The 72089-nt window shown below is 37.8% G+C and overlaps 1 pseudogene; it reads right to left on the bottom strand.

The window, feature by feature from the left end:
- Positions 1-14075: 14075 nt before the first annotated feature.
- Positions 14076-65186, bottom strand: LOC120288380 (annotated as a pseudogene).
- Positions 65187-72089: the final 6903 nt, after the last annotated feature.

Raw genomic sequence — 72089 nt, 5'->3', positions numbered from 1 at the left:
TTTATTAAATAGATTTCTATTCCAGAAACAAGTCTAGAATAGAAAAATTGTTTTTAGAATAAAAACAGGTGGTTGTCGGCGCCCCCTTATTTGCCCAATCCATAATTCCGGTTTGGATATATACAATAAACTAGACTTTGTATAGGAAAAGAAATGGATTTCAAAAGTAAAGTTATGAAAATGAGTCGTCCCAAATGACATTTGGTAAAAAAGAAGAGTCGTTTTTGGCCCTTTTTTAATATAATTTACTCTCTTTTTTTTCTTTAAAATGTAAATACCTTGAAAAACTCTAAACTGATACATTTATGACAAATTTCCTCCAAACTAATTTTTTGACCACCAAAAACTCTAAAACTGATATAATTGTGACAAATTTACCCTATATTAGTTTTCCTTAAATTTTACTGTTAAATTACTACGTTGAATGACACGTAACAATTTATTGTTGTATCACTTTGGGATTTTTCTAACCATTTGTCACAGTTATACAATTTTTGTAGTTTCTTGTGATATTAATCCAATTTAACAAAATGTATATTTGGTACAAATGTACCAGTTTTGGGTTTTTTGCGGTTGAACAAATTAGTTTTGGATAAATTTGTCACAAGTGTGCTAGTTTGGAGTAAATTGATCACATATGTATTGATTTAGGTTTTTTTATGGTAAAAAAATTAGTTTTTGGTAAATTTGTCATATGTGTACTAGTTTGGAGTTTTCGAAATATTAACCCTTCTTTAAATGCAGAGTGCTTCTTTTTTAAAAGAGAATTTAAATACTATCTCGTATATATACACAATTATACATGTTTCCTGTTCATGAGCACCATCAATAATGGTGAAATTTTCCTATTTATGAAGTTATACCAGTGGAAACAAATATCCCTAAATAATAAAGTAAATTAAAAGTGCACGTAGAATTTTCTTCTTCTTAATTGGACGTAAAAGGAAGAGGTATGCTTTTTCTTCCTTGGAAAAATGGGGACAAAATGACGAAAATGAATCTTCCCAATCAAAGTCTATCGAGAAAATAATGGCGCGTTTGGCAAATTTTTGTTTTTGTTCCCCGAAACACGATTTTTGTTCTTTTGTTCCGGGGAATAAAAAAAGAACATGCGTTTGTTTACAATTTTGTTCTCCAGAACAAAAAAAATCTATTTTTTTTGTTCCCGAGAACAAATTTGGAACATAAACAAAAAGTAGAAAAACCTATTTCTTGTTTCCAGGAATACTTCCGAGAAACACTCTTTTTTTCTTCTTCTTTTTTCTCTTTCTTTTCTTCTTCTTCTACTTCCTTTGCTGGTCACCGGCCTTGGCCATGGCCGGTGTCGGCGACCGGCCAAACGAGGACCGGCAACCTCGCCGGCCCCCGGAGAGGCTAAGCCACAACAAGGCTCGTCGCTCGAGCCTCGCCATGGCCACGTGAGGCTCTCGCCCGCCCAGATTTGGCAAGGCCGAGCTCACCTAGCCACTGGCGAGGCTCGGCCTCACCGGGCCACCTCTAGAACGACGTCGCTTGGGATAGCCCAACGAGGTCGGCCTCGCCTAGCTCAGGCAAGGCTGAGCCTCATGTGGCCATGGCAAGGCTCGGCCTCCCCAACCGGCGCGAGGTCAGGCCTCATCGGTGGCTTGGCGAGGCTCACCTAGCCAGCAGCGATCTTGCCAGGCCTTCGACGAGGCTTGGCCTCGCTAGATCTGGGCGAGGTTGAGCCTTACCAGTGGCCTAGCAAGGCTTGCCGGGGCTAGGTTGGCCTCTGGCGAGCTCGTCGAGCCTTGCCCCGGCTTGGCAAGGCTTCAATGAGCTTGCCGAACATCACCCGGCCGGTCGCCGGCCACCACCGTGGCTAGCGACCGGCCAATGAGAAAAAGAAAAAGGAAAAAGAAAAAAAAGGAAAAATATAATAAAAAAAATTTAAAAAAAATTAAAAGAAACAAAAAAAAATTATACAAGTTTACCAAACGTGTTTTTATTCCTAGAATAGAAATTTTTTGCTGTTACCAAACGTGTTCTTATATTATGAAATTGTTCCCTGAAACAGAAATAAAAAAAAAAAAAAACTATTTCTATTCAAAAATTGTTCCTTGGAATAGAAACGTTACCAAATGCGCCCTAAGTCATTTTGACCATTTTATGATATTAAGAAGGGATTCAAGGCTCCATTTGTTACATGGAAAACATTTTCTAAGAATTTTCTTTTCTCATTTTCTGTCCTTTGGTTCGCTTAGGAAAATAAGTCGAAGGAAAATGTTTTCCTAGTCAACAGAAAATGATTTCCTTTTTGAAAAATCGAAAATCATTTTCTGAAATATAACTAGGTATTGGCACTTGGACTTGAAACTATATGCTTGGAGGGGAACACCGACACTAGTTTTCGAATCCCCAGCATTTAGGACCAGATATTGTTGGAAGTTTGTTTGTAAAACAAACTAAGTGTGATTTTACTTGTCCCACATCAGAAAGTTAGGAGGAGATAAGTCAGTTATCTAATGCGTTTAAAAAAAAAATGTTAAGTGTGGGCTAGACCCTACCATACCTACATGTGAGGGTGCGAATAATTGCATGATTTTGGTGTGATTATTAGACGCACATAGCACTTTGCACGCCTGCTGTTTAATTAGCACTAACCCATTTATTTTAATTTTATTTTGTATGGTTACTTTATTAATTTTTATTAGTTCAAAGGTTGTTTTTGTTCATTAAGTACTTTTGGAAATTATGAAAATTGAAATTTTATTTATTAAAAAAATTATTATTATTTTTATTATTCCGAATTTTTTTATATGTGTCTTTTTCAAGACAACTTTGGAAATTATACCCAGTTTGCAACTATTTTCAAAGGGTTGCATTTATTCACTTTGCAACTTCTTTCGAAGGGATGCATTTATTTACTTTGCAATCTTTCATGAAGAGTAGTCTATGTTTTTTTAGACCAATTTATATATATGTCAGTTTTTGGATGAACGAGTATGAGATCATTTTTCCAGTTTTCTTTCTAAAACTATAGCCATCTTTTTCAATTGTTTCCTAAAGAGGCCCAATAAATATATTAGAATTGTTATATAGTATTCTCATTTAAAACTTTGTTATATCCTGAAAGATATTTATCGGTGACCATTAGCAACATTGTGAGGCAAATAAATCCTTAATGAAAGTGATATCACGCCTTAAAGTCCAACATAATTGCTCTATTGATTTGAAGCCATATTTTTCAACAATTTTAATGGTTTATTTGGTTCAACAATGGAGCCGAAGACAATCAAAGTAATGAATCAAGACATGGTCAAACTGGACTGGTTTGATAGGAGCAACTTTGCTGGTTGGAGGGACACGATGATGTTCCTACTCACTCCCCCGAAGATATCCTACATGCTAGATCCCAACATGGTGCCTGTAGCAAATCCGAAACCTATTATTGAGGGAGGACAGCCAAGTGCGTAAGCTATTGAAAGGGTTAACAAGGAAAAGAAGAAATGTGCTAAGGACGAATTGCTTTGTCGTGGGTATATTCTGAATACACTATCCGATCAATTGTATGACTTATTCATTGAAATGAAGTCGGCTAGAGAAGTTTGAAATGCACTGAAATTTAAGTACAAAGTGGAGGAGCAAGAGACCAACAAATATCTAATCGTGAAGTATTTTGATTTCAAGTTTATTGATACCAAACCCTTATTGGAACAAGTCCATGAGTTGCAAGTGCTAGTGAATAAAATTTGTGCCCTCAAAATTGATATTCCAAAAGCTTTTCAAGTTGGAGCAATTATTGCAAAATTGCCTCCAAGTTGAAAAGACTATGGAAAATGGCTGATGCATAAGTTAGAGGACATTACCTTGGAGCAAATACGGAAACATCTTCACATTGAGGAAGAGTCACGTTTACAATAATTCTATTTTGTACGATTCCAAGGTGAATGCTATGAGAAAAAAAAACGGCCAGAACTTCAAAATAAAGAATATGCATAAATTTAAGAGAACACAAAAGAAGAAAAAGAGTTGCCGTTTTGTTTGTGGCAAACATGGACATTATGCCAGGGGTTACATTCACCGCAAGAGCATATAAAAGAACGAGAACATTCCAATGATGAAGGCCGATGCAAATTTAGTTGAAGAAAATTATGTGGTCATGATTTCAACAATGTTTTTGAACATGAAAATTTTTAAAATTAATGATGCGAGGCTATGGTTTCTAAAATCAACTTTGCTATTGTTAAATCCGGTTGGTGGTTAGACTCTAGAGCAATAGTTCATGTGTGCAAGGACAAATACATGTTCAAGCAATTTGAAGAGATTGTCGACTCAAATGTTCAAGAGATCCTAATGGCGAATAATGTTCTTGCAAAGGTTGCAGGCAAAGATACAGTGGAGGTAGACTTCACTTTTGGAAAGAAGATTACTCTTTTTAATGTGCTATTTATACCCAAAATTAGGAAGAACCTAGTTTCTATTGATTTACTTTGTAGGAGGGGGGTTGGGCTTTTGTTTGAATTCGACAAGGTTATCCTATCGAAGAATGGCCCATTTATAGGAAAGGGTTATGCCAATGATGGCATGTATTAACTGAGTATTAATAATAATATTGCTAGTTTTGCTTAAATTGCCGGGTCTTCATTTTCATGGCATAGTATGTTGGCACATATAAATATTTGTTATATAAAAAATATGAAGAAGTTACACTTGATAAATTTCAATAGCAAATTTGATAAGTGTGAAATATGTGTTAAATCTAAATTTATTAAGAAACCATTTCCTAGTGTTAAAAGAAATTCGAATTTATTGGATTTGATTCATAGTGATATATGTGAATTCAATGCCATGCTAACATGTGGCGGTAAAAGGTATTTTATTACCTTTGTGGATGATCACACTAGGTTTTTGTATGTTTATCTCATGAGGTTGAAGGATAAAGCATTTACCATATTTAAGAAATATAAGGGTAAAGTAGAAAATCATTTAGAAAGGAAAATCAAAGGTCTACGTTCAGATAGAGGTGGAGAATATTTCTTAGAAGAATTCTCATCATTTTTCAAAGAACATGGTATTATTTATCAAATTTCGGCATCATATACTCCACAACAAAATGGCTTTGCTAAAAGGAAAAATCGATCTCTTAGAAAAATGGTTAATTGTATACTTTTAAATTCAAAATTATCAATTAATCTTTGAGTAGAAGCATTGCTTACTACATGTTATATTCATAATAGAATACCTTCCAAGAAAAATCACATAACCCCTTATGAAGTATGGAAAGGTAAAAAACCAAATTTGTCATATCTTAAAATGTAAGGATGCTTGGCATACTAACAATTACCAAACCTGAGAACAAAACTTGGACATAAAGCTATCAAAAGTATTTACGTTGGATATGCCAAAAATAGTAAAACTCATAGGCTTCTTGACTTAGAGTGTAATGTCATTACAGAATCGAGAGACATTGAATTCTTTGATAATAAATATTTTATGGGATCTGAAATTATTGAAAATAATTCAAAACTTATGGAAACTCAAGTAGATTCTTAAGAGAAAGAAAAGAACGATTCTAAAGATATGATTGAATCAAGGAGAAGCAATTAGAGTTAGGAACCTAAAAGACTTAGGTCCTAATTTTCTTACTCATGCTTTTCTTATTGAACGAGACAAATATAATAACGTGGTAAATAAATACCCTTTATTATTAAATTTAGAAGATGCCCTAAAAGCTTTGATGATGCTATGTCTTTTAGAGATACTTCTTTTTGGAAAGAAGCTGTAAATGATGAAATAGACTTAATTATGTCCAATAATACTTGGGTATTAGTAGATTTACCAATAGAATCCAAGTTTATTGGGTGCAAATGGGTTTTTAGACTAAAATATAATTCGGATGGTTCTATCCAAGCTTTTAAGGTTAGACTTGTAGCCAAAAGGTATAAACAAAAGGAATGAATAGATTATTTTAAAATGTATGCTCCCGTTGCACGTATAACTTCTATTCGAATTCTTTTTGCTCTAGCTTCCATTTATGATATTTGTGTTCATCAAATGGATGTCAAGACTGCTTTCTTGAATGAAGACTTAAATGAGAAAATGTACATGGAACAACCGGAGAGTTTCATTCGTCCTAGAAATGAAAAGAAAGTATGTAAATTGATTAAGTCTTTTTATGAGCTTAAGCAAACTCCTAAGCAATGGCATGAAAAATTTGATATGGTCATATTGTCCAATGGTTTCATCCACAATATTGCTGATAAGTGTATATACTCTAAATTCACTAAAGGCTATGGCGTCTTAGTGTGCTTGTATGTTGATGATATGTTTACTTTTAGAACGAACATGACTGGAATTACTAAGACTAAAAAGTATTTAATTTCCATGTTTAAAATAAAGGACTTGGTTGAAGTAGATACTATTTTAGGTATTAAAGTTAAGAAACATAGCAGGGGTTATTCTTTAAGCCAATGTAATTATGTTGAAAAATTGCTAAATAAATTTCAATATCCTAGTTGTAAATAAATAAGTACTCCATTTGATTCCAGTATTAAATTAAATTATAATCTTGATAAAGTGGTAGCACAATTTAAATATGTGAGTGTTATAGGGCCTTTAATGCATGCAATGCATTATACTAGACCTGATATTACTTATTCAGTTATGCAAGTTGAGTGGGTATACTAGTAACCCAAGTATAGAACATTAGAAGGCCATTACCAAATTTTTTTGTTATCTTAAGAGAATTAAAAATTTAAGATTGTTCTATAATAATTATCTAGCTATATTAGAAAGATACATCAATGATAGTTGGATTATAAGTATGGAAGATGAACATTCCAATCTGAATAGATTTTCACACTAGATGGAAGTGTTGTATCTTGGGCGAGCAAGGAACAAATATGTATAATTCACTTAACAATGGAATCGGAATTTGTTGCTTTAACAGCAACTGAGTAATAGGCTGAATGAATTAGGAATTTGTTGTTGGATATCAAAATATGGCCTAGTCTTATGCCTCCTATTTTTATCCATTGTAATAGTCAGGCCACTTTGGCAAGAGCTTAAAATAACATCTATGATAGTAAGTCTAGACATATTAGTCTAAGACATGAATATTTGAGACAAGTGATTAAATATGGTACCATAACAATTGTCTACGTGAGGTTAAGTAATAATTTAGCCAATCCCTTGACAAAGGCTTTATCAAGAGATATAGTAATAATAACCTCACAAGAAATGGGGCTGAAACCCTTTAGTTGAAATCACTAGTAATGGTAGCCCGATCTTTTTTTGGATCACTAGTTACAAGGTTTAATAGGTGAGGACAAATTACTGAATGCAATTGCTTGAGACTAACATAGTCCGATATGAGAAGTCAGTATCATCTATTACTTTTTGTAGGCTGAATTGAATTCTTAATGAAATAAAGTACAAATTTGTAGTTGAAACACATGGTAGATAGTTACTTCACATATGTGAGCTTAGAAGTGGTGCCGCTTCTTGAGAAAGGTAATGTTGTTTTCTAGAGAGCTCATGAAATAAGATCAAGTAAAAGGCGATAATAATACGAAGTAATATAGAATTTCTCACTAAAACAAGAGGTTAATATATGTGCAATATGTTCAATTCTATTATTTAAAAGTACAAATTTAAAGCCGAACTACTTGTCACTTTGACAAAATTTTGAGATACTTGCACTAAGTAAAGTTTTGACTCGAAAGAGACCTTTATGTCTGTATATTAATCTCACTAAAATTTTGGCTGTATGGTTTTAATTTTTCTTCTTTTTATTTTTTTTAAATCTTTGTTTTACAAACAAAGTGGGCAATTGTTGGAAGTTTATTTGTAAAACAAACTAAGTTGCTTTTACTTGTCCCACATTAGAAAGTTGGGAGCAGAGGCAGTTAACAAGTATAAGCATTCTCTAATGTGTTTAAAGAAAAAGGTTAAGTGTGGGCTCAACCCCACCATATCCATGTGCGGGTACACGAATAATTACTCGATTATTAGGCGTACTTAGCACTTTGCATGCTTAGGTGCCCTCGATTTGATTAGCACTAACTTCTTTATTTTTATTTTATTTTGTACGGTTACTTTATTAATCTTTATTAGTTCAAAGGTTTTTTTTTGGTTTATTAAGTAATTTTGAAAATTATAAAAATTGAAATTTTATTTATTAAAAAGAAATTATTTTTATTTTTATTATTTCGAATTTTTATATATGTGTTTTTCTAGACAACCTTTGGAAATTATACACGTTCAGTTTGCAACCATTCCCAAAGGATTGCATTTGTTCACTTTGCAACTTCTCTCGAAGTGATGCATTTGTTTACTTTGCAATCTTTCATGAAGAGTTGCCTATGTTCTTTGAGACCAAGTATTCTCATTTAAGACTTTGTTATATCCTGAAGGATATTCGTTGATGACCATTAGCAACATTGTGGAGCAAATAAATTCTTAAAGAAATTGATATCGCACCTCAAAGTCCGACTTGATTACTTTATTTATTCGAAGCCATATTTTTCGATAGATATCTAATGATTGGGCCCAAGTCTATTGAGGCCTAGCTTGAGCCCTCGATGCCCATGCTTGGATCCATTGAGGCCTGGCCCAAAGCCTTGGTCCTCGCACCCAGTGTGACAACACCCAAGCCCAGGTCCATAAAAGTAGTTCTCGAGTCCCCATCGTTGGGGCTATGGTCCCCAACACTTAAGCCCAAATGCACAGAGGTCATGCGCGGGTCCCTAATGCTTAGGCTCGAGTCCTTAGTTGTTGAAACATTCGGTCTTATAATAATGTTTTTTCAAATTGAATTTTAATTAATTTAATTAATTAATTTATTTATTTATTTATTATTATTATTATTATTATTATTATTATTATTATTATTATTATTATTATTATTATTATTATTATTATTAATTCTTCAGCTAGTCTCTAGCCACAGTTGGTGACCCATCAACGTGGCTGCCACCAACCGAGGAAGAAGGAAAAAAAAAAAAAGAGAATAAAATATTCTGTTATTTTGATAATTTTTCCTAGAAAAATCAAATTAGATTTTGCATACCTTATAGCGGAAAATATTTTTAAGTTCATTTTCAAGTTTTAGCCAAATACAGAAAAATATTTTTATTTTCCTGAAAAATGACTTCTTGAAAAATAATTTCGAGAAAATTTCACATATTTAGTGAAATAAACGGAGCCTAAATCTTCCCCCTTTTTTATTCCTTTAGATGCAAAACGATTCTTTCCATTTGAAGATGGGATAATTATGATAGGAAAATGTTAAGTAGGTAAAAAAATTCTGAAGGTATTATCGTACAATATTTTTTTTAATGTTATTTTTGCACTTCTTAGGGACGAAATGTGTGTGTGTGTGTTTGTCACACATACATACGTATACGTACGTACATATATGACATGATAAACCAATTTTACAAGAGTTACGATATTTTTTTATACATTACGATGAATGCCGTAATATTGTTTAGTTTGGAAAATGTAACATAGAAAATATCATTCATGATTATCAATTACTGCACTGGAAGGTAAAATACACATAATTTGTCGACAAATATAACCACATCAATTCAGTTGGGTAAATATGATGAGCATACTAGTCTATGTAAACTAATTTTTATTATTTGGTGCATAGAGAAGTATCCCACTAGGATAAGAGGAATATCGTGATTCATGTGAATTACGATTACTTGAGTGCTCAATGAATTCCATAGGTCTGATTCTCATGGGAAGAAAAAAACATAAACATAAATAAAGGGCGATACTATTTCCACTTCTTGTATGATTAAATCCACCCAATTTCTACCAAAAAGACAAAATTACCCTACATTATTCAATTGCAATTTAAATTGGGGGTCCCAGATGTATTTACTTTCTTTTTATTTAAAAGTTTTTCTATCTTCATGCAGGGTCTACTTACCATCATTAAGAATTTAATATGTTTAGTTTTTGTTTGTTGTAGATTTTCCAATATCGTTAGATATTACTTCCATAAAATTTGTTTTGTCAAAAAGAGAAATTTCCCATAAATCTAGTTCGTTTTCATGTTGTTGATTGTATTTTTAGATAAATTGCTAAGTAGATGAAATTTAATTAAATAAAAACATTGCATGAAGCAAGAACTTTTTTTTTGAAAATTCTGATGAAATATCATTATTCTATATTGACAAAAATTAATATTATTTATGAATTATTCACTAAGTATATCTAGATACCTTATTGAGCATAATATTTTTAGTGTATTTCTTTATATTCCTCTAACCTCTTACATGCTCTGTATAAAAGTATTTTGCCAGTATAATGAGGAAAAAAGATAAATTCATTGATATTATAAATTAGGAGATTTGATCTATATTGTAGACTAATGAAATTAATAAAAAGCTCAACAAGATAGTGAGCTTTCGAGATAAGAAGGACAAAAAATAGGTAAGTTGTTATAAAATCAATAATGAAGAAGAGACTTTTCAGTTTTATACTATATCAAATAATGTCTTTTTTCCTTAATATTAGCGAAATGATTTTACATGGAGTATGTAAAACGTTATAAGAATATTTGAGAATGCACTTTTCTTTAATATGCTAAAAAAACAAAATATGTGAAATGCTTTGTTATGAATAGAAAAAGGAAAAAATAGAAAAAACAAAGAGTGAGGCCATCACTTTAAACTGCAATTGAAAATTTAAGGACAGTTTTGTCTTTTTAGTGTAGATAGGGATGGATGTAATCATTTAGGACGTGGAAATAACATTGTCCTAAATAAATATGCTTTTTTGCAGGAAAATTGTCCAATCAGTTCAAAATTTATATACAAATGCCAATTCAATGCTAAAATTTTCGATTTTGTCAATTTAATTCTGAAGAATCTTATCGAAATTCCAATATATAGTCAAATTTCCACAAAAAATCACTTAGTTGTGTGCCACATAAGATGACTCCATTAGAATTTCGCACAAAGTTTTATCACTCATTTGGCAAAGTTGGAAAATTTATAACTAAATTAGCATATGTACAATAAATTTAGTAATGATTGATTAAAATTTTCCCTTCTACCAGTGGCAATGGGACTTACACAATGCACAACGTATGAAAACCAAAAAGAATAATGTAGCATGGAGATTTGCCATGATGTCTCATTGATAAACAATGGAGGGTACTTGACTTGCGCTTGGATGGATGAATAAAAGGCATATGCCCGCACCTTTTCTTATGAAGTTGCCGTATGAGAAAATGAAGTGTGTTGGGTCATATTTGATGTGGAATACAAGAGGGAGGGTGATCAATAATTGGTTCATGAGAGAAAAGTACCAAAAAAACCTTAAACCTATTGTGTTGATTCTGATTCAATCATAAACATTTTACATTTGTACCAATTGAGTCATTTTAGCCGATTTTAATTGGAAATTGCTATTATGGCACAACTAGCTTTGATATAACATGGGTGGTGCCAACATGAATATTTGTTAATAATATTTTGATTTTTTAAAATAATTTTTATGGCTTTTTCTTCTTTGTTTTTCCTAGGAAGCCTAAGGGCTAGCAAGGGTCCAACCCTCATTGGCACTACGCTAGGGGGTTGTGGCCCTTGCTGGCTCTAGCTTCAGCTCAGATTTGGAGAGGGCATCGCAATCTAGGAAACACCAATACTCTTCAAGAGCCTTTATATCGTGTCGGATACTCGGACACATGTTCAGCACTCTCGGACACTCTCTGACAATCAGTCAACATGTGTCGGAAAATCCAACACTTAATTAACTTTCTCAATACTCTCTGATACTTTAGTCGCATTCCGACACGCAAGTTTCCCACATGTGATTTTGACACACAAGGTCAATTTTAAAAATTTTCAATCAATAAGGGGTCATAATGTATATATGTAAAAAAAAAAATAACAATAAAAATAATAAATGGGGAAAGAAGAAAAATCTAGTATTCTTTTCTTTTCTCTTCTGACTCTCACTTCCTATGATATATAATTCACCCCCAAGTTTTCCTTTTCTTTTCTCTTCCGGTACATTTGACACGCAAGTCCAGAATTTGAATTGCTTGTTTTTCTCTCTCTCTCTAAGTTTTATGATTTATTGGAACGTAGTTGAATTTGTCAAATTTGAAATAATAAATGATATTAATAAATGATGGATTGATATTTTTAGTATAGATTCATTCTAGATTTTTTTTTTTTTTTGAATTTGAATCAAATTAATTTGATTGAAATAATCATAAAAATGATATTATAAAAATATATATTTAATATACAACATGTTTCAATGTGTCGGAATTCTTTATTTTTTGAGAAATAACTTGTCGATATATTGTGTTTTGTCGTGTCATGTTGTGGCAGTGCTATTTAGGTCGCAGTCCTTGCCAGATCTAGGTGAGGGCTCATGAGCCCTCGCTTTGGCTGGTGAGGATGCAGTGGCTTTTGCCTTTGCCCTCACTAACCACAGTGAGGGCAACGACACCCATTGGCAAGGGCAAGAACCTCAACGCCTTCACGCAGTGCCGACAAGGGTTAACTAGCAACCCTCGTCGGCCCTCAAGCTTCCAGAAAAAAAAAGTAAAGAAAGGGGAAAAAAGAGAGAGAAAATATTAAAAATTCTTTAAAAAATCATAATATTATTAAAAATGCCAATGTCAGCATAAGAGTTGATAAATTTAAGACAATTAGGAGAAAGACAAATAAAATTCCATAAAAGATAAGAAAAGATGGTAGTTGCATAAAAGTGTTGTTGAGTTATAACAAGTTATCAAGAATTCAATAGATTAATAATTATTTTTATCTATCGGTTTGTTTATGTTTACTAACTTTTTCATAAAATTACCAACTGCGGGATCACACATCACATTTATATGCCTAGAATAGTAGAATCATCCAGATTGTGCCAATAGTCATTTTAGTACAATTGATAAGAGTATATGGCCTTTTTCATTTCATGATGGTATAATTTCTTCTTAGGTTTGCATTTATGTGATGTCCATTGTCACTAGAGATTTGATGATAAGAGATTCTGAGTTAAGGACACACTTTCTATGATACAAATGCTTTGACTTTGCGGTTCTGCTTGTGCATGTGGTGCTTGATCAAAGTCCCCTATACTCATAAGGGACATCACATACTTATGTTGCGATATGCTCAAATTCTTGTTTGTCTAAGATCATGAAGAGGTTCTCTTTTCGGGTGTGCCCGCTAGGATGAGCCTTCACTTTTATTGAATCCCGCCTTTGATTACCATAAAGGGGCTATTTCATGGCACATAAGTGGATCTTTTTTTGATGAATTAGGCAATGTTATACTGTGGAACGCATCTTCTTTGGCCACATAGCTCTCGTCTAGTCAATGGTATTAGTTGTTGCATCGGAATTCCTAGACAGCTGGCCTATCCCACATTCTAAGAATCAGATGAGATCAACATTGCCTTTAATCTGGACATAGACACATTACAAACACATTCATTATTATAAGTCAAGCTCAAGTCTAGTGTCCATAATTTGTTTGAAGATGTTGATTGCTTGCGAGAAGTACTACGTTAGGACCACCACTGATACATATATATTTTGAGCTTGCTTTGAAAGAAGGAAGATAATTAGTCCCTCATTATATATTTTCTCAATCACATTGATACATAATCGGCCTGCTAATGCCGATTTCCCCAACCCAACCCCTGAATCACCCTTGCCCCCCAAATGACATTAGTAAGCAAACTATCGTATGACAGTGGACGAGATAGTACCATCAAATCCTGGTACACGATGAATCAAAATCATCAGGAGCCACTCGCTTAATCCAATTACTCAAAAGTCTTTTTAGGGAGCGTTTGGCAACTTATCAAATAGCAAAAATTTTATTATTTTATTTTCGAGAATAGATTTGGAATCCGTTTAGTAAAATTTTTATTCCTGGAAATGGATTTGGAACAAAATCAATGAGTAAAAAAAAACTTACTTATTTGTTCCCGATAATAATTTCACAATCAAGCAAATCTAAATTTTGAACAATTATCAAATGCCTTCAAATGTTTGAAAATTATTCTTGAGAACAGAATATAAAAGAATCATTTTTTATCATAAATTATTCTCAGGAATAGAATAATTATCAAACGCGCTCCGAATGATTGACGTACGACAACTCGTACATACTACACAGATTCACCACAAGAGACTCATTCACAGCAATGGCAGGAACCCTTCCATGCGCGTTCTCCAACACCTTGATTGAATCCAACAAGTCCCTTAGATACATTAAACAAAGCGCCATATTGTTGATCGCCACCACATCTGAGTCATCTCTTTCAATACACTCCTCGTACTCCCTCACAGCCGACGCATGATCCTTCCCCACCAAATACAACAAGGCCCTATTTCTATTCACAAGATTGAACCACGACTCTTCCCTTGGCTCGCCATCCCCTCGATCTGCTTAAACGAGCTATTGGCGCCCTCCAGATCCCCGATCTGCATCTGAATATACCCCCAACCTCGAGACCAAAACCGGGTCCTCCGAATAACCCCTCCTGAACATATCCCTGATCAAATCCAAGTACGCACTGAACTCCTTATAACTCAAATGATTACCCACGATGCCATTCATCACCAGAACCTCCCTCCTCCTCCCAGCCCTCACCGACTCGTCCTCCTCGGACGAACCCTTGTTCCTTCTCTCCTCCAATTTCCCTCTGACGAAATCCAGAAGCGCGTAGAACCGATCCAACCCCTCCTGGCGGCTGCCCAGCTTGATCGGGATCACGCAGTTCAGCCACCGGAGGCAGAAGGGCACCATCGAGCCGGACCGGCCGGGGTAGACCTGGGGGCAGGACTCGTACCTGTACTCGGGGGACTCGAGATCCTGGAGGGAGTCGAGCTCGGCGGAGGCGTCGGCGAAGCGGCGTAGCTTGGCGAGGGCGAGGGCGTTGTAGGAGAGGTAGGCGAGGTGGTCGTGGGGGTGGCGGTGGAGGGAGAGGGACCGGGTGCAGGCGACCTTGTCAAGGACGGATCGCCATGAGCCGCGGCTGGCGAGGTCCTCGAGGGACGCGAGCTCGTGGGCGAGGTCGTCCAGGGACGAGAAGGAGGCGGATGGGTTGGTCAACGGGTCGCTGATCGGCGGCGGCGGCAACGGCGGCGGCGGCTAGCTCGGAGCTTCTTCCATGGCTTCCTTCTTCCCCGGGTAACTTTCTCGAGTCCTCTCTCCTCTACGCATGCAGGAGAGAAAAGAGGGTGGGGAGGGAAAACGGGTCGGGTCGGGTATCCGAGGGACCGGCTTTTCCAGATCCGGATCTTCTTAATTCGGGCGTTGGGTCAGGTCGGCTCAGGTTGGGTCAGGTCGGGTCTCTGAGGGACGGCCATTCTAGATCCAAATCTTCTGAATTCGGGTTGGGTCAGGTCGGTCGGACGGCCTTTCAGAAATATAAAAAATTAGGAGTGAGCGTGGTTCCCGGGTAGATCCAAGAACCAGAGGGTTCGATTCGGTTCTCGATTCTAAAGATATCTGTTTTGGTTCCCGTTTCCTTTTTTTTCTGGGAACCGGTAGCTCCTTGTTCCAAAAAAAAGGCCCCAAATCAATTTTAATGTTTACCCTCAGTTCAACTTCACAGTTTTCCTCTAAGTCTTCTCCTGTTCTCTGCCTCTGCCCCGTCGTCGACGCTGCTTGCCCTCGATGCCATTGCTGGATATTGCTCACCCTCGATGCTGCCACTAAAAGTCGCTGACCCTCGACACCACCGCTGAACGCTGCCCTTCCTGCTGCTGGATGCCAATCGGCCTGCGCTCGCTTTGCCCTTGTATAGATGATCCAACTTATAAGCGCAGTCTTTTTAGTATGAGAGAAAAATTCACTTGCTTACATTTCTTGTTGATTCTTGCATGTATAGATGATCTTGGGCTGCCCGCATTGCTCCCACCGTCTTAAAAGAAACCGATTGTTGCAGAAGAGAATGAAACAATAAACTCAACTCGCTCGCATTTGACAAAAATAGAGTTGTCATTTGGAAGCAATTATCCGCGAAGGAAATTCTTCACAGCCTACCTCTGCATCAGTTTCGCATATATCCCCATGGCAGCATCTACAAATTAGTCAGAGAAGCAAGAGAAACAACTGTATTAAAGTTTTAATAACATCATCTGAAGGAGCACAAGTCAATTTCCCAGCATTATGTGAAATTAAGGTTAACTCACAAGCACATTGAGATGTCATTTTTCCTGCTCCCATCATCAAATCTTGCATAACAACCATAACCTACCCCAAGCGTTTCATCCAAATTAGAACAGACTAGAGTCTACAGACCAATCTCTAAGGTAAAATAAGTTCTCATAGTATCTCCATTTTTCCTTTTCCTTCTTCAACAAACAAAACAGAAGTACCACCGCCTGCGGTGGTCTAGCTAGATAAGAGCCCCCATGAAGTCTACCCAGGACGGAGGGGTTCAAATCCTGCAGGACGCACGGGATTTTAAGTGCGACGTCGGGATGGTGGGTCCTCCGCTAGCATCGCCCTAGGGTTTGCCCGCTGGCTGCTGGCTATACGAGGTTCCCGGGTCATCAAAAAAAAAAAAAAAGTAATTCCCTCACCTCCCTCCTTAAAAATTAACTCACGAAATTTTTCTAGTAAAATAATATGTTAAGCAGCAATTCTGTATCTTTCAGCAATTTTATATTTTATATATCTGGTGTCACATTTAGAAATTCTTGGCCAATGGGTATTATTATATGAGTTGCATTGAAATAAATTGGTTCATTGTGGTGTTTCATTTCTAGTTTATCATTTATTTTGAAATTTCTAATTATATTATATTATTGGTGTGTAGTGCGAAATTAATATATCAAGAAAACTTGTCAATGGAGATAGAAGGATGTGAGGAAATAACTCCGATCATGGAATTGAAATTTTCTAGCAATGAAAATGAAGAAGAAACACCTCTTACCATGAGTGCCACAAATAAGGTACCTAGTTCTCATCTTTCTCATAATAAGAAATATACATCCGAATACTTGAATCATTATGTAAGAATCAATGGCAATGATGGAAAAATATATCAAGTAAAGTGCATTCATTGTGAGTCTGTGCTTAAGTACTGTGTTTGCTAATGGTACTTCTGTAATGAAGAAGCACTTGACCACATATAAGAGATTTCCTTGTAATGTAGATAAGAGATAAGGGCATAAATTCTTTGCACAACGTAATGTAGACATGACTAGCAAGGTAGGAGGAGATTTTAGTATTGGTAGCGTCTTATTGACATGGCCGTTTAATCAAGAACGTTGTAGGCGAATGCTTACTTGATTCATCATCCTTAATGAGTAACTTTTTTCTTTGGTTAAGTATGTTAGATTTCGTAAATTTGTTAGTGAGTTACAGCCTCTCTTCAAACATTTATCACGTTTCACAATGGCAAAAGATTGCATCAAATTGTATTTATATAAAAGAACTATGAAGAATTATTTTGGAAAAATTAATTCCGACTGATACATGGAGTTCCATTCAAAATTTGAATTATTTGGATCTCACTATACATTTTATTGATGAAAATTGAAAATTGCATAAAAGAATTATCAACTTTATGGTGATGCATAGTCATAAGGGTAAGGAGATTAGAAAAATGGTGGAGAAATGCATTCGGGAATGAGGAATAGAAAAAAAAAAAAAAAAAGGTGTCAACAATTACCGTGGATAATACTAGCTCGAATGATGTTGCAATTGGCTATTTGAGGGAAATTATTTTGAAATAAAGGTTGTTGATATTAGATAGGTGCACGGCTCATATATTAAATTTGATTGTGAGAGATGGCTTGACTACAGTACATGACTCTATTGCACGTATTCAAAATGTGATTAGGTATGTAAGGAGTTCTCCCATAAGAGCCAAAGCATTTCAATATTGTATTGAGGGTGAACGCATCACTTATAAGGGTTTGATAATTCTTGATGTTGCTACTAGATGAAACTTCACTTACCTTATGTTAGACACCGCCATAAAGTTTAGAAAAGCTTTTTATTATCGAGAACAAAAATTAGTTTTTCTGTTATTGGAAATTGATTTGAAACAAAATCAATAAGTAGAAAAAAGTTATTTTTAAGAACAATTGTAGAATCAAGCTTAATTTTTCTTCTTTTCTTTTCTCTTTTCTTCTCTTTCCTTTTCTTCTTTTTCTTCCTTTTAGTTGGTCACCAACCCCTAGTGATCGGCGACTGGCTAGACGAGAGTCAATGACCTCATTAGAGCATCGCTGGCCCCTAGTGACGTCAACCGACTAGGTGAGGTCAATCTTGTCCAAATCCGGTAGGGCCAAGCCTTATCAGGTCATTATCGGGTCAACATTTCCCAGCCAAGGTGAGGCTGACCTGGTGATGCTCAACCAGACTAAGCCTTGCCAGTGTTAGGGTGAGGCTTGGGCCGGTGACGTTCTAGTGAGGTTGTTGGCGACCGGAGGAAGAAGAAGATGAAAAGGGGAAAAAAAGAAAAATAAAAAAAGAGACGAATTTGATAAAATCATGAAAAAATTAAAAGAAAATGGTTTGGACTAAAAATTTTAAGAGTTTTACCAAATGTATTTTTATTTCGAAATAAAACTTTTAGGCGGTCACCAATCGCCTTCAAATGCTTAGAAATTATTCTTGAGGACAAAATAAAAAAGAATTATTTTTAAATAGAAATTATTTTTAGAAACATAATGGTTACCAAATACACAAAAGGTCGTGAGTCCATGAATGCAATTTAATGCTTAACACTATCGCTCCTTATAAATACTCATTGGCTTTAGCACAGAAATGCACATAATACCCACGAGTCAAAGCTAGCTTCTATCTATTCATGTAAGAGACATGGACAAAAGTGGACCTTGAACAAACGGGTCCATGACATCACATTATCACCTTTTTCTTTTTTAAGGAGGTTGCACAACTTCATAATTTATCATAAATAATTGTTTGTGTTGGAAAAATAATATGTATGAGTTGTTGAACTTTTTACCCTAAAAAAAAAAAAAAAAAAAATCTGTCTTTGTTTTTATTTTATTTTTCTCTAACCGACATGAAACAATTGTCAACAGACGTGTTTTATTGCACTTATCAGTCTCTTCTAATTTTGATTTTCATCCAAAATTTGAAAATTAAAACTTTATTTAAGCTCTAAGATTCTGAATATATATATATATATATATATATATATATATATATATATGATTCTACATATCAATATTTGGACATTATGAAAGATTTCAAGTAATTCAGATTAACTAAAAGTTGGAGCATGGGTTTGTTAGGATTATCCAACAATCAAACATTAAAAACCTAAATTACTCCAAGCAGTAGTTTGCTAATTTGACTTGACAAAAAATATTAATCAACCAAAAGAACAATTTGCGTGCTATGAATGGTAAATTTAACGAAAAAGTTGTCACTTTAAAAAAGTAATACTGCACATGTTTTGCATATATCTAAACTTATGTTTAATATTTTACTTCCTTTTTTTATCTGTTGCTTTTTTCTCTTCCCTCTTTCGTGAAAAGTACGAGAGTCGGCTGAATAAGAAAAGGCAAAGGAACTCAATTGAGGCCAATATAATAAGCACTCCTCCTTTTTAATAAAAACGATATTTGAAACAAGTCAGACCGCGACAAAGTCTTATAATATCAGCCCTATACTAGTACCCAGTGACATGGTGGGGAATAGGACAAGTGCACAGTGGCTATACATTATTCATTTAAGTTAACTATATAGTGAAATTTGGCCTGGTTAAGTATAAATGATAAATTTACACTTTAGGCTATCTCTTCCTATTACAATATTCAAAATATGAAGGCCGACACCAAGAAAACCTTAAACTAGTACATCTGTTCCACGTTTACTCCAAACAAATCTTTTTGTTATAAAAAATTTCAAACTGGTACATCCATGCCATATTTACCTCAAACTAATTTTTGCATCACATAGTGTTGTGATCTTACCCTTTGCAGTGTTAAGCCAATGGCTTACTGAGTTTAGGCTTAACCAATTCATCATCCCAAGCTCACCAATTTACAACTTATGATTCAAATCTTTAATCTATAAATCATTTTTATTTAGGAATCGCCATTAATTGATTTGTTGTAGGTCAATTAAAAACCCAAATAAGATATTGAGAGAATTACCTTACTCCTACGCAATAAGAGAAACTCAGATCCAAGACTTGATTGCACCAGTTAATCAACTAATACCATTTTGATAGATAATCTTGTTTAAACTTTAGGGTTTGACTTTTTTTCCTTTTTTAAAGGAATTTTTTTATGCATTTTTATAGGAAACTACTCACAAACTATTTTTAAAGCTTGTTTCCTGATTTTTAGGGAACAAATATTTCGATTTTTAAAATTTTTTGAAAAACATTTTTTAAATATTTATTGTAGAAATTAAATTTTAATCTGAAAGTAAGGTCTCGGGCCGGGCCCTAAGGCCAGGTCCGAATATGGGTTGTAGAAAATCTTCGGGTCTGGGTCACAAAAAGAGGAAAAGGCATGAAATGAAGCGGGCTCATTTACTTGGAGCCCAATCCGCTTCTAATCAGGGAAGCCCAACAATGAGCACTCCAATCAGGGTTAGAAACAAGCCCAGATCCATCAAACCAACTTGAATTTAAGAGGGCACCACCAACGCAAGTCTAAATTCACATTGGCTAGATTAAGGCCAAAATTACTAAAGGGTGCGTTTGTTTATGTTTTTGTTCAAAAAGTGTTCCAAGAACAGAATAGAAATATATTTGGTAAACTTGTTCCGGGAATAAAAAAAGAATAGAAATATGTTTGGTAAATTTGTATTTTTTTTTCTTTTTAATTTTTCAATATTTTTATTTTATTTTTCCTTTTTTTCTTCTTTTGGCCGGTTGCCGGCCTCGGCCATGGCCGGCTATCGGCCGACGAGGGCCGGTGACTGGCCGACGAGGGCCAGCGGCCTTGCCCAATCATAACGGGGCTCGCCGGCCCCGGCAAGGCTCGGCCTCACCTTGATTGGCCGAGCTCAAGCTTGCCAAAATCCGATGAGACCGAGCTTGCCCAAATCCGACGAGGCCGAGCTCACCCACCACCGGTCGCTTGGCGATGGTCCCAAGGCTCGGCCTCACCGGTGGTTGGGCGAGCTCGGCTCGTCGGATCTAGGCAAGCCCGAGCTAGCCTAGCCAAGGTGAGGCCGAGCGCCGCCGGCGTCGCCTTGGCCGGGCGAGCTCGACCTCGCCGGATTTGGGCGAGCTCCCTTGCCCAGCCAAGGCGAGGCCGAGCCTCGCCGGGGGCTAGCGACACTCCGGCTCGGTCGCTGGCCCTTGGTCGCCGACCTCGATGGTCGGTCGTTGACCATGGTCGAGGCTAGCAACCGACCAAAGAAAAAAGAACAAGGAAAAAAAGAGAAGAAAAGAAATGAAAGAGAAAATTTATTCTTAAAATTAAAAATAAGTTTTTTTTTTGTTTCTTATTTCAGTTTAAATTTTATTCCCGAAAACAAAAAAATAAAAAACAAAAAAATCTGTTCTTGAACGAAAAAAAAGAACAACCATGCAGCCCTAAACTTTTCTCTTTTTCCCCTTCGGTCCTCGAGTCAATTTTCCAGCTTTCTTTTATTTTCTCTTGTTTTCTTTTACTTTTTTTAATTTTTTTTTATAAAATTTCTTTCATCCCCTTCCTCTTCCCGCCCCGTCTTCTTCCTCGGACTTCATCGAAACCACGCCGAGAACTCCCTTCTCGGTGTTTCGCCGTAACCCTACCATCATCTGCAGCTTGGTAAGTAGTAAACCAGTTCTTATGAGGCGTCATGTGATAGGAACACCTCGAATCTAGCACCCATTCGTCTCCTGACGAAGTAGCTGTCACACATAAAATAGTTTTTGCATTCCTATTGCTCCCCTCAGCAACATTTGTCACATTCTGCTTATCAACTTTATTTCTCTGCTTTGGACAATCTCTCTTGATGTGCCCCTCCTCGTGACACTCAAAGCACTTCACGAGTCCCTTAGACTTTCTATGGCATGATTTTGATCTACTTTTACCTCTGCTACTACTAGGCTCTCTATGTTGTTCTCTACCTGAATCGTCAATGCTTGCACTGCTCCTTTCGCCAGACCGTTGTCTCGCAACTTTCTCTGCCACTCCTTAGAAAATAAGACGGACTTTACCTCTTTTGAGGTAATAGTAGTACGCCCCTACAACAGTGAATCGGTAAAGTTCTCCCATGACTCTGGTAAAAATGCTAACAACATCATGCCCTGCTCTTCATCATCAAGTATCTTATCGACGTTCTTCAGATCCAACATAAGTTTATTAAATTCATCTAGGTGGGTTTTGATAGACATACCTTAAGTATATCTAAACTGAAACATCTTCTTCAACATATACAAGTGATTGTTCAAACCTTTCTTCACATAGAGTGCTTGAAGTTTTGCCAATAATGCTGCGGAATCCTTCTCCTCAATAACCTCTAGTAAGACCTCATCCGACAAATTTAACAGGATTATACTCTTTGCTTTTTGCATAAGCTCTACCCTCTCCGAGGCTTTCATTATAATTGGCAACTCATCTTTGCCATCTAGTAGTGCCTTGGCCAAACCTTGTGTTGTCAATAAAGCTCGCATCTTGATGCTCCATAACACAAAGTTATTTCTCCCATCAAACTACTCAATTTTAGATTTCCTCTCAGACATAATTGCAATGACAAAATTTTCAGATAATAATCAGACAAGCCAAAGCCCCAAATCACAATCAAGAAATCCAACCCCACGCTCTGATACCAATTGTTCGGATATAATACGCGGAAACGACAGGATCTTGCAATTTACGTCAACGCGAAAACGCCAGAGAAATAAACGAGAAAATTAGGACACTAGAAATTTACGTGATTTGGTCCGAGTATCGGTACCTACATCCATGGGGAGAGCCAGCAGCAAATAATCCACTATAATCGGAGTAGTAGAGTTTACAATCGCTCAATCGCTTAAGTGTTTCTCGCACCTAAATTTAACCACAAACCCAAAGTATCTATAAATAAACAACTCACTTGGGAATAAACTCACGACATAAAATTACCGTGCAACAAAACACTCTACGTACGGCTTCGCGAGTCTCTTCAATGCTTCATGTGACTTGCGGCTTCAAAGGTCACAGACGCGCGGCTACGTAGGGTTTCTTTCGCAGAGGCTTCGACGGCTTCTTTTTCGGGCGGAAGAAAGACCTGCAACAATTATTTCTCCTTTTATACGTGTGTGCCTAGGTCAAACTTTGAGCTGGGCCCACCTACGTTTTGTAATTCACGTGCAGGGAACTCTTTCGCAGAGAAGACTTCATGAGCTAAAAGGAAATCGTGGAATATTATATGTTTGGGCCCCACCGTGGATAACAACTTCCAGCAAGAATTCCGAAGAAGCAATTCGTATCCCCTTTCACTGGGCCCCCACGATCAGCTTCCTTTTTTTTTTTCTTACGTGTGATTTATAATCCGTTTGGGAAAAACTTTATCGATAAAATGCAGTATTACATATGATGGCACATTAGTAAAGCACTTTCAATGCTGAAGATTTTTCCAAAGGGCGACTATTGAAATGTCGTCATTGAATTTTTCATGGAATATCTTGATCATTGGAAGAAAAGAAATGTCAAGATTAAATTTGGGGAACAAAAGTCACCATTTCGAAGAGCTCTATATACACGGTGCTCATAATTGATGGAAACATGACTACAGCACAAGAAAACCAAGACTTGCAGCTAGGTCTTCGTCTATAGAAGAAAAAGACCAAAACTTGCTTGTAATTCACGCCCCCACGCGGTGCTTGTTATTATAATAGACCAAGAAGACCAAGAATTGATTGAGACTTGCAGCTAGGTCTTCGTCTGCAAATGTATCGAAGTTCAAGTACCAAAATATATATATCAATAGACAGCTTTTCTTTCACGTATCGTTATTATAATATACCATGAAATTAAACTTCTTCTTTTTTTTCCACTAGAGGCATCTGCCATGAAAATTATACTGTAAATTATGAGATGAATTGCCTACTCATAATAAAATACTGGCTTTTTAATTTCTTGTCATGATTTTTTCACTTTTATATATTTTTACTTGTCGCCTGACCTGGAGTTCTATTTGGATATATACTAAACTGAATTTTATATAAAAACAAATTGGATTTGACCAGTATTTTTTTTGGGGGGGAGGTTGGGGTTAGGGGAATGGGGAAAAAGTGTCAGGAAAGATGTGGAATTCCCAACTTTGTTCAATTGGAAGTAAAAGGAAGCGGAATGTTATGTTTTTCCTTCATAGTGAAAATGAGGGAAAAATGTCGAACAAGAGTCGTCCCGATCCACGTTTGGCGAAAAAAGAATAATCATTTTGGCCTCTTTTTAAAGGGATTCAACTTTTTTTTTGTCATACACAGGACGTGTGGACATTTGCTAGTACTGATGAATACAACGTAAAAATTATTAAAAAAACCATCATTAACTGCCACTCCCACATCATTATTTCCTACCGACCAAACACATGAATCCTTATTCCATTTCCACATTTTACTAAACAAAAATACTAGAATTGTCATGCCATGCCATTCCTTGATTCCCTTCCACTCCACCATATCAAATGTAATATTACATATGATGGTACATTAGTAAAGCACTTTCAATGCCGATGATTTTTCCAAAGGGCGACTATTGAAATGTCGTCATTGAATTTTTCATGGAATATCTTGATCCTTGGAAGAAAAGAAATGTCAAGATTAAATTTGGGGAACAAAAGTCACCATTTCAAAGAGCTCTATATACACAGTGCTCATAATTGATGGAAACATGACTACAGCACAAGAAGACCAAGACTTGCAGCTAGGTCTTCGTCTATAGATGAAAAAGATCAAAACTTGCTTGTAAAACGCGGTGCTTGTTATTATAATAGACCAAGAAGACCGAGAGTTGATTGAGACTTGCAGCTAGGCCTTCGTCTGCAAATGTATCGAAGTTCTGTTGGAGAAAAGTTGACAAAACGTTTCCATCGGCCTAGTCCGAAGACTTGCAGACTCTTTCATCAAAATTTGAAGACCTCCAGACTGCTAGACTCAAGACTCAAAGTCTATCCTCATTGACCATTTCTAAATCGTCGAAGAAGACTTATCTAGAACTGGATGTTTCGTTAAGGATTTGACTTTATCGACTGGAGAAGATCTCTAAGATGGATATAGCATGTCAGAATCCATTATTCAAATCAAGATTTATTTAGGGATTGTGGATCCGTTGATTGGTGAAGTATACTTGGAAGGTTCTACTTATGGAAACCAAGATCTTGATTGTATAGGCGAGTATGATTGATGGGCTATTGTCATGTTCCTTAAATAGCTTGAAGATCTTCCTAATTGATTCTGTCCAACAGGTAGATTGGAAGAATTCCTTTGGTAAGTGCCAACGGGTATGATTGCATAAATGAGTATATAAGGAAAACATTCCAGTTGTTTGAGTGTGTGCGCGATAGAAGAATTCCAAAGTCTGAAGCTCCTTGTTCTTAGTCAATTCATTTGTTGAGCGAAATCTTGTACGCAAAAGAGAGTCTATATCTTTGAGAAACCTTGAGGAAGTGTAGTAGAGTCTCTGCACTGTGAAATCAAGGAAGAGTTTTACTGTAACAACTCTTTTGTTTATAGTGAAATCCAGCTGGTGGGCTGTCGGTGCGGAAGAGTGGACGTAGGCTTGGATTAAGCCGAACCACTATAAACTTTGTGTTCAATTTCTCTTCCCTACACTCTTTTACTTTGATCGTAACTTGTTTTTTGAAAAGAAATGAATTTTCTTTTCATAATCCATTGTTGATTTGTGCTGCACTTATCTCGCAAAATTGTTTCTGCATCTATTCACCCCATTCTAAGTGCTCATACTAGTTTTCACAATTGGTATCGGAGCTTATGTACTCACTTAATTTGAAGTGTTTTACTTCAGAGTTAAAGATCCATGGCTAGTATGTTGGCTCTAGGACTGGTTGAAGGGCAAAGCAATACCAGACCGCCTTATTTTGATGGAAAAGAATACAACATATGGAAAAACAAGATGAAGGCATTTCTAAGATCAAAGGATCCTCTGGAATGGGATGTGGTAGACAAAGGAATCATTCCTAAAGCTACACCTATCTCAGAAAGAGGAAAAGAAGCTATTGAGTCTAGCGAAATGACTCAAGAAGAGATAACCAAAAGACAAGCTCTTGATACAAAAGCAATTTATTCTTTATATTGTGCATAATCACCTACTGAATATAACAGAATATCTTCTTGTGCTACAGCTAAAGAAGTCTGGGATAGATTACACATCACCTATGAAGGAACTGATCGAGTGAAAGAAACCAGAATCAACATTCTGCTCGGTCAATATGAAGCATTCAAAATGAAATCTGGAGAATCTATCGCTGACATGTTTAGTCGTTTTACAGAGATCGTGAATGGCCTTGAAAATCAAGGGCAACCAATTTCTGATCCCATGAAAGTAAACAAGCTTCTGTGTGGACTCTCCAAGGACTGGAATCACATAAATACCTCAATAAGAGAGACACAAAGAATTATGCCACTTTTGGTTGATGAATTGGTTGTGACTCTTCAATCTTATGAAGTGGAGCGAATCAACGAAGATGAAGATCCTAAAGGTAAGAAATCTATTACATTAAAATCTAATGATGATTATGATGTCACAGATTCTGAAGACGATATGGATGACGAAGAGCTTGCTCTCATGATAAGAAGATTCAGAAAGCTGAACAGAAAAGGAAGAAGATTCAATCTAAAGAAACATAGTTTTCAAAAGCAATAGAGTGAGTTTGTTGAGGATGATGAATCCAATAGAGATGTAGTTTTCTTTGAATGTAAGAAAAATGGACACATCAGTCCCAATTGTCCCCTTCTGAAGAAAAAGAAAGGAAAAGCTGAGAAATATCGAAAGGCACTCAAAGCAGAAACTTGGAGTGATACAGAATGTGAAGAAAGTGATGATGATTATGCCAACATTTGTCTCATGGCACAATCAAACTCAGATTCAGACTTCGAGACAGACTCAGATTCAGACAGTGAAATCGAGGTAAGTAATTTGAAAATCCCTACTAAAGTCTCTAGATACATTGATGAATTGTGTCTTAGTCTCAAGACTTCTCTTAAAAGGATTTCCGAACTTAAAAAGAAAATTCTGCACTAAAACAACAGGAAAATGTTTGGAAAGAAAATGTTAAAAGTTTAGACAAAAGTATTACTATTTTGAAAGAAAATGAAGACAATCTTTCAAAAGAAAATGCATCTTTGAAAAATGACATCTCAAATATTTCTAAAAGATTTTCTATAGGATCTGAGATACTGGAAAAAAATTCTTTCTGCTCAAATACCTTATTTCAATAAATTTGGTTTTGAAATGATTGCGAAACCATTCCTCTAATTGATTTTCCTAAAGTAAAGGAAATAATTAAGTGAAGACCTACAAGAGATGCTTACAAAAATTATTTCCAAAGAGTTTTTGTAAAACCAGTAGGTCGCAATGCTCTTAAATGTTCTAAGTGCAATAGCTCAGACCATTTTGAGAAAGAATGTCCTATGGTTTGGAAATCTGTTAAGAAAGTTTGGGCAAAGACAGTATATTATACTAACACCAATGGACCCAAGAAAATATGGGTACCAAAGAAAGCTTGAGTCTCTTTTCTAAATGCAGGTCACTATCAAGAAAAATGTTAAATGGTACTTGGATAGTGGATGCTCAAGGCATATGACAGGAGATTCAAATTGCTTTATAAAGCTTGTTCAAGTTAATGGTGGAAAAGTTTCATTTGGAGAAAACATCAAATGAAAAATTGTGGGATTCGGAACTGTAAAGATTTGAAGCCTCACGATCAGTAATGTTTCCTTAGTGGAATGACTCAACTACAATTTGCTAAGTATTAGTCAGCTGTGCGACACCGGTTTCAAAATCAACTTTCAAGAAGGAATATGTTCAGGAACAAGTAAAGACTCCACTCAGTCTTTCACGGGTCGAAGACATGGAAATATCTACCTCTTAGATGTCAAACCAGATGAAACCCAATGTCTAATCTCAATTCAAGAAGAAGCAAACTTATGGAACATAAAACTTGGGCACATCAACATGAACTAAATAACCAAAATTTCAGCAAAAAAGCTTATTCGTGGTCTACCCAATCTGTCATACCAAAAGACTGATTTATGCACACCATGCGTGTTGGGAAAACAGGTAAGAAACTCATTTAAACCAATAAATCAAGTTTCCACTAACCGTGTACTGCAACTTTTGCATATGGATCTCTTTGGACCAACCAGAACTCGAGCATTGGAGGTAAGAAATATTGCCTAGTAATTGTGGATGACTACTCACGATTCACTTGGGTATATTTCGGTAAGTAAGTCGAAACATTTTCTTATTTTAAAAAGTTTGCTAAAAAGGTCAAAATGAAAAATGGTATGTTATTTCAAGTATACGAACTAACCATGGAGGCGAATTTGAAAATCAAGACTTTACAAGATTTTGTGATGAATTTGGATTTTCAGCATATGTTCTATTTTCCATATACTCCAGAGCAAAATGGAGTTGTGGAAAGAAAGAATAGATTGCTTCAGGAAATGGCTAGAACTCTTTTAATTGAAAGCAACATCTCTTCACGTTTTTTGGCTGAAGCAGTTTCTACAGCATATTATATTATCAATAGAGTTTTTCTAAGGCCTATTCTAGAGAAAACTCCCTACGAGTTATTCAAAGGAAAGAAGCCCATTGTTTCATATTTTCATGTGTTTGGATGTAAATGTTTTATATTGAAAATGCAAATGATCGAGTTGGCAAGTTTGAAGAAAAATCAGACGAAGGCATCTTCCTTGGATATTCAACCACAAGCAAAGCTTATAGAGTCTACAACAAGAAGACTCAATCTGTGGAGGAATCAATGAATGTCAAATTCCAAGATTCTATGCAAAATGAATCGATTCAGACTCAATTTGAAGAATCTGAACCTGCCCCAGACTCTATAAAGTTTAAATCTCCAGAAGTAGCTTAGACTTCAGAAGATCAACAACAAATGATCGATGAAGATTCAAATGTGGAAAAAGATCAACAGTCTGACAAATCAACCAATAACTGGAAGCATAAGTCCAGTCATCCCAAAAATCTCATCATTGGTGATATTAATGAAGGAATTCGTACAAAATCCAAAAGGCGTGAATAGTTTAGTGATGTGGCTCTTATTTCTGAAATAGAACCCAAAAGCATAGAAGAAGCTTTAACTGATGAAAGCTAGATTGAAGCTATGCAAAAAGAACTCAGGCAATTCAGTATCAATGATGTCTGGGAATTGACTCCTAAACCAATAGGTAAATCTATCATTGGAGCTAAATGGGTTTTCAGAAACAAGATGAACGAGAAAGGAAAGGTCGCAAGAAACAAAGCAAGACTCATGGCCAAGGGATATTCGCAAGAAGAAGGAATAGACTATGATGTGACTTACGCGCCAGTAGCAAGGTTAGAAGCAATTAGATTATTACTTGCTTTTGCTTGTCATAAGAATTTCAGGTTATTCCAAATGGACGTCAAAAGTGCTTTCCTAAATTGAGTTATCCAAGAGGAAGTCTATGTGGAACAACCACCCGGTTTTGAAGACCCAACGAAACCAGACTTTGTATTCAGACTAAAAAAGGCTTTATACGGTTTAAAGTAAGCACCTCGAGCTTGGTACGACATGCTAAGTAAGTTTTTAATTCAAAATGGCTTTGTAAAAGGTAAAGTAGACACTACACTGTTTATCAAAAGAGAAAGCAAAAGTTTTCTACTTGTTCTAATTTATGTTGATGATATTATTTTTGGATCTTCTAATGAAAGTCTATGCAAGAAATTCTTTAAGTCTAGGCATGATGAATTTGAAATGAGCATGATGGGTGAACTAACCTTCTTTCTCGGGCTCCAAGTAAAATAACTGAAGGAATGAACCTTTATTCATCAAGAAAAATATGCTAAAAATCTTGTCAAAAAGTTTGGACTAGAGAATTGCAAAAAGACTGATGTACCAATATCAAGTTCTTTGAAGCTGGACAAAGATGAAGGAGGAAAGAAAGTTGACCAGAAGCTGTATAGGAGTATCATTGGTTCACTCATTTATCTTACTTCTTCTAGACTTGACATTTTGTTTAGTGTTTGCATTTGTGCCAGGTTTCAATCAGACCCTAGAGAATCTCATTTAAGTGCTGCAAAACGTATTATCAAATACATTGCCTCAACTTCAACTTTGGGTCTCTAGTATCCTAAAGAATGAGACTTTACTCTTCTTAGATACTCAGACGCAGACCTAGCTGGATGCAGAGTTGATAGAAAGAGCACCTCGGGTACTTGTCAACTACTTGGAAGCAGGACAGTGTCTTGGTTTTCAAGGAAGTAAAGTACAGTAGCTCTTTCTACAGTAGAAGCAGAATATGTAGCTCTTGGAAGTTGTTGTTCACAAATCTTGTGGATAAAACAACAGTTAAAAGACTTTGGAATTGAAGATTCATGCACTGAAATCAAGTGTGACAACACCAGCGCAATCAATCTCACCAAGAATCCGATTCTTCACTCAAGAGCAAAGCATATAGAGATTCGACATCACTTCATTAGAGATCATGTTCAAAATGGAGAAATTTTGATTCAGTTTATTGACTCAAAGAATCAACTGGCGGATATTTTTACAAAGCCTTTGGAGAAAAATCAATTTGAAGCTATTCGTTCCAGACTCAATATCTTAAAGTCTGAGGAAGTTCAGACCCATGACTGAAAGTCTAAAAACATTCAGACTCAGACGATCAAGATTCTCAACTGTAAGTTATTTTTATTTTAGAAAATTATCTCACGAATCAAATCTCGAAAAGGTACGATCATCAACCCATTATTAATTGTTGCTATTTTTAATTTCCGTAATTATTGCAATCTTTCCTTTTCGAAAAAGGAGTTATTTTTGAAATGACAGTTATCTAATTTTTGAAAAGGCAGTTATTTTTAAAAGGCATCTTTATACTTCCTTTTTTTTTACGACGTTCCGTATGCCTCTCTTCGACTGCCTTATATAATGTCGGTTCCTCTTCCTTTTACTCACAAAAACCCTAAGAGAGCACCGATCTTCCATTTCTGTCTTCTTCTCTTGTTTAATTTTTGAAAAGTTGTCATCTTTCTTGGGAAAACAAGCTTGGAATCTCTCAAAGACTGTGAAAATGTCTTCCCAAAGAAAGTCTTCAAGGATCGTGAACAGGGGACCACATCAAATGCGTAAGGGGCCTACGCACTTCGATCTCACCGAGGAAGAAGAATCTCCTAATCAGCAACAGAGCCCACAACATTCTCAGCAGCGTCCATCTCCTCCATCTAGACCTTAAGATGTTGCGCGTCAAGAAGAGGAAGAAATAATCGAAGACGCAGAACCCCTAAGAACTCTTAAGCCCTCTTTTACCTACAAACTTTATCGTGCTTTGAAGAGGGGCGATACTCCTTTGAACTACATTGATGAGTTTTTGAAAGACAAATGATATAGAAATGAAACTTTCTTTTTACGCACAATGGAACGATTGGGAATTGCACCTGCTAGGTCGGCGGAATAGGCATTTGCAAATATCCCAAGCGATCCACGTGTTGGAGGGCTGAGTTAGCCAGATGGGAATGATGATGATAGGTTGTATAGTCTATTTAGACCGAGAATGGGTGTTGTGGCAAAAATCCGAAGCAAAAGGACAGACTTGTTTCGATCGGAGGAACATAAGCAACTGTACTCTAAGTTGTTGAAGCGTGGGGTGATAAACCCTAAAAGTGTGGATTTTGATTTTCTTGACTTTGTGAATGTCAATCTGCGGCAAAAATTTAGTCTTCTTCAACTCGAACAATTATGTTCTGAAAGTACAGAATCCTATGCTGAACTTATTGCTTATTTCTATTCGAATCTTAGTTTTCTGGATGCGAATAAATTCTCTTTTAGTGTTCAAGATCAAGACTATGTGGTTGACATGAATACATTGGCTGATATGATTGGGGTTGAAAGAGGAAGATATCAACCCATTAATGTGTCTATTGCTCGTGCAACGTTGGAGCTTGCTAAGGATAGAAGGATAGAGGGAAAGATTTCCTATTTGAGGATAATTGCCTCAGACCAAAATCTACTTCAAAGACCGACGTTTCAAACTCGGAGGCAAAGTTGATGTATGCCATCAATGCTGGGAAAAAGTTCTCTCTTCCACACATTATTATGTTCCACATGTATAGGGCAGTGGTGAAGGACAAGGGTCAACTTCCTTATCCAGCTCTTGTGACTAAGTTATTCAGACATTTGAACGTTCAGCCTCCCCGAATTCTTTGTGTTCAAACGTGCGATCAAATGGTGGTGGGACTGAAAATGGTCTCCAAAATGCGTCTGAAGGAACTCAACAAGGCGTTGGAGAAATTCAAGGAGAAAACCCCTGTTAAGACTCATCAAATCTCTTCGGCTGCAAAGAGAAAAGGGAAGGAGCCCATGGTTGCTCCATCCAAGAAAAGAAGAGCTCTCATCATTGAGGATGAAGAGGATGAGGATGATATCACCATTTCTGCAATGGCATTGAAGAACTTGAGTCGTTCTGTTCCAGAATCAACGGAGAGACAAGAAAAAGACACGGATGAGACAGAACAAAGGACTGGAGAAAGAGAAAATTTGGAGGCAGAGGAAATACAAGCAGAGGAGAGAGAAGCAGAAGAAGGAGATGAAGAGGAGGAAAGAATTGAAGAAGAAGAAGAGGAGAGAGGAGATCAAGTGGAAGCATAGCATGAGGCACACTCTTCTCCACCTGAAGGCATGGAAACAGGGGGAGATCCTGATAAAAGAGGAATGTCCTCATACCCTGCTACCAGTGAAGGAGTAAGCCGCTCTCCAGTAGATCCAGAGGACATCTATGCCTCTCAATTTCCTGAGGAAGAACATGATGTTTCATCACCAAATCTGTGTGACCATGCTGATTTACCATCATCTACCTTTACACCGTCTGATCGTGCAAAAGTCAGTACTCAGACTGATAATTCAGCAGATTTTCGCAGAATTCTTGATGTTCTCTTAAAGATGCGGGGTCAAATATATGCTCTGGGATGCGAAGTACAGAACTTGCATACTGCAAGTCAAGCTTCTTCAATTTCTATGAATGATCAAATTCAAGCCCTTGCTATTCAAGTTCAAGCAAATGCTAAGGGTGAAGATGTGGTACAACTAAAGGAGGACTTGGAAAAGCTGGAAGGGATTGTCCAGTCAATGGGAGATTTCCAGCTTGTTCGTGTTCCCAAGCAATTTTAATACCATTCTCTTTTCATCTCTACCTTTTTAATGATGACAAAAAGGGGGAGATGTGGTGCAGATTTGAACTTATTTGAACTTTGAACTCATTTTTGTTTGATTTGAACTTTTATGTTGGCTATGACTTGACTTTTGTGTTTGGCTGTTTGGATTTGGACTGGATTTGGATTTGACTGTTTGAACATTGGTTTATCCTAAGTACTATTGATATCTCATGGCTTTATTTATAGAACTAATCTACCTTCTGTGGATGCAGATTCTAGTGTTATTAAGCCATTTATCTATGTGAGATATCCATATTTGATTGAGTAATGTTTTGCAGGTCAAAGTTATCCAAATCTGCAGGAAAGTTTTGTCACTATAAAAAATGGGGAGATTGTTGGAGAAAACTTCCTTGAGGGTTTTGAAGCTGACAAAACGTTTCCATCAGTCTAGTCTGAAGACTTGCAGACTCTTTCATCAAAGTCTGAAGACCTCCGGACTGCTAGACTCAAGACTCAAAGTCTATCCTCATTAACAGTTTCTAAATCGTCGAAGAAGACTCATCCAGAATTGGATGTTTCATTAAGGATTTGACTTTATCGACTGGAAAAGATCTCTAGGCTGGATATAGCATGTCGGAATCAATTATTCAAATCAAGATTTATTCAGGGATTGTGGATCTGTTGATTGATGAAGTATACTTGGAAGGTTCTACTTATGGAAACCAAGATCCTGATTGTATGGGTGAGCATGATTGATGGGCTATCGTCATGTTCCTTAAATAGCTTGAAGATCTTCCTAATTGATTCTGTCCAACGGGTAGATTGGAAGAATTCCTTTGGTAAGTGCCAACGGGTATGATGGCATAAAGGAGTACATAAGGAAGACGTTCCAGTTGTTTGAGAGTGTGCGCGATAGAAGAATTCCAAAGTTTGAAACTCCTTGTTCTTAGTCAATTCATTTGTTGAGTGAAATCTTGTACGCAAAAGAGAGTCTATATCTTTGAGAAACCTTGAGGAAGTGTAGTAGAGTCTCTGCACTGTGGAATCAAGGGAGAGCTTTATTGTAACAACTCTTTTGTTCATAGTGAAATCTAGCTTGTGGGTTGTCAGTGTGGAAGAGTGGCCGTAGGCTTGGATTAAGCTGAACCACTATAAACTTTGTGTTCAATTTCTCTTCCCCACACTCTTTTACTTTGATTGTAACTTGTTTATTTGAAAAGAAATGAATTTTCTTTTCATAATCTATTGTTGATTTGTGCTGCACTTATCTCGCAAAATTATTTCTACACCTATTCACTTATCATATTCAAGTTCAAAATTATATCAATAAATAACTTTTCTTACATGTATCGTTATTATAATACACCATGAAATTTAACTTCTTCTTTTTTCCCTAGAGGCATTTGCCATGAAAATTATATGGTAAATTATGAGATGAATTGTCTGCTAATAATAAAATACTGGCTTTGTATTTCTTGTCGTGATTGTTTCACTTGTATATAATTTTACTTGTCGCCTGATTCAATGCAGATGATTTTTCCAAAGGGCGACTATTGAAATGTCGTCATTGATTTTCATGGAATATCTCGATCATTGGAAGAAAAGAAATGTCAAGATTAAATTTGGGGAACAAAAGTCACCATTTCTATTGAGATTGTTATTGATTAATAAGTATAGACTATTCAAGAATTTCGACGTGGACCTTGATGGCATTTGCTGGAAGATATTTTGTCCCAAAAGGCAAATATACACATAAAAGTTCTCCAAATTGTTTCGTCCATCAAGGAGATTGCTGCGAATGTTGATCCCCACGCTTCTCGAGCACAATGATGGCCGTTTCCACTCCGTTTCTCCAAAAGCTCTCATTTTCGACGCAACTTCTTTTGGCCAAAAAGCCTAAAGGCATCATGCCAATGTTGAATGTGTTCGAATAGTTAGCATTGATTTCATAAACTTTCTATGTGCAAAGTCCCACATCATCATAATCAAAATTAAATTGTCTTTTGGTATATAGTCATCTACCCAATATTTCATTAACTTAAGTCTTTAGCAAAATCGAGCCTAATTAATTAGGTAAAATGAGTACTTACTTTGAAATTAAGGAACCATGTGCTTTGGAAGTGCACATATAATTATTTCTAAATGATCCCTGAAAAAATCTATTCCTTGTATCAAGTACGTGCAATTTATATCGAATTGGATGTTAAAAAATGTCAAAAGAAGAGAGAATTTAAATTCTATCTTGTATAAATACGCAATTATACACTTTTCCTGTTCATGAGCACTATCAATAATGGTCATATGAAGTTCAACCGGTGGAAACAAATATCTCTAGATAATAACGTTGATTAGAAATGCACACACAATTCCTGTTCTCCTTAATTGGAAGTAAAAGGAAGAGGTATGGTTTTCTTCCTTGTCAAAATGGGGAAAAAGTGAAGAACATGTACGGTAACACTCTTAAGAATTTTTATGCCTACTTACCGTTTTCCTTTCACAATTTTCTCGTCTTCAACTTTTGCCGTATTCTGAAGAAATTTAAGTCCTTTCTTTTTTTCCTTTGGATGCAGAATGCTTCATTCCAATTGAAGACGAGAAAATTATGAAAGAAAAACGGTAAGTAGGTATAAAAGTTCTGAGATTGTTACCGTACAATATTTTATTTACACTATTTTTGCACTTCATCAAGACTCTCTCTCTCTCTCTCTCTCTCTCTCTATAAATCAATTTTACGACGTGTTACGATATTTTTTAATAACTTATGATGAAACTCCATAATATTGTTCGGCATGGCAAATGTACCATAGAAGTTATTGTTTATGATGGTCAATTACTACAGCAGAAAGTAAAATACACCTGCAATTTGCCGACAAATATACCCAGATCAATTAAGTCGGGTAACTGTGATGAGCATACCAATCTATATAAACTAATTATTATTATTTGGTGTGGGTAGAAATATCTGTATAAGATGAGAGGAATTTCGCTCTTCATGGGAATTATGATTACTTGAGTGCTTGATGGATTTTATAGGTCCAATTATCATCGGAAGAAATGTTAATTAGTGATTTCCCCTCAGAAGAATGTTAATTAGTAAACTAGCTTTCATTAGTTATTAATTAATGACTATTTTTAATCTCTTAATATCTCTCTCTCTCTCTCTCTCTCTCTCTCTCTCTCTCTCTCTCTCTCTCTCTCTCTCTCTCTCATACTTAAAGGTAAGGTAGTATGATGGGATACCCATAATCCAACGGCATACCTCGCTCGCTCGAATATATGTGAACACTTGACGTGGTAAGAGAAAAACGAGTTAGGTAATTATGGCCAGGTTAAGTTCTCTAGAATGAATCGAGGATTCAATTCGAACATGAAAAGAACTTGTCGCCAATCTGCTGTCCCTTGTCTTATAATTTTCCATGGCGTGAACAATTTGTAGAGTGAGGTATTTTCAAACAATTGATTACGCGCAAAAAGAGGTGCCAAGAGTGACAAATGCAAAAGACGAGGAAAATTGGAATGTGAAATACAGAAAAAATGAAGTACATGCGGCAACAGTGAAGACATCGACAAAGCTCTTTTTGTTGTATTGCAGAAACGAAAAGTATGACGATCTAAATCGGTCGATTTTTCAAATTTAAAATTTCCAGTAAACCTTAACGAAGATGATTTATACAAAAAGAAAAAGTAGGACATAAGCCATGTACCGTTTCAAATTCTTGTAAATTAAGGACAAAGTGCATAGACCCTATATCCGAACAATTTTCATTCATTGACTGGTCGAACGCCTAGCTCTAGGAGAATTAGTAGTCAACGCGAAGTGCATCACGCGTTACTGTGAAGTGGTATCATTACATTATAGAGCAATATATAGTCAAAGATGACGTTATATATCTCTATGAAATCGATCATGGGCCAAGTCGTAGCGATTGTTCAATCTTTCCACGATAAACCATCCTCACATTTCCATCATCTACCTTATAAACTTGGGTTAATATCATGAAAAGCAACAAACCAGTACAAAGTAATTTTTTTAATTAAAAAAAAAATGTAAGCCAAATCTATTTTAGTATCTGCAATATTTTATAAAATCTATTTATATAAATAAATATCAAAAGAGCCATGGGCGCTTACACGTTCAATAGTTATGATAGTGTTGGTCTACATAAACTGAATCTATGTAACGGCCTCTCGAGAAAGTTGAAAAAAGTAACGAAAAGCTTCTCTAGCCCTTTCGACTGCCACACATCAAAAAAGAAATGCATAGACCATATCATCTCCATGAAAACTTCTAGAGAAAGTTGAAAAAATAAAAACATCAAATAGCTCCCTTTCAATTCCCACACTTTGAAAAAGAGAACGGCAAAAATAAACAAGGAACAATTAAAAGACACAATAATTTTACATGATTCGATTTGAACATTGGTATCTATTCCAAGGAGAGAGCCAACAACAAATAATATACTATAATTAGTTAGACTTATGATCACTCACACGTTAAAGTATTTTACACGTCTAAATTACATCTCAACCTTTTATAAATAAAAATGTCGGGATAAAGATAGTAAAAGTATCATAACTTTTATATAGAGCTCACTTAAGTATTATAATCTTTTTAGCTCACTTAAGTACTGCATCGAGTGAAATTAATCATTTGAAGTGCCATTCTTGACAAATTGTCCTACATGAGGTTTTTTTTATTATATTTCCATTTCAACGTGGATTTTTTTATTAATTTTTTTTTTTTTATTAATTGTCCATGTTAGAGCCGATAATGCTATATAAGATGACTGGCGTCTATGTTAGATATTCTGGTGAGGCAATTTACCGATGGCACTTAAGTGATTAATTTTTTAAATTTGTAACACTCAAGTGAGCGAAAAAGGTTATGACACTTAAGTGATCATCATACAAAAGTAATGACAATCCTAATGTACTTACTCTTGCACGGTTGCATGATTTGCCCATGTAAAAGGTGGGATATAAGCACACACAAGAGAGAAGGTCATCTACAAACACATACAATGTGCACTAAAAAAGATGGGAAAATTATCAAAATAATATTTAAAGCTATTGCTCATTTGCCAATCTAGTCATGAGCATTTTAATAGTGCCAGTTGAATTATGAACATTTTTATCTTTTGCTAATTAAGTCCATTCAGTTAATTTAGGCTGGAAATCGCTAACATGGATGCCAGGTATCCTACATGACATGTTCAAAGTTGTGGAGAGTGTTTTGGTGGCTCAATGACAGCCATAGAACCTGGCTTGTTGGACAAGCTCAAGGGGGACAAAATTGTGAAAATTAAGCTTGGTAGGACCCCTTGGTCCCCCCTCATCTCTATTTTCTCTCCCTCTCTCCCTTTGGCCGGCGACACCATCCCCTTCCCCCTCCATCTTGCATGCCTATAGCCAGCAAGAGGACCGGTAGGAGAAGCTGCAGCCGTCGCATGCCAAGACCGCCCACATTGTTGCCATTCTTCTGCCGGAGCCACACCGCCCGATTCCATCTCTCTCCTTGCCTGCCCTCCATCACAGCAGCTAGTTCGAAACTTGTAGGGTTTAGCCGGGGCTATCCTTTGCCATTTCTTCACTGATAAACCTCCGTTAAGGCCCGGTTTGGCCATTTCCTCTTTCCCAGTCAATCCCCGCTTGAAACCGAGTTGATTGCTCCTGTTTTCAGCCAAGAACAGATCAAGTTTTGTGTGGGTTTCCAGCCACCTTGCAAGCCCGTTTTGAGGTGCGTACGGGCCTCGGACCCTAGGCCCGTTTTGGAGAAAAACGTCCCTCGCAACGTTCCCGACATTTCAATCGGAGTGGATTGTTAAACATATGAGTTTAACTCACTAAACCTCGCTTATTTTGCTAATGATGCTTAATGGTTGATTAATGTTAATTAAGCATGATTAGGGGTTAGATTAGTTTAAATTAATTAAATTAGTGACTTAATAATGCATGTTAGGTGGTTAGATATAGCCATTAGCGAGTAGACACGTTATATTAATTATTGAATGGATCTCGGGATTTTTCCTGGTCCGTCTCAGCCTGCAATTAGGCATTACGGGCCTAAAATAGATTTATTAGTATTTAATAATTGATTTTCGAAATTAATTAATTAATTAATTATTTTCCGGAAATTCAACCGAGAAGACCGGAATTTTATGCTGATTATCGTGGTGCAGTCCGTTTATTTAATTGAGCTTTATTTTGTGCTGAAATGATTTATTTGTGAATTTAGGATTTATTTCTTAAATTAAATAAATTTGGAAAATCAATTGAAAAATAACTGGGCATCGGTTGACAATGCCCAAAATGTTTTGTGGACTATAGAAAATGGTGGGAATTATAGAAAATGAAATTATCATATTTTGGCTAAGGTCGACTATGTGTACACACGATATTTTATCGGGTATGACAAAAGACGAGAAAGAATGCTGTATGACGTGGCTCGGTGACCAGATAGGTCGCTTTGGCGAATAGGTCACCTTAGAGAATGCACGTGAATCGTTGATTATATACATCACCTAAAAAATGCACATGGCTCAGCGATTAGTACGCCACTTTGGCAAATATGTCACCTTAGAGAATGCACGTAGCTTGGTGATTTAATACGTCACCTTAGAAAATGCACGTAGCTTGGTGATTTAATACGTCACCTTGGTGAATAAGTCACCTTAGAGAATGCACGGGACTCGGTGATTAGCATGTCGCCTTCGTGTGAGAATGCACGTGGCTCAGTGACTAAGTACGTTGCCTTGACGAATATGGCGCCTTAGAGAATGCACGTAGCTCGGTGACTAGATATACTATCTTAGAAATTGTATAGTATGAATGAGAATGACCAAGAGATGGTCTGCTTGACATGTAATCGACTAAGTCGATTGATCGATAGTTCGATCTGTATTGAATAATTGGGTGCCTATTATGAATTGTATTGAGATGCGGGTGGAATCTGAGGCTAAGGTATGTCCTCTAACCCGTGTATGCATAGGCAGCCCATAGTGTATTGGTTTACTAATCGGGTCTTAGGAGGGTAGAACTCACTGAGACATTGTCTCATGGGTTATTGTATAACCATCTCAGTCCTTTAAATGGCAGCACCTTCACTTCCTCGTCCTCTTATGCATTTTGGCATCCTCGAAGAGATTACCGATATAGCATGCCACTTCCTGATACATCACGATCTAGAATGGCTATAGTAAGTGTTGATAGAGTCAAAGATCTGGGTTGATGTGAGTAGAGACGACCTGGTACCCCACAAGTATCGATCATGGTATCGTCATTACCATGATGGACGAAGAGAATGTCCCATCTCGGAAGGTGATGTGCCTTTGTATGTTCTGGAGGCAGCATTCGGGCTGGGGACGGCAGACCCTAAGGATGGGTCGTTAGTGGATGCCAAGGATCCTAAGCTTGAGGCCGATCCTTAGTCACCAGTATACTCAGCCGAGGGTACTAACTGGAGTAAAGAAGAAAGGGACATAGTTGGGCAAGAGGAAAGACTAGAGGAGGATCAGGAGTGGGATTGGCCAGAGGAGGAACCTGTAGAAGAGAAACCTGTAGAAGGAGAGTCTGAGGAGGACCCTGAAAGAAGAGGAATCAAATGAAGACTCTGAAGAAGAGGAGGACGATCTAGAGGAGGATCCAGAGTACAACCCGAATGAGGATTGAGACCCCATCCTATTTCGCAAGCCTTAAGTTGTGGACTGATATATGATAGATCAGACTTTTGAAATAGTATTGTAATATATACTATATGGTTTGCTGTGTATAAAAGTTTGGTTGTAGTAATATGGCCCTACTTTTTTTATCCCATTGTTTTATTGTCTAGGGATTTTATTATATGCTTCCGCTTACGTATTAAAATGAAAGGGTCAGCGATGCGTCCTGGGACGCGCTATTAATCGACCAGGTGAGGGATGAGCACGTGTTCGAGGATTGGGTTGTGACAAAGAGTCAACCCCATGGACATTTGGCGAGAAAAGAACAATCATTTTGGCCCCTTTTTGAAAGGGTTCAATTGTTTTTTTTTCTTTTTCATACACAAAACTTGTGCATATTTGCTAGTATTATTGATGTGAATACATAGTAAAAATTATTAAAATGTCATCATTCAATGCCATTCCCATAGCATTATTTCCTACCAACCAAAAAAAGAATCCACCGACCCAAAAAATAAAAAAAAGTACAACAATCCTTTTTCCATTTTTTTCCACTTTTTCCAAACAAAAATACTGGAATAGTCATGCCATGCCATTCCATGATTCCCTTCCACTCCACCATAGTAAACACAACATTACATACAATGGTACATTAGTAAAATACTTTCAACGCCGAGGATTTTTCCGAAGGGGAACTATCGAAATGTCGTGATTGAATTTTCCATGGAATATCTTGATCATTGGAAGAAAATAAATGCCAAGATTAAATTTAGGAACAAAAGTCATGAATCCAGTTGAGATTGTTATTTATTAATAAGTAGAGATTATTCAGAAGTCTCAAATAATCTGACCCGAACTTCGATGTCATTTATTTGAGGATATTTTTCTCAAAAAGCAAAGATACATGTAAAAGAATTCCAAATGAGATTGCTGCGAATGTTGATCCCCACACTTCTCGAAAACAAAAACAACGATTGCTGTTTCCGCTCCGTTTCCCCAAGCTCTCACTTTCGACGCAGCTTCTTTTTGGCCAAAAAGCCTAAAGACATCATGCCAAGGTTGAAAGTGTTAGAATAGTTAGCATTGATTTCACAAATTTTCTATTTGCAAAGTTCCACGTTATCATAATCGAAATTATATTGTTTATTGGTAGATGACCCAATATATCATTACCTTAAGTCTTTAGCAAAATTGAGTCTGATTAATTAGGTATAATGAGTACTTTGAAATTAAGGAACCACGTTCTTTGGAAGCGCTCATATAATTATTTCTAAATGATCCCTGAATAGATCTATCGCTTGTATCAAGTAAGTGCAATGTATATCTAATTGGATTTTAACAAATGTCGAAAGAAGAAATAATTTAAATTCTATCTTGTACAAATACACAATTATACACGTTTCCTCTTCACGAGCACTATCAATAATGGTCAAAATTTTCCTATGTATGAAGTTAAACCGGTCGAAACAAATATCTCCAGATTAACGTTGATTAGAAATGCACACACAACTCCTGTTCTTCTCAATTGGAAGTAAAAGGAAGAGGTATGCCTTTCTTCCTTGTAAAAAAAAGTGACGAACATGTGTCGTCCCAATCAACTTTTGGCGAGAAAATAAGTGTCATTTTGGGCATATTCTCATAAGTATTTTTTTTTTCCTTTGGATGCAAAATGCTTCATTCCAATTTTATTTTATTTTTTGTCGATCATATACTATTCCTACTCTAATTCTCATTCTCAGACTTTTTCCATGCTTCCTTGTAAGGCGTGAGAGTCGAAACCCACTCTTGAATTAAATCGTCCCCACCTCAACCCCTACCGAAAAGGTGGGGATTCGGACCCCCCACCTCCTCCTTCCATGTTGGAAGGATAGCCACTGGGTGCTTCATTCCAATTGAAAATGAGAAAATTATGAAAGGAAAACGGTAAGTAGGTGTAAAAATTCTGAGTGTTACCATACATACATACATATGTATATATATATATATATATATATATATATAAACTAATTTTATTACATGTCACGACATTTTTACACATTACGATGAAAAACCGTAATATTGTTCGGCATGGCAAATGTACCATGGAATTTATTGTTTATGATGACCAATTACTACAGCGGAAAGTAAACCCGTAATTTGCCGACAAATATACCCAGATCAATTAAGTTGGGTGGATGAGCATACCTATCTATATAAACTAATTATTATTATTTGGTGCGGGTAGAAATATCTATATACAATGAGAGGAATTTTGCTCTTCATGGAAATTATGATTACTTGAGTGCTCGATGGATTCTATAGGTCCGATTATCATAGGAAGAAAAAAAAGTGCATAAATAAACAATGTTTTTCTATAGGAAAATTATCCAATCAGTTCTAAATTTACTATATCGATACCAATTCAATCCTAATTTTTTTAAGTTTGTCAATTTAATCCCGAGTTTTTGTGTGAAATTCCAATATATAGCCAACATATGATAGTATAAATTTATTTGGAAAAACTACATTGGAATTTCTCGCAAAATTTTATGTTTAATTGATAAAGTCGGAAAATTTGTAACTGAATTGACATTCATATAATAATTAAGAGCCAATTAGGTAAATTTTCCTTCTTTGCTCATGGCAACATGACTTACACACCGTACAGCGTACAACAACCAAGAAGTACAACGTGGCATGGAAACCTGCCCAGATGCTTCGCTAATAAAACAAAGGAAGGGACTTGACTTGTGCTTGGATGGACGAAATAAAAAGCAGATACCCCGTCGCTTTTTTTTATAAAGACATCACACAAGAGAATAAAGTGTGTTGGGTTGTATTTTGGCAACGGGAAAACTATTCCATGTGAAATACAAGAGTAAGGGCGCGTTTGGTAACGATTCTATTCCCGGGAGCCGATTCTAACTAGAAATGAATATTTTTTATTTTGTTCCCAGGAACTGATTATGAGTAAAAAAACGCGTTTGATAACTGTCCAAAATTTTTTATTCTGGAATAAAATTGCGTTTGATACCGTGTTAATTGATTCTATTCCAAATTAATTTATTTTAATTTTTAAATAAATTTTAAATAACATTTTTACTTTTTTTCTTTTCTTTTTCCTTTTTTTTTTCCCTTTTTCCTATTCTTCTTCTTCTTCTTCATCTGGCCGGCGACGCTCACCGGAGCATCGCCGCCCTCGGCGAGGTCGGCCTTCATCGACCGAGCCTCGCCGGTGGCCGGGTGAGCTTCACCGGCAACTGGGCGAGGCTCGACCTCGCCGATCGGGTGAGGCCGAGCCTCACCCAGCTACCGGCGAGGCTCGCCTAGCCACCGGTGAGGCTCGCCCAGCCCCCGCCGATGGCCAGCCCGCCTCACCGGGCCGGGCGAGACCGGCTTGGCCACCGGCGAGGCCGAGCCTCGCCTGGCCGGGCTTGCCTCCGGCGAGCTCGTTGGACCTCGCCCGGCCTCGGCGAGCCTCCGGCGAGCTCGCTGGACCTCGCCCTTGCCTGGCGAGCCTCCGGCGACCTCGCCGGATCGGCGACCGGCGGCGGACGGTGGCAAGCGGTGGCGGACGGCAACCGGGATGACGAAAGGGAAGAGCGAGCACCGTTTTGATTCTTTTTCTGATTCTTGGACGGAGAATCAAATTTTTTTTTATTCTTAAATCTTGTCCAAAATTGTTCCCGGGAACAAAAATTTTACCAAACGCGATTATCGTTCCAAACTGATTCTGGGAACAAAAAATCAGAATCTGGCACTGTTTGGCACGTTGCCAAATAGGCCCTAAGAATAAAATGCGTTGGACCATATTTTGTTTCGACATCTAAATTTTAACGATCCCATTCAGTTATTTATTGCAATAATATCACGAACTTAGGCATTAGTAACATTTTCATTGTATTTAAATTGGCCTAGTCACGGAATTGTGTTTCTAATTGTACTGACTTGTAAGACAAGTTCGAAGAACAATCATGCAAGATTCGACCGAGAAGATACTGAGTGAGGAGGAAGTTGCAGGTCGATAATTACTCGTATGTTCGGTCAACATGCAAAGGGAATATTTAGGCAATAATTCTGGACACCAATCAGCGTAGTGAGGAGAAGCAAAAGAGGAAAGCAAGCACTCAATGTATAGAAGGAATCAGTGGGGTCTTACAGATCAATCGGAAATTTCTTTTACTGTGGGAAATTTTTAATGAAATGGAGAGAGAATCGCACAGGGGAGCTTTCATGTTTACTTGAGCATCAAATCTTTTCAAGAGTAGATTGCGGATCAGAGAATCGAGTGATTCGGCGGATCTTTTATTATTCTTTTTCCTGTTTTCTTACAAGGCAAAGGAGGAAAGATAATAACAAAAAAGAAGAAAAAGATTTGGCCGGGTTGTTACGGAGACAAACACGTGAGAAAGGGAGAGAAAGAAAAAGAAAGGGAGGATCGAGTTGCGGCCGCGACCTTGCTGCCCTTGCCGTGCCACACTGTTGCAGCCCCACACGGACGCGGGTCGCAGCTCTGTTGACCTCTAACGTCTCCGGTTCTGTTTCTATTGCTGCGGGATTCTAGCACGTAGCCCATCCGCAGTCGTGCTCAGCTCGTCCAGTAAACTCGTTCGTCAAGAAGCCCCGCGGTAATCTAATGCCGTGGCGTGAACTCTTTTCTTGACAATCCAATGCTCCGCCGTGGGTCTCCGTTATTGAGAGTAGATGGAAGAGAAGAGGACAAAAGTCAAGCGATGGACTGAAGATTAAAAAGTTCAAAGTGGTAGATCCTCAAGAACATTTCATCGACATGTGGATCGATTGAATTTCTCTCATCCAATTTGGAAACGTTATTCGCGCGATATTTCGAATTAACTAACGATTTTGTCCGATATCAATTTGAATATTTTGTTATTTGATTTGATAAATTTCTTCATCTAAGTTGCTTATTGAGTGACAATGCCTGTTTCCTAAGACATCAAAAGATACCTATTCAATTAGGAAACATGCATATGGATGGTAATCCAATCTCAATCATGAGATACGATCCTCGTTCGCGGGGATACAATCGTTGATTTTATTCATTACCTAATTCAAATGGAATGGATGTGTCTTGGATGATTGATATTATCTGTTATTCTTTTCTGGATTTGAATTGATTTGTTTCCCTGTTTTAAAAATATACTAAAATATATCATGTGCATTGCATTGCATCTTCATATAGATCTGCATGTTAGGATCTATATTTAAATTAGGATTTCTAGATAACTTGCATGTTTAGGTAACATCCAAATAGATTTTGTAATAAATATCGCAAAATAGATAATGTTGCACATTTGAGGTTAAATTACATGTTTAAATTAGGCAATTTGTTTATTCTGAGTTTTAAAAGAAAATATCAAAAACATGTTCTTAATATAAATAGATAGGCTAGATTGCATGTTTAATTTAAGCATTTATTAATTTAGAATTCTTTAATTAATAAAATGAAAAATACCAAAAATATTTATTTAAGCATTTAGGTGCGGCCAATGTTGACGTATATAATCTTTAATAATATTTTAACTTCTTTTTTTTGGAAATTTTATTTTTTATTTTATTTTCTTTTTTTTCCCTCCCTACTTCCTATAGCCAATTGTCGAATCTCAATGACCAGCTAGAGGTGAGGGCAAGTCTCTCCCGCCCTGCCCTACAAAGGTGAGACTCAACCTTGCCATCGTTGGGCGATATTGGCTTTGACATGGCTGGGCAAGGTTGACCTCAACAGATATGGCGAGGCTTGATTGGAAATCGAAAAGAATCTACACGTCCTCTCATTAATCAACAGATGTTGATGGTTGCCTGCAATAGAGAGACGTGGAGAATGTTGGAGATATGGTTGAAGATTGTGATCGTGGATCGTGATCATGACATCGATCCTAATTGCGGGCTAATTGATTTAGTCAATATATGATAGTTTTAGTAAATAGGAAATTTATAATTCTTTGTATATTATTTTCTTTTCTTTTTTTTCATTCTTTCACTATAAATGAATTAAAGTACTTGTATACAGATCAATCAATATATAGAGAAATTTCCTCCTTTTTCTTGCATTTCCTATCATGGTATCGAAGCCGATGTTCCTAGCCTAGCTTCTACATATTTAGAATTGTCTTCGGTTTTTTATAGGCTGTTGTTGCACGTTCTTGTCCTGTGAAACAGACCAGCAAATCGATTAGGAATTCAAAAATTTTTTGATACCATGACAAAGAACAAGAACATCAAGAGCTCCTCAATAGAAGAGACACCCATCTCACCTCAAAATCAAACCCCATCAGATCCTGTTATTCTTTCTAGTGAGAAGCAGTCTTCTATTTAGCAACTAGAAGAGAGTCACGATCCGGCAAGATTGGTTCCTGCATTGGGTCAAATTTCCGGCCTAGCTCAGTGGCCCCCCACATTTCCCCTAGTTAATTGGTATCAGTGGGCTACTGGGCCAAGACAGACATGGACCTAATATCCATTTGGACCTACACCGTTCGTAACTAGCTTAACTGAGGAATTAGGCCAGAAGAATCCGGGTCAGGGATATGGATTTGTTCGTTAGGGACCTGGATCTATGCCGGGTCAAGGGACGAATCCCTACCCGGCAATTCAACTCGGGTACATGCCGCTGGTTTTTTCAGTTGGTGGCGACAGCTGGCTTGAACCCGACGACCCTCTTTACATATCACTGGTGGACGGCCCCGAACTACGCCTTATCAGCCTCCAACTCACCAGACTGGAAAGCTACTCCTCGGTGGGCTCTTGTTACAAAAGATAAATATGGCTTCCTTGACGGAGCCATCCCGTTCCCGACCGATGAGCGCCTCTAGCAACATTGGCAGAAGTGCAACCAGTTGGTTTGCACTTGGATCAGCAACACACTCGCCCCCGATGTTACGGCTAGGCTACCACTTACTGAGGATTCCAAGCAAATCTAGGACAACATCAAAGAGATGTGTGGCCGGCTCAATCGAGCACGGCTCTTCAGCATTACCCAAGCTTTGACCGAGTTGAAGTAAGGGAACCTCTCGGTTACCACTTGCTTCAACCATTTTTCCTCCCTATGGAACAAACTAGAGTCACCGAGGAGCATCTACAGGGGACCCGAGGCAACACCGAAACAAGTACAAAGAAATACGAGAAAGAGAAAAGGCCACACAATTCTTACTCATTCTCAACGACTCCTATTCGGCCTTCTGTTCTCAGATCTTCACGATGGAACCTCCATTGCCGCTCAAATGCATCTACCAGCTCACCGTCCAGGAGGAAAGTTAGCACCTCGCCATGGCTGAACACGCTTGAGTGGGAGAGGGCCTTAGTCTTGCGGCTTTACCATCTAGCGTGGGCTCATGAGAAGTGATGGTTGAAAGTAGTGGAGTAGCTGGACATTCAGGATACCTAAAATTGGGTAGTGCTGCTGCGGCAAGAAAAAGACCTGATGGAAACCCTAGTCCATTTTGAATGGACGGCTGGGATTCACATAGGCCATTGGACGGTTCAAATCAACACAGGAGATCGAATGGTTAGGATCAATGTGTTGCAACGGACAGCTATAGATCTTCCATTATCTCAGCCTGATCTGAGGGCTATTATCAAGCCATGTCAACCCCTACTTATAGAGGATCCTATGACTCAGATGATGCCACGTCATTAGGGAAGGTCAGTGGGCAAAATATTAAATTCAAAAATAAATATTGTGAATATTGCAAACGTCCACACCATACTGTTGATACGTGCTGGAAATTGCATGGAAAGCCTACTGAGAAAAAGAAAAAGAAAAAGAATCCTCAGCTTATTAGGTCTCGACACAAAGAATTGATGGAGAGCAAGTAACCAATTACTCAAGATCAGTATGAGAATATCATGCAAATTTTGAACCAGTTGAAGATGGGCGATAAAAGTGCTGCGTTCTCAAGTACTTTCCTTTATAAGGAGAATTCCTTTTCTATCAATGCATGGATAATCGATACAAGGGCTAGTGACCACATAATATGTAATGAGAGTCTCTTTTCTCATGTTGAAAAAGCATCACAATCTCCCATATCAGTACGTCTTCCAAATGGAAACGTTACTCAAGTTATTCACCTCGGTCCACATTTTGTCCTCAGAAATGTCCTATACATTCCTGATTTTGAATCCAACCTACTCTTTGTCTTGAAGGTTTGCATAGATAGTTCCTGTCATGTAATATTTAGTTCCAACAATTGTTTCTTTCAAAACCGTTCGACTGGCAAAGTGATGGGCTTGGGTAGTGTTGCAAAAGAACTATATAACTAGATTGATTCCCCAGAGATCTAGAATTACTAAATAAAGACATTTCTTGTAATGCTATCAATCAAAATAAAAATCTCCGTTTTCATAAGAGATTGGGTCATAGTGCATGTTTCCCTCATCCTAAATGCCTAGTATGTCCCTTGGCCAAACAATCTTGAGCATCTTTTCCAAAGAGTACATCTCGAGCAAAAAGAATTTTTTCTTTACTTCATATGGACATCTGGGGGCCTTATCATACCCCCCATCATGATGGCTCCCGTTTATTCCTCACAATTGTAGATGACTGTACAAGGGCCACTTGGGTATATCTTTAGAATTTTGTTTCCTTGATTAAGAATCAATTCAATCCATATGTGCAATGAATTCGTACGGATAATGGGCGTGAATTTTTCACCTCTGATTGTACCAAATTCCATCTTCTCAACATGAAAGTTCTTGTACTTACACTCCACAACAAAATGGAATTGTAGAGCGTAAGCACAGACATCTCTTAGAAGTAGCACATGCATTAAAATATCAAGCCTCTATTACTGAAGGTTTTTTGGGAGATTGTGTGGTCACTGCCGCTTATTTGATTAATCGCATGTCCACTCATATCCTCGATGGTAAAACTCCTTTTGATAGATAGCCTAACAATGATCATCTCTGAGTGTTTGGTTGTTTGTGTTATGCGACAAATGTGGGTCCTTTGGATAAAATGGGCCCTCGTGCCACTCAATGTGTATTCATGGGATACTTGCCACTTCAAAAAGGCTATCGAGTTATGGAGATTTCTACAAGGCATTTCTTCATAAGCAGGGATGTTATTTTTCACGAGCATGTATTTCCATTCAAGGATATGATATCCTCATTGACTTCATCATCATCCCAAAGCCATAGTCCTTTTCTATGCGAAGAAGATTTATACACGGCTTCTCAATATTTGTATGTTGCTCCGGAGCCATCCATTTCTATCACGAAGGACACCACTATCTCTGAAGACGGTTTACCTTCAGAGTTATTTGAGGATTCTTCCTCGGCATTGGCTCCATTAGTGACTACTTTTGAGTCTTTCCCAGCACCTAAACCATAGTAGTTGAGCAGCCTCGACGTTATGGACAGCAAACTCATCCACCCACATGGACAAAGGACTACATTTGTTCTGCATCGCGTTCTCCAAGTACGAATTATCATATCTCTTCGTATGTGTCTTTTAATCGGCTATCACCAGAACATATGTGTTGCAGTAGCCACCTCTTGGAAGAGAGAGAACCCTCCTCTTTCCATGAAGCATCACGTGATCCCCGATGGCAACGCATAATGGAATCGGAACTTACTACCTTGATAGAGAATCATACCTGGGATATTGTCTCACTACTTCCACACCAAAAACCAATCGAATGTAAATGGGTATATAAAATCAAGTTTCGGGTAGATGGTTTAGTTGAATGATATAAAGCTCGGCTAGTGGCTAAGGGATTTACTCAGAGAGAAGGTTTTGACTATCATGAAACCTTCTCCCCTGTTGCCAAAGAAGTCACTATCTATTCCTTGTTATCCATTGCAACAATCTGAAATTGGTCATTACATTAGATGGATGTCCACAATGCCTTTCTTCATAGCGATCTAGAAGAAGATATCTATATGGAGCTTCCACAGGGATTATGCAAATAGGGGGAGTCTCGGGTATGTCATCTACGCAAATCCCTGTACGGATTGAAATAGGCATCTAGGCAATAGTACGCCAAGTTCACTACCGTGCTGACTAATGCGGGATTTCGACATTTTAAGCACGACTATACCTTGTTTACTTGGAATGAAGGTAATTCATCAATCTATTTGCTAATATATTTTGATGATATACTTGTCATGGGAAATAATGACTCTCATGTTGCAAGATTCAAATAATATTTGCATTCTACTTTCCATATCAAGGATTTGGGACCATCTAAATATTTTCTTGGCATTGAAATTGCTCAATCCGATAAAGGTATCAATCTTAGTTAGAGGAAGTTCATCTTAGAAATTGTTTCTGAAACTGGATTATCAGGGTGCAAACCATCAGTCATACCAATTGAACAGAATACCAAGTTGACTACTCATGAATATGATTTGAACTCCTCTTCATCTATTGAGGATCCACTGCTCAAGGATCCATCGAGATATCAGCGACTTGTTGGTAAATTAATATATCTTACGATGACAAGACCTGATATATGTTATGTAGTACAGATACTCAATCAATTTATGCATAGTATAGAACAATCCCATATGAATGCAGCCCTAAAAGTTGTGAAATATTTGAAGGGATGCCCATGACTAAGAATTTCCTTATCTCATGATTGTAATACGAAGATGACAGCTTTCTTTGATATAGACTATGCTACTTGCCTGATGACCAAAAGATCTATTACTGGTTTCTACATCAAGTTGGGAAAGTCATTAATCTCATGGAAAACGAAGAAGCAATGAACTATGTCATTATCATCAGCCGAATCAGAGTATCGAGCCATGGCAAAAACTACTTGTGAAGTGGTTTGGATTCGAGGATTGCTCTTAGATCTTGGGTTACAGGTTAGTAGACCAGCTGAATTATTTTGTGACAATGATGCTACACTCAAATTGGAAGCAAATCCAGTCTTTTATGAAAGAACGAAATATATAGAAGTTGATTGTCATTTCACACGAGATAAGATTAGAGAAGGAGTCCTCATAACAAAAGGAATTGGAACGATGGATCAACCTACAGACATCTTCACTAAGCCACTATGTCAGAGACAACATACTTATCAACATACTTATCTATTGAGCATGCTAGGTGTCCTTGATATATATATAGGCCACCAGCTTGAGGGGGAGTGTTGGAGATACAATTGAAGATTGTGATCGTGGATCGTGATTGTGACATTGATCCTAATTGCGGGCTAATTGATTTATTCAATATATAATAGTTTTAGTAAATAGGAAATTTTTAATTCTTTGTATATTATTTCATTTTCTTTTCTTTCATTCTTTCACTATAAATGAATTAATGTACTTGTATACAGATCAATCAATATACGGAGAAATTTCCTCATTTTTCTTGCATTTCTTGTCAAAGAAGATTGAATGCATTAAGAAGTGAAGCGACTAGAGCTTCAAAATGGAGGAGGAGGAGAAGACACAAAGGGGAAGTGCAAAGCCTGACTAGTGAAGTAAGAGAATTGGCTTGTGAAGACTAAGAGAGAGAAGAGCGCCGCAACGCACATCAAGTATAGGATCATGAGATTCCTTGTTGCTACTAGACAACAATGGCTTGTGAAGTCTCATTTCAAGGCCATATTCAACGAGGCCTTGCCTAGCCACGATGAGGCCGAGCCTCACCAGCCAAAGGAAGAAGGGAAGAAAAAAAAAAAGAAAGAAAAAAAGGAAAAAGAAAAGAAAAGAGAAATAAATAATTAAAAAAAATTAAAATATTATTAACTTATCCATGTTAGCACCAACCGTATCATGTAAGATGATTGATGTCCATGTCAGCGAAAGATTTATGACTCAATTGGCACAAATACAAAAGGTTTATGACTCAATTGGCAAAAAAAGAAAAAAAAAGTTTATAGCTGAATTGACACAATTATAACAAATTTAAGAAATTTTTGGTAATTTCTCCCATGATGGCAACTTAGTAAACTTCTCTTGTCGTGTTTTCTCAAATTGAAAGTTTTATGATTTGACCGGTTTGCCCACACTTATTGACCACTTCTAATTTGTTTTTATGGCTTTCCAAGTGAAAATTTAAAATAAAATATTATTTAAGTTTCAAAAAATTATATATGACTCAATTTTTTTATGTCGGAATATTTTGAAATATTATTTTAGTCAAAGTATGGATCCTGCAAGATTTACAATAATTCAAAATTTTAAAAATAGAAGTCAATCCAGAAAGGAGTTTTTCCATATGAATGGAGAGATAACACTAATGATACGTAATATCCCATGAATACTGACGAGTACTAGTGCTACACCTATGGAAGAATAAATTAAGTCTTGTAGTCTACACAACTAATAATACTCATTGTAAAATGTTCACCCCTTACTTTTGCATGATGGAAGTCTTTACCTCCATTCAATTAAAGTCAATAATACACAACTTCATAAGTGACGATTGTGTCATGCACACTAAATACCATTGGTTCACGGGGTGCGTTTGGTAATTGGCTAAATAGTAACTAATTTTTTTTTTTTTTTGGTTACAGGGAATAAATTTGGAACATAAATCAATTTGGTAAATTTTTTATTCCTGAAAACAAAAATCAATTTTTTTTTTTAATTCTGGGAAATAGATTTGGAACAGAATCAAGAAGTAAAAAAAAAAAGCTTATTCTTTATTTTTTAGAACAATTTTAGAATTAAGCTTAATTTGTCTTCATTTCTTCTCTTTCCTTGTCTTCTTTTTCTTCCTTTTGACCCGTGGCCAACCCCTAGCGACATCTGTGACATTCCGATTTTCCAATTCTATTTTCAATAAATTGAGACGGGCATTTCGTTGGCACGCATATAGTTCTTTTCCTTGAGTCGGCCACTCATGTGAAAACTAATCTATCGATGAAGCCGTTAAGAAATTCTAATGCATCAGACTCGAGAATTTGACCAGGAAGCGATCTTTCGACCGAGCTAATCTGCAAGGGTCATTGCAGCACAATTAAAAATCAATTAGAGATCGGAGATAAGTCGACTCGACAGAGGCATGTGATTGGGTACCCTGTGTTCATATTTGAAACCTTAAGATTACCCTGACAACCGAAAGTCGCCAATGTTTCAAAGATGTACATTGTGGCTTGAGATGATCAACCATAGGTTGAATGCATAAAAATTTCTAAAGGCTACCCGGTAGGTTGGGCCGTGTTAGTATCTTGCCAAAGTGAAATTAACCGTAGAATTGAGATTGAATTCAAAAATTGGAAGTCTGGGTGTGTCATAAATCATTTTAGGAATATTGACTCATCTTTAGAAGATTTTTCATGTAAGTCGAGTTTTTCAGCAAAATAATCAAGGTATGATTAATTTGGTTCGGAAAATTGGTAAGCCCACTTTTGGTGGTATTTTTGAGATCAAAATAGTACTTTGGTCAAGTAAATATGTGAATTGAAGGATGACGACATTGGATTAGTTTTACGGACTTTAAATTGGTTCAATTAGAAGATAATTGAAGAATGTGATGTACAAAGTTTAGGAATTCGTGTGCCACGGCAGAGGATGGAATTGGACCCATTGAAGATTGTTGTGGGAGATTTGAAGTTAGTGGAGTATGACATAACTTGATGATGTCATGGTGGGCCATTTTGTTGGATTAAAGAAAAAGAAAAAGAAAAGAAATGGCCCCCTTCCTTCTCTCTCCTCCCTTTCTCTCTCTCGTCGACCCTCTCTCTCCTCCATCTCTCTTTGCTTCTTCGAAACCCAGCAACCGAAGAAGACTTGAACGGAAGCCAGCAGCCGTCGCTGCCTCATGCCGCACGCCGTCGCAGCCGCACCTCGCCGCTCGGACCTTCGCCTCTTCCCCCTCCTGCTGGCATCGAGTTCTTCTTCTTCTTCTTCTTTGGGTTCGAACGCACCAGCAGATCTGAGCACGCCGAGGCTGGCTGTAGCCTAGTCGAACCGCCCTCTACCGCTCGCGCGCCGTCCGCCGCCTCGCACAGCTGCTGCTCCTCGCTCACCCGCACTTAGCCGACGCCTAGCCATCCCCGTCTGTCTTGGTCCATGAGTTCCAGGAGCTGTCGGAGCTTGTCCCCACCACTGTGAGCCGCCGTTGACCTCCCCATCGGCCCATCCAAGCCCCACCAGTCTTCTCCGCCCATTTCTGACCTAAGCCGATGCCGATCTACTCCCTCTCGGCCCCAATCAGTAGCTGGAAAAATGGGTATGGCAACAGACGTTTGGCCCGTTTTGGTCAGCTTTTTGACCTCGGATGCTTGGCCCGCTTTGAAGGAAGTTGTTCCCCTCGGCGTCCCCGTCGTTTTGGTTCGCTCAGTTCGTTAATCGGGTGAGTTTAGTTCACTAAATCTTGATTAGACGGTTAATAATGCCCTAAGTGTGCTTAGTCTAAGTTAAGTAAGCTTAGGTGGTTAGTTTAGTTTATTTAATTGTGATTTAGATTAAGATGTTTGTTTAATTTAAAGCATGTTTAATTAAAGGCTAAGAGAGTTTATTTAATAATAAACCTTGATGGGACATAATAGGATTTTAATTTTGAATTATTTAATTGTTTCGAAATTCTGGAATTTATAATATTATATTATATTCCGAAATTAAAAAAAAAACGGAAATATTATTTTTGACCCTGATTGCTTAGAATTTCGTGCCGATCGCTGCTGTGTATTTAGAATTTGAATTTGATGATTGATTGTAGCAAATGGAGTGTGATTGCGATAAATAGAGATTCTTTTATAAAATCCCAAGTGTCAAAATTTGATGGAAGAACGACCGTATTTGACCACCTATTACAGGTTGTGCTCAGTGGGGCCGTGATTGACCATCTATTAAAGGTTATGTCCAATGGGGCTGTGATTGACTACTTATTAAATGTTGTGCCCAGTGGGGCCGTGATTAACCATCTATTAAAGGTTGTGCCTAGTGGGGCCGTAATTGATGACCTATTAGAGGTTGTGCCCAATAGGGCCATGATTGACCACCTATTAGAGGTCGTGCCCATCGGGCCGAGATCTACCACCTAATTAAAGGTCGTGTTGAGTGGGGCCGTGATTGCCACTGGTTGTTAAACTTTCCTATAGGGTCGTGATTGGAAGCAGCGATTGATTTGCTAGAATGACATGTAATCGGCCAAGTCGATTGATCGCTGAGACAATCCAAATGGTTGAATTGTTTTGATAATGTGATTGTGCCACAGTTATTTGGTTATCATAATTGCACGTGGTTGAATTATATAAACTGTGCTAACCTACAGATGAAGACTAATGCGAGGTAAGTCTTCTTGATGTTGTGGCTAGGCCACCCGGGGCGTATTTTCTTTCTAAAAGGGGTTTAGGGGGTTGAACTTGCTGAGACAATGTCTCATCCCGGTTGTGGGATTAAAATTTCAAGTCCCTGGTGGACGGAGCTGGCATATAACTTTGGTTGACCTTGAGGAGTTGCAGAAGTGAAGTCATAAGGATTGGAGAACGTGTCCGACTTGTAGGTCATAGGACAGTTCTTTTTTAAGAGCCGGTCTTTTGAAGACTTTTGGCCATAGACCTCGGTTTGTAATTCTGTTGAATTATGAGAGTGTTATGTTGTGGTTTTGTTTCCTACTTTTCTATCCCGTGTTTCATTGTCCGGAGTTTTATAATACGTTCCGCTTGCGCAATAATAAATGAATGGGGTCGGTGACACTACTTGAGAATGTCGCATTTGCATGGCCATTGTGGGATGTTGGCGCTCGAGATTTGGAGCGTGACAAAAATCAATTTTTTTTTTGGCTTAATACCCTAAAAAATCCCAAACCGGTACACCTGTGACAAATTTACCTCAAACTATTTTTTTGACCACCAAAAACCCAAAACTGGTATACATTTGACAAATTTATCCCAAATTGGTACACTTGTGACAAATTTACCTTCTGTTAGTTTTCGTTAAATTTTATTGTCAAATTATTAAGTTAAATTACACGTGACAGTTGACTAGTATATCGATTTAGGATTTTACGCATCGTTTGTCACAATTTACAATTTTTGTGATTTTTTTGTGGTATTAATCTAATTTAGCGGAGGGTATATTTGTTACAAATTTATCAGTTTGGGGTTTTTTGTTGTCGAATAAATTAGTTTAGGGTAAAATTGTCGTAAATATACCAGTTTATGGTTTTTTATAGTCAGTCGGGGTAAATTTGTCACAAGCATACCAGTTTGGGGTTTTTTATGGTCAAAAAAATAGTTTGGGGTAAATTTATCACATGTGTACCAGTTTTGGGTTTTTTTAGGGTATTAACCCTTTTTTTTTTGGGTACATAAGGTTTGGAATATAAATCCATTTAGTAAATTTTTTATTCCTAAAAACAAAAATCATTTTTTTTTATTATGGGAAATAGATTTGGAACATAATCAAGAAAAAAAAAGCTTATTCTTTATTTTTTAGAACAATTTTAGAATTAAGCTTAATTTGTCTTCATTTCTTCTCTTTCCTTGTCTTCTTTTTCTTCCTTTTGGCCCATGGCCAACCCCTAGCAACATCAATGAGGGCCGTGATTGGCGACTAGCCAGACAAGGGTCGATGACCTCATCGTAGCATCATCGGCCCCCAATGGTGTCGACCCATGGCGAGGCTCAATCTCGCCTCGATTGGGTGAGGTCGACCTTGCCCAGATCTGGCAAGGCCAAGCCTCATCGGGTCATCACTAGGTCAATATTGCCTAGCCAAAGCGATGCCGACCTAGTGATGGCCCAACGAGACTAAGCCTCGCCAGCAATAGGGTGAGGCTTGGGGCACCGACACTCTGGTGAGGTTGCTAGCGACTAGAGGAAGAAGAAGATGAAAAGAAAAAAAAAAAGAAAAAGAGAAGAATTTAATAAAATTATTAAAAGATTAAAAGAAAATGGTTTGGACTAGACATTTTAAGAGTTCTACCAAATGCATTTTTATTTTGGAAATATAAATTTTAGACAATCATCAAATGCTTTCAAATGCTCAAAAATTATTTCCAGAACAAAATAAAATAAAAAATCATTTTTAAATAGGAATTATTTTTAGAAACATAATGATTATCAAATGCACAAAGGATTGTGAGTCCATGAATGCAGTTTAATGCTTAACACTATCGCTTCTTATAAATATTCATTGGCTTTAGCACAGAAATGCATATATAATACCCACGAGTCAAAGCTAGCTTCTATCTATACATTTAAGAGACATGGACAAAAGTGGACTTTGAATGAACGAGTCCATAACGTGACATTATCACCTTTTTCTTTTAAGGAGGTTGCACAACTTCATAATTTATCATAAATAATTATCTGTGTTGGAAAAATAATATGTATGGGTTGTCGAACTTGTCCCCCAAAAAATTATCTGTCTTTTTGTTTTTATTTTATTTTTCTCTAACCGACATGAAACATTTGTCACGTGTTTGACTGCACTTATCAGTCACTTCTAATTTTGATTTTCATCCAAAAGTTGAAAATTAAAATTTTATTTAAGTTCTTAGAATTCTGAAAAAAATAATAATATAAGATTCTACATATCAATATTTGAACATTATGAAATATTTCAAGTAATTCAGATTAACTAAAAGTTGTCACTTTATTTGTTTCTTTTTTCTCTTCCCTCTTTCGTGGAAAGTACGAAAGCCGGCTGAGTAAGAAAAGGCAAAGGAGGTTTAGTTGAGGCCAATAGAGTAAGCATTCCTCCTTTCTAAAAAAAACAACATTTGAAACAAGTCAGACCGCGACAAAGTCTTATTAATATCAGACCTATACTAGTACCCAGTAACATGGTGGGGAATAGGACAAGTGCACAGTGGTTATACATTATTCATTCAAGTTAACTATATAGTAAAATTTGGTCTAGTTGAGTACAAATGATAAATTTACACTTTAGGCTATCTCTTCCTATTACAATATTTAAATATTAAGGTTGACACCAAAAAAATCTCAAACCAGTATACTCGTTCCACGTTTACTCCAAACTAATCTTTTTATCGTAAAAAATTTCAAAGTAAAACATCCGTGCCATATCTACTCCAAACTAATTTTTGTATCACATAGTGTCGTGATCTTACCATCCGCAATGTTAAGTTAATGACTTACTAAGTTTAGGATCCCAAGCTTACGAATTTGTAACTTATGGTCTGAGTTTTTAATCTGCAAATCATTTTTATTTAGGAATCGCCTATGATTGATTTGTGGTAAGTCAATTAAAAACCCAAGTAAGATATTGGAAGAACTACCTTACTCCTACGTAATCAGAGAAACTCAGATCCAAGACTTGATCATACTAGTTAATCAACTAATGCCTTTCGATAGATAATCTTGTTTAAACTTTGGGGTGTGACTTTTTTTTCTTTTTTTAATGGATTTTTTTGTGCATTTTTAGAGGAAACTACTCATAAAATATTTTTAAAGCTTGTTTCCTGATTTTTAGAAAAAAATCATTTCGAATTTTTTTATTTTTTTGAAAAACATTTTTAAAACATTTCTTTTAGAAATTAAATTTTAATCAGAAATTAGGGTCCCTGGCCGGGCCCTAAGGCCAGGTCCGAATATGGGTTGAAGAAAACCTTCGTGTCTGGGTCACAAAAAAGAGGAAAAAGGCATGAAATGAAGCGGGCTCATTTACTTGGAGCCCAATCCGCTTCTAATGAGGGAAGCCCAACAGTGAGCACTCCAATCACGATTAGAAACAAGCCCAGATCCATCACACCAACTCGAATCCAACGCAAGTCCACGTTCACATTAGCTAGATTGTGGCATCCCAAAAAAATTCAAGACAAGCTCTAAAGTGTATTAAAGCCCATAATTAGGTAACGAAATTACCTATGATTTATGCTTTAGCCATTAGTCTCCTCTTAAGACTAAGTGATATATGTTTGTGTTCATGAGATTTTAAATTAGATAAATTAATGAGAATAATCTATGCTTGGCTATGCACTTTATAGACTAAGTTCCTATAAATAAAATGTTACAAGATTTTGGCCATGTGGAATTTAGTAATTAAATTCTTAAAAGAAAGAATTAAAGATGAATAATTGAAAGGGAAATTATGGGTTTAATTAGGTTGGGCCTTAGGCCCAAGAGTATGGATTTTGGAGGGCCAAATGGTCGGTCCATTGGAGCCAAGGAGGGGCTGTCGACCAGCCCATTTGCTGGCCCGAAGCCCAGCCGAGAATGAAGCCCATTAACCTTGCATGCCCTCCAACACTTGTTCTCTCCTTTTTGCCACCTGTTCTCCTCATGAGAACACTTGTCCCCCATGCAAGAAAAGAATGCATGCAAATATATAAGCCACCAAAAAGAAAGAGAGAGGGAGAGAGTGGCTGGTTTTGAGAGAGTGAGAGAGAGGGAGAGAGTCGCCGAGAGAGAGTGAGATGTGAGAGAGAGGGAGGCCGAGGAGGAGGAGGAGCTCGTCGCCGCCCGCACGCCGTTCGTCCGTCGCCGGTGTGCCGTCCGTGTGCTCGTATTTGCTCGGTCTTAGGGGCAAGTTGGGACTGATTTCCACCTTTGCATGTGTGCCTTGCATGTATGATTTGTTTGTGGTAGGTTTCGGATCATAGGGAAGGCAAAAATCGGAGCTAGAATGTGGCTGTTCTTGACTTTGCACGCTGATTTCGTGAGATCCGCCTGAAACAGAATCTTGTGAGAGCTTGCATTCATGTTTTGAGTTCTATTTTGACTTTTATCTCTTCATAAAAGTTGTAGATAATATCTTGAACTACAACATAATGAAATTTGGTACAAAATGATGGAGATTTGTGGGGTCAAACTCTCATCCTACGGAGACACCAGATCTGGAACGATTTCACTGACCTTTCGGTGGATTTGTGGTTACATGTTGATTTGCACTAAGAATATCTCTTCGATTTCTTCATGAAAGTTGTATGGGACATATTAAAATACAACATACTCAAATTTGAAGTAAAATGAACAAGTATAACTTAGTAAATCGACCTACTCTTGAAGACGGTAAATCTGGAGACGTGGTACAGGACACCCGAGATTTCATGGACCCATATGATGACTATACTCTGGATATTTGACTTGGATCCCTTCATGAAATTTGTAGAGAACATCTTGAAGTAAAATATATCAAAATTTTAGAGGAAACGAAGAAGAATAGGTAGGTGAAGACTCAGTATTTCGGAGAAGCATGCACTGGACGTTTCGGTGTTAGATCCAGAAGCTTCGTGTGACTGTAGAAAATAATCTAAAAATAATTTGGCTTGGAAGTCTACATGAAAAATATACTTTAGTGTCTTATATATAACCTGGTAAAATTTCATAATTTTCGGAGGTCGTTCGGGTATTTTAATCGAATTATTTCGAAAACTGCACATTCTGTTTCTATCCGAAATTGCATGGTGTATTTGTGTGAATTGTATCTTCTTGTGTGGAACTCTATTGGGCATGTATTTTTCATGAAATTATTATCTTATTGTCTTGCCTATCATATGCCTTGATTTCATGATTTTTGAGAAGCATATGGATATTTAATTTAAATATTTTCTAAAATAGTATATGCTGGAATTTTGTAAACTTCGAAAAGGCATGAAATATGGACCATTTTAAATTGCATGGACTCCATGAATTGTATTGTTATAGATGACGGCGTCTTGCTGCATGTACGATAATGATTTGAGATGCGTGTATGAATTCAATGATGAATATGATCTTGGTTGCCATCACATCGCATGCCATGCTGAAATTGAGCCATAATTGTGAATGTGAAATTGAAAATGAGATGTATAAGAACATGCATCGTGGTGATGAGAAGACCATCGGAGGTGTGAGCCAATGATTCCCCGAGAGTGTCGGGATGCCCGGTGGTATACGGTACGTAATTCCAGGAGAGGCCTGGTGGTATGTCGGTACATAATTCCGGAGGGCAGGGGAAACCATTTTCATGGCGAGCCCCGGAGATTCCCCGGGAGTGTCGGGATGCCCGGTGGTATACAGTACGTAATTCCAGGGGAGGCCTGGTGGTGTGTCGGTACATAATTCCGGAAGCCCCGGAGGTTTGTGCCCGGGGGGATGCCTCTCGATGCTAGTTGGGATGCGAGATGCTTGGCCAGGGAGTGTAAATGCCGGAAGCCTCGGAGGTTTTTGCCCGAGGGGATGTCTCGTGATGCCAGTTGGGATACGAGATGCCCGGAATGTGGGGGGCCGGATGCCCGGTGGCCTTAAATGGTTGAATGCCGGAGGTTTCTCGCAATGCCAGGATTGGGCGCGAGTGATGAATGTGGGATGCAAACATTGGACCCGGGAAAGAGAAATGTGGCGGTTCAAAATGAAATTGAAATTGAATTATGCATGATGATATATGCATGATATGATGAGATGTGCATGGATACATGGTAATGATGATGGTACATGTGATATGATGATGTTACATGCATGGATGCATGGTAATGATGATGGTACATGTGATATGATGATACGATGATGATGTTACATGCATGAACGCATGGTAATGATGATGGTACATGTGATATGGTGGTATGATGATGATGTTATACGCATGGATGCATGGTAAGGATGATGCCATATGTGACATGATGATGGTAAGTGTATGATATGATGGTGATGTTTGTATGATGATGATGGTACATGAGGTATGATGACATGTGCATGATGCCATGGTATGTTGTGCATGGATGCTTGTATGACATGTGATGCTATGATTGTGATGATTGCATGGCATGATGTATTGAGTGGTTTATTGGTCCTTTACCTGCTGAGTGGTTGTACTCACCCCTTTTGGGGAATAACATTTCAAACTAGATAATATACCTCTGCTGCCACTGCTACTAGTAGATGAATCAAGTGGTTGGTTATGATTGAAAGAAGGGGGATAGCAAAGGGAGGAACTTTTGGATGCCGACACTGATCGATGGACTTTAAGTATTCGACTGTTGGAGAATATGTCGATCATCCTTTGAAGTGTAGCCGAGTATAGAAGACTACGGCATTTTGATGTACCGACTAAAGATGTCCATCTGCTTTATGTAAATAAACGTGTTCGGCTTTAACTTATATAAGATATTTAGTAGGTGTGCATCGTTTTCTAAATATAGGGAATTGAGTTGTTGGATGTGCTTCCGTATATAAATTGCGCAAAGGACTGATGAAAAAAAAATGTGTAAACCCCCAGGTTGTATGGACCCGCTGCGATTGGAATGGTATCAGAGTGACATGTTATTAGGAAAAGTGAATGGTAAGCGAACTATGGTGACCCTAATCAGATCGGGGGCCGTCGAGGGGTGCCACATAGATAGCGCCCAAAATTACTAAACTTCTCTCTTTCCCCTTCAAGTCCTCATAGGGGCTGTTTGGTAACGTCCCAAATAGTACCCGATTCGGATTTTTTGTTCTTGGTAGTAGTTTTGGAACAAAATCGTGTTTGGTAAAATTTTTGTTCCTAGGAACAGATTTGGAGTGGAATCAAGAATAAAAAAAGTTGATTTTTGTTCCGAAAACAAATTTGAGAATCAAAACTAACTCTTCTTCTTCTTTCCTTCCGCCATCCTGTGACCACCATCCGCCGCCGCCTGGCGCCGCCGTCCGCCACTGCCGGTCGCTGTCTGCCGGTCCGGCGAGCTCGCCAGAGGCTCTCCAAGCTAGAGTGAGCTTCGGTGAGCTCGCCGGGGCTAGGCAAAAAGAATCGTTACCAAACGCATCCATAATCAATTTTCTAGCTTTCTTTTATTTTCTTTTGTTTTCTTTTACTTTAATTTTTTTTTCTTTCATCCCCTTCCTCTTCCCGCCATGTCTTCGGCTGCGTTTGGTTCAAGCATTTGCAATGGGCTTTGAGTCCAATGCAAATGAAAGCTCAAAGCTACTTGGGGAAAATGCGGTTGTGTTTGGTAAAAAATTTTGCAAATGGACTTTGAGCTGAATGTGCGTTTGGTAAAAAAACTTTTGCAAGGGCTTTGATGGGTGTTATTTTATTTTATTTTATTTTGAAAATTCAGCTAAACCATTCGCCGGACCGGCGAAGGGTCAGGGTGGCCGGTGAGCCGAGATCGGCGTCGGCGACCTCCGGCGAGGGTCGTGCGACCTAGCCGAGGGCCGCCGGAGGTCGCCCGACCTCGGGTGACCCTCGGCGAGGGTCGCACGACCCACGGCGAGGGTCGCGCGACCCAGCCCGAGGGCCGCCGAGGTCGCCCGACCTCGGGCGACAGGTCGCTCGACCCGGGGCCGCGCGACCCGGGCGACCGCCGCCCGGGTCTCGCGGTCGCGGCGGCCCTCGCTTGGGTCTCGCAAAGGTCGCGCGACGGCGAGGGCTGCTGCAGCCGTGAGACCCGGGCGGTGGTCGCCGGGTCGCGCGGCCCTTGGGTCGAGCGACCCTGGGTCGTCCGAGGTCGGGCGACCTCCGCGGCCCTCGGGCGTGTCGCACGACCCTCGTTGGAGGTCGCTCGACCTCGGGCGACCTCGGCCGACTGCTGGCGGCGGCCGTCGCCCTTCGCCGGTCCGGGAAGGGCTGCTCCTTTTTCATTTAAAAAATAAATAAATACATGGGTAATAACGGAAATATAAAAAATTAATGAGGGTAGTTTAGGAAGAAAAAAATGCTTTCAGCATTTCCAAGGATTGACTTTCATTTGAAAGCTCCTTGAGATTGGTTGCCAAACGCCCTTATTTTGGCTGAAGGGGCTTTGGGGGCTGAATAGGCTTTCTAAATGCCCATCCAAACACACCCTTCTTCCTTGGACTTCACCGAGACCATGCCGAGAACTTCCCTTTCTGGTGTTTCGCCAAAACAACCCGTCCCCTGACCGACAACGCCTCCCACCAATGCTTCCGGCGACCACTACCGCCGAGTCAATTGAGGGGACCCACGTCGGGCATTTAAGAAATAGGCTCAAGCCAAAACCGACCCCAATCAGCAAACAAGACTAAGGATAAACAGAGAAAGGCACGAGCAGCCTGGGCCCGCGAACCTCGCTGCTACAGTTCGAGCAAGACGGGCGAACAGGGGAAACAGGCTTACCTTATGGATGAGGCGTTGCCGGCTGCAATCTCAGCTGGTCGGGAAGAGTGGGCTTGACTGGACGTCACCCGGAAACCCGTAGCTTTGGGGGAATGGAAATGGGAGAGTGCATAGCTTCTCGGCTGCTCCGATCGGTGGCCCAAGTCAAACGTAGGCGCAGCCGGACGCATTTGGGGGGCGATTAATGGAGGTCTCCAGAGAACGTCGAGTGGGAAGCCGCCGTGATGGACCAGAACTCACCTCTCTTTCCCGAGGATCTCTCCCTTATCCCCACTTCCAAATCTCTCCCGATCTCCTCCTTTTGTAGGGTCGGACGACCCACTGCTTGTACGTGGGAGCACGTCGGCTCGCTGGTGGCCGCACGTCTGGCCGGCTCCTCCAGTCATTTCGCCCACCTGCCCCCTTTGTGCCTGCTCTGCTCCTATGCTGTCCTTGTTTGCGTGAGGTGCATAGGAGGAGGAAGGAGGGGCCGGGCTGCGCTGGACCGGCTCAGGTGGAGATAGAAGAGGGGAAAAGGGGCCTCTGAGCCCTCGTAGGCCTTTTTATAATAATAGTTTTTTTTAAAATTAAGTTTTTTTCTATCTATCCAAAATGCAATAAAAGAATGGAAAATAAAAACAAAGTTTAATAGATGCAAATAATATTAATGCCTTTGTGATGCGCTATTCAACGTAAATATTTTTGGGTAGGGCCAAATTGGTCCCTAACTTTTCATGTAATTTAATTCTAATTATTTAGTCAAAATTTAGGTGTCAACATATAGTATGTCAAAAACTAGTATATTAGCACCACATTTATCCTAAATTAATCTTAGATTGAGAATTCTATTAATTTTGCCTTAAAAGCTCCCTCAAGTTTCGAAAATATGATAATAATCCCTTTCTATGTCATGAAAATTAATTTGGGGGTGAAGATAGTACAGGTGAACCAGTGTATCATATTAATTTGGGGTAAATAATTTTGCGTGATATACATTACGCTATTTAGAATCTAATTTCCTATCTTCTCTTTCCTCTGGGTCTCAATATTTTGTCACAAATGACAAATCCATATTGTCACCAAAAGTAATTGTCGCGACCTTCTTAGAGATGGGCCACCCAAGGGAAAGTTAATAGATTACTAAACCCAAAAAATTAGCGCTTCTCTCAAGCCCCTACCATCCGCAACTTTTAGGTTTTAATTTATGCAAGTAAGTTTATTCAAGAGTTGTCACTAATCAATTGGAAAGTTAATTAAATACCTAAATAAAGTGTGTGAGATAATTTTACTTCTGCGAATAAGAGATTAATGGATATGGGAACTTGATTACGGTATATAAATCGAATGCCTTTTTTGGTACCTTTTCTCTTAATTTCAAAAATATATTATAACCAATCTTGATCAATTTTAACTCAAGTCACTAATGAGAACTGATCATACGGTTGCATAGACAAGAATTTAATAGCCAATAATAAAATCTAATAAAGAAATTGCCAAAGATAGGTTAGGAATGTAAATACTTCAAGCAAGCAAAAAGCCCATTAATTGCAATGCATCGAATGTTTTGCAAGATATTAACTTAAATATGCATGTATGTGCTAAACATGATTAATAACATCTAATTCTCTTTTTTGTTTAATATCAATATGATTTAGTTCAAATGTTATAACTACATGAATTCTAATCTAACATGCATTGATCCTAATTTCCTAAATGACATGCAAAATATATCAAAATGTAATGCTACTTATATGCAAGGGAAAAATCCAAATAAAAGTCTAAAGTGAATTTTGTGTCAAATAAAAGTATGAAGTGACCATGATTGCTTCAAATAAGTACTTGAAGTGACTATGGTTGTTTCAAATAAGGATTTGGCCAATCAAGGGCGTTTTCATCCAAATACAATTTTAATTTTAAAGTATTTTTTATTCTTTTGTTTTCTTTTTTTCTTTTTTTTTTTTCTTTTTTCTCCTGGCAAAGGTTGACGAGGGCTCGGGGATCTTCACCGATTACGGCAATGGTGGCCTCACCTAGGGCGAGGGTCGCCTTGCTTAGGCAAACCTGTCCCTTATCGATCGGCTGGTGAGGGCCAACCTTGCCTTTGGTTGCAAGGGTGGCCTCCCGAGGGCGAGGTCGTCTCTTGATTGTGATCGGCAAAGGCAACCTCCCTAACCATCGATGAAGAAAAAAGAAAAACTAGAAAAAGGAAAAAAGAAAGAAAAAAGGAAATTTTTTAAAAAGTAAATAAATGCCATTCACTAGCTGAAATGTTATGCATTTATTTGAAATAATGTCAATTTCAAGCCTTTATTTGAGAAAATGAAGGCACTTCATATTCTTATTTGGAATTTTCTCTATATGCAATTCTAATAACATGAGATAAGTTTAATTATGAAATAAACACTATTATTTAAAGTACGTGAGAGTTTTTTTTTTTTTTCTTTTAATGAAAAGCTTGACTCTAAGACGCTAACTTGGCTTAAGTGATTTTTATTATAGAATAATATCTTATTGATGCAATGTTGACATTTCTTCTTCTTCTTTTTCATTAAATTAGGAAGCTACCTAAACTATATGATTACCTAATTTAAACTACGAAATAACTTATTACATCCTAATTTAAATTAGGGAATTTCCTAAATTACTATATTTACTCTAGATATGCATTTCTAGGATAGGAAATAAGTAATGAATGCAATTTATCTTAACATGCAATGCAATTTTTTTTTTTTTTTGTATTTCAAAAATAGGAATATTTACTAGGCATGTGATATAACAAAACCCACATAATCAAATATTCACCACAATCCAAAATTGGAAACAAACGTAATCGACAACTCAATCTTAATTATAAAGATTGAATTCTCAATTATATGCATGACTCAAATAGGAAATTTCATAATTGGGATAATGCCTAAAAAAATTTCACCAAAGCAAGTCAGAATCAAATAATCCAAGTTAGGTAATTGATATTCAAATTGGGTATGGATTAGGAAATTACCTAAATTGTTTATCAATTCAGCAATATGTGGTTGTGGTGAAGGACTAAGTGACCGGCACAACTAAGCTTTAAAACAATAGTGATTTTCGTATGGTTGATAAGAGTATATGGCCTTTTTATTCTCTTCTTAGGTTTGCATTTATGTGATGTAAACCATCACTAAAGATTTAACGATAGGGACTCGAGTTCAGGACACACTTTCTATGTCATAAGTGTTTTGACTTTGTGGCTCTACGAGTGCATGTGGTACTTCATCGAAGTCCCCTATACTCAGAAGGGACATCACATACTGATGTCACGGTAGAGGCGTATTTTGCGTGCTCTGTGGTCTCTTGCTATCGATTCCAATGGTCTCTTTATTAGGGCACTCCCGAAGCATCCCATAATTTTATCTTCTAATGAGTTTAATGTGCCTACTTACCTTGGGCTATAAGCTAACAAAGGGTACCAAGCAATCTTGCAAGTTTCAGTTTTCCCATTGGCCTAGACTGACTGAGAGCAGGCCAGAGAAGTAATTTCTACCAAAGAGAGGAATGACTATAGGCAGGGAACTTACTTTTATCCTTTCTTTTGTTGAAGAATAATGTTGCTTCTCGCGCATTGGTGCTTGCTGTGAAAGTGGTTTTCATAATCTCGAAATTCCTTTTCACCTAAGTTCATGAAGATGTTCTTTTTTCGGGTTTGCACACTGGGATGAGCCTTCATTGTTTTTTGAATCTCGTCTTTGATCGCAAGAGCTGGGGCTATTCTACGGTACATCGGTGGATCCTTTTCTGACGAATCGGGCAATGTTATACCGGTGGTACATGTCTTCTCTGGCCACATAGCTCTCGTCTAGTCAACCGAATAGGTTGTTGCATTGGAATTCCTGGACGGCAGGCCTATCCCGCATTCTAAGAATTAGATGAGATCATAATTGCCTTTTATCTAGATATAAACATATTACAAATGCATTCATCATTATGAGTCAAGCTCAAGTCTCGTGTGCATAATTTTATTGACTTCCTTGGTACGCTGAGCAAGGATGCATTGGTGTTGCTATTGAAGATTTTGCTTGACAATGTTGCAGGAGGCTTGACGTTGATTATGAAGCCGCCATAGTGTCGGGCAGGGACTGGAAAATCTACAAAAAGAAAAAAACTCAATGGTCACAGGAGTGCAGGAGGGTGTCTGAGTTGCTGGGGCGCTCCGGAATCTTGCTGAGCAGCCATCGGAGCTACTAGGTGACGGCAAAGTGTGGCGGCATGGCAAGAAGCTAGTGGTGTCACCGGGGGCGTGATCCGGGAGCATCCAATGTAGCTCCATCGACCAACTCAGAACCATCAATGTTCTGGAATCACTCGCCCCATCACGCATTGGGAGGCTTATAGGAGCGTTGAGGTGGTCACTGAAAAGCTAGGAACTCCCATGAATTTGCCGGCAAGAGGTGGCTCTGGGTTCGTGTTCACGGGAAACACCAAAAGCTCGCAAGAAAATTGTCGTCGCTGCTGGTAAGAATGCTACTGGATGTGGGCAACAGCGTCGGGAAGAAGCTGCAGTGGCGGTTCAAGTGTGAGGCGCGGAGAAGATTTGTGGAGTGGCGGTCTCTTTTGTTTGTTGTGAACTGGTAAGAGTCTTTCGGGTGCAGAACCAGGAACGTGTATTTCAAAAATGAATAAAATAAAATATTTTTATCATTTATAATAATAAATAAATTAAAATATTCTCTTTATACACAAAAATATTTAAATATAAATTATTATTAATACTGAAAAATTATTGACTAATTATTTCATATGACACGACTAATTATTTTTAAGAAAATATTTTATAAATTATTTATTTTCCGTCAAACAAAAGTACCCAAAAACCTAAATATATGCCTTGTGAGAATTTTTCCCACTGTTCTTTTTCTAGTTTGCATGGTCAACGTCAATAAACGAAGCCTTGAGAATCATAAAATAATCCACCCTTCCATCAATTCTCTTTTGACTTTCTTATTTGTATTCCTTTTCTCTCATTTTTGACATTCAAGGGATATACTAATCCGCTTATATTGAAATATTCTCTTCCTCTTATTCCCTCGATTGTGATATTATATAAAAAGCTCTCTTTCAATTATGCAGCACTCTCATGTTCATCTAAGTACGGGTGAACACAATTCCATAATAGAACCGGCAGGATATCCAAGGTAGATTTTAGGTTCCAAAAATGGATGAATTTGCTCAGACTGGTAGGTTCATGGTTCTAGGTAGAACTTAAAACTAGAATAAGTCCGTGTTTTCCTTTGTTCCATGTCATCGTGCAATCTTATAGTATTCCATAGTGTCCGATGATGAGTATGTAATTTGAAACCACTAGTCTGAGCTTCCATTTTCAGTGATATCCAACTTTTACCTTGTTAATGTTCTATATTCTTTTGTCTAAATATTATTTGAGGTAAATAGATTGTAGCAAATAGTAGTCATTAGAGGTGATGATTCAAGGTACATTTGGTTCAGCATTCCCAATGGGCTTCAACCTCAAAAGCCTTTTGGGAAAATGATGGGTTATTTGGCAACCCATTCCAAGGAGCTTTCAGTCAAATGCTAGCCTCTTGGGAAAGCTGAAAGCTCAATGGCCAAATGTTGAAACTAAATTTCTTCTAAAACTACCATCACCAATTTTTTAATTTTCCAATTTTTTCCTCATTATTATTTATCTTTTCTTGAGAAAGGGCAGCCATCAAGGATGGCTGGCGAGGGCAGTTGACGAGGGTTGATCGGGCTTAGGAAGGGTGGACGAGAGGCTGGCAAGGCCCTAGTGAAGTCATGGGTCACGCGACCTCTGGCGATGGCCATCGGCGCTAGCCAAATCTTGCTGGTGGCCTTAGCTTGTGACATCCACGTTTTATACCCTCTTTCTCAGCCACAAGAAGTGGTGTAAGGATCGATACACCAATTACGAAAATAGGCCATGAATCGATTCAAGGAACAGTCATGGACCAATTAGCCGATCGAGAAAAGTGATTAAGGCACGATGTATATTCGACAGAGTATTCAACCATGGATTGGTTGCTCAATGGTAAGGATCGATTGTAGGATGATCACGTACAATCATTGATCGACTAGTGGATGATTATGAATTGATTATGCACAGTTGCATATCGATCGTGGGTAGTTCCACACGATCACTATACAAGTCACGAACGATCATAGATCAATTCCGTGCGATCGTGTACCAAGTCAAGTTGATCGATCTCACATAATTACATGACAATTGAGGGTCAACCATGGATTGATTAAACTCAAATGGGATCAATTCCAAACCTAGCTAGGCTACATGAGGGTTGAACAAATTGCTAACTTAGTTTTGCTAATTCATCTGGGGTACGTTGGACCCTGTTCAATTGTGAAATGGCCACAAACCTCGATCTGGATAAGGGTGTTGATCGTGGACAAATATGAGATATTCCCGTTTTGTTACGGCAACACCCAATTTAGTTCTTTCTCATTAGTGCCTTGAATTTTGGAAGTTATCTAATTAAAGAGCAAAAGTCAACTTCAAGTCTTCTAGGATAAGTCTTCTAGAAGATCATGTCCACCCCAAGTCAAGGCTTCTTAAGGATAAGCCTTTTAGAAAAGAACAAGTCCACCTAAGTCAAGAAAAGCAGATGACAGAGTGTGGATAGGAAAGAGCATGATGTGGGCATCGAGCCATATCGATGAGGAGGTGCTAGGGACTCGTTGTCTATACTGACTGGTTCGATCACTTGAGCGTGGGCCAAGCAATTCAGGCGAGTTGTTGGCATCACGATTTGTGATCTTTGGTATGGAGATGACCTTTGATCAAGTCTTGAAGAATCTTGGAAATCTTGGCGCAATTTAATTATTTGGAGTGGCATTAACCGAGCTATTGACCCAAGTCGTTGACCAATAGCATGGGCGCGTGTGCAAGGAGAGCATGCATGGCCGATTGACCTTTGACCATGCATGGTTGACTATGACTTTAATTTCCTTAGTTTTTTTTCCTATTTTTGGTTTACTTTATTTTTTTATTTGATCACCAAATATTTGATCAAGTCAATAAAATTTCTTCCTATTTAGGCATATTCTAGAATATGAAGCATTAGATTCTTCTAATTGTAACCAAACTAAATTAGGGTTTTGGGGGCTGATTTGGGTGAACTCTAGGGCTAGTTTTCAGGGTTTGTGTGGTGGCTAGAAAGCCTATATTAAGGCTTGGCCAAATTTCTTTGCAGAGGACATTATTTTGGAGTGCAATAAAAATTGAGAGGCTCTCTTCTATTGTTCTTTTAAGGACTTGACCTTATTAAGGTTTCCTTATGGCA

This window comes from Eucalyptus grandis, chromosome 9, assembly GCF_016545825.1.
Source record: "Eucalyptus grandis isolate ANBG69807.140 chromosome 9, ASM1654582v1, whole genome shotgun sequence".
In the NCBI taxonomy this organism is placed as follows: domain Eukaryota; kingdom Viridiplantae; phylum Streptophyta; class Magnoliopsida; order Myrtales; family Myrtaceae; genus Eucalyptus; species Eucalyptus grandis.
The sequence above is the reverse complement of the archived record's forward strand: the minus strand, read 5'-3'. Positions and strand labels throughout refer to the sequence as shown.